At 41.3% G+C, this 72,089-nt stretch overlaps 1 long non-coding RNA gene across 1 annotated transcript; it reads right to left on the minus strand.

Moving 5' to 3' along the window:
* Positions 1-13,136: 13,136 nt before the first annotated feature.
* On the minus strand, positions 13,137-39,153 carry LOC132870399 (uncharacterized). The gene is made up of 2 exons (XR_009651106.1): positions 39,020-39,153; positions 13,137-13,674 (listed from the first exon to the last, which is right to left on the minus strand). It is a non-coding gene; the product is annotated as an uncharacterized LOC132870399 (long non-coding RNA).
* Between the last annotated feature and the right edge of the window lie 32,936 nt (positions 39,154-72,089).

Raw genomic sequence — 72,089 nt, forward strand, 5'->3', positions numbered from 1 at the left:
ACTCCAACACAGGAAACAGGCGTGTAAATACACATGGAGTGTGTGAGGCACTAGCAGTGTTGTAGCCGAGTCACTAAACCTCGAGTCCAAGTCCAGTCTCGAGTCCCCAGCGTTCAAGTCTCATCTCATCTCATTATCTGTAGCCGCTTTATCCTGTTCTACAGGATCGCGGGCAAGCTGGAGCCTATCCCAGCTGACTACGGGCGAAAGGCGGGGTACACCCTGGACAAGTCGCCAGGTCATCACAGGGCTGACACATAGACACAGACAACCATTCACACTCACATTCACACCTACGGTCAATTTAGAGCCACCAGTTAACCTAACCTGCATGTCTTTGGACTGTGGGGGAAACCGGAGCACCTGGAGGAAACCCACACGGACACGGGGAGAACATGCAAACTCCGCACAGAAAGGCCCTCGCCAGCCACGGGGCTCGAACCCAGACCTTCTTGCTGTGAGGCGACAGCGCTAGCCACTACACCACCGTGCCGCCCCCAAGTCCAAGTCATTAAACGAAATTTTGAGTCGAGTCCGAGAACAAGACTCCAACCGCCCCATTTGCCTTGATGTGAAAGCGTCTCTGCTACTGTGTTGGACTAATGTTCCTGCTCGACTGCTCCATTTTAGTTAACAGGCTACAGATAAAAAGCTAGTTCATCGCTCAGCAAGCCCCGCCCACTATCAACAGAGCAATGAACATAGCATGTCACTTCCTTCTCTGGGTGGAGTCTTACCAAATGACTATTGAAGTTCGAGGTTGTCCCCGTCATCTCCACGATAGTTCTTCTACATATGGAACACAGAGCAGTGCATTTTTTCCCACTGCACGAGAAGTCTGTATAAGCAAAGCGGATGATGCTAGAGGCGTCTCTCCAGGCATTTTAGTGCCATTAACGTTAGTTTGTTCCTGAACATGACGTATGAGCAGATGAATGTGCATTCTCTTGCACGAAATTAGTATAAAAATTAATGTAGTTATAGATGTCTTATGCCAAATTATTATGGCACGTTACAAAAAATAAAGAAAAAATCCGAGTCCTCGTCTCCAATTTACAAGTCCAACTGCAGTTAATGCAAGAGTCCGAGTCATCAGTGCTCAAGTCCAAGTCAAATCACAAGCCCTTAAAATTAGGGCATGAGTCAGACTCGAGTACTACAAGTCTGGGCACTAGATACGGATACAAAGATTAACATAACATGATGAACCATGTCTTACTGTGAGAATAACAATAGTGACAGGTTTCTTGGTTTTCTTGTGCATTTTGAATTGAAGAGAATGAAAATATGAATATTGTAGGTAAAAAAAATGGAGCTGGGGAAGGGGGGGTAAAAAATTTGTATGTTGCTGTTGTTTTCAGAATTTTTTAGTTATTTCTCATAAATTTATAACTTTTTAATCTCAGGATATCTGAGTGTTTTTTTTCTCTTGCAAACTTATGACTTTATAATCTCAGAGTATATCTGAAGGTTTTTTTTTTTTTACTTTAATCTCAGAAATCCTGAGGTTTTTTTACTCCCTCCCTTTGTCAGCTTTATTAAAAAAAAAAAAACCCTCCTACTAATTTCCTGCATCTGTAGTGTATCGACTCATTTCCCTGCCCTGAGAAAACAACAGAAAGCCTGTTTACTCAAAATTCATACACTTAGACTTAACTGAAGTTGAAAGGAGTTGTTAAATTCTGTCAAACAACATTTGTGCAAAAGATACTGTATGTTTTTGTGGAAAGCTTATATGTTTATACGAGTTGTTCCTTTGAATATGTTTGAAATGAAGCTCTAAATCTGTACAATTCACGCTTTTGAGAGATGGGACGACTTTTTCAGAGGGAACAATTTATGCTGGGGTGGCACGGTGGTGTAGTGGTTAGCGCTGTCGCCTCACAGCAAGAAGGTCCTGGGTTCGAGCCCCGTGGCCGGCGAGGGCCTTTCTGTGTGGAGTTTGCATGTTCTCCCCGTGTCCGCGTGGGTTTCCTCCGGGTGCTCCGGTTTCCCCCACAGTCCAAAGACATGCAGGTTAGGTTAACTGGTGACTCTAAATTGACCGTAGGTGTGAATGTGAGTGTGAATGGTTGTCTGTGTCTATGTGTCAGCCCTGTGATGACCTGGCGACTTGTCCAGGGTGTACCCCGCCTTTCGCCCGTAGTCAGCTGGGATAGGCTCCAGCTTGCCTGCGACCCTGTAGAAGGATAAAGCGGCTAGAGATAATGAGAATGAATGAGACAATTTATGCTTATGAAAGTTGGGAAGTTGGACAAACCAACATCGGAGTAGCTTTGATAAGATTTTCTCTCTGTTTCATCTTCAAGTGTTTAGGACGGGGAATGGATTCGGGTGTCTCTGGATCTGTAAAGTCACCTAGCTCTTTTTATTACCGTGAATAATTTATAGGAATAAACTATTATATCCATCCTGGTGCTCTGTGTCTGTTTGGAGTCTCATCACATCACTCCTGTGGAGGACGGCCCCATGTGGACAGTTGAAAGTCATACTTGGAAGACGCTCTGGACACTTACAGTCATGCTTTTATGGCTGAGGACTGCAGCTGACTTGCTAACTTTAGGACTGCAGTTGTCATGAACAGTTTTGCACTCAAGTTTCCATCAATGAAGAGTTTATAACATCAACGAAACTGACTTCATGTTAAAACTGTTAATGTTATTGTCATGCTGTCTGTTGTTGCCCAAATGAGGATGGGTTCCCTTTTGAGTCTGGTTCCTCTCGAGGTTTCTTCCTCATGTCGTCTGAGGGAGTTTTTCCTTGCCACCGTCGCCACAGGCTTGCTCATTGGGGATAGATTAGGGATGAAATTAGCTCATGTTTTAAGTTGTTCAAATTCTGTAAAGCTGCTTTGCAACAATGTTTACTGTTAAAAGCACTATAGAAATAAACTTGACTTGACTTGACTATTATTTAGAAATGTAATCAAATCCAAAATGCATATCTCTCTCTCTCTCTCTCTCTCTCTGTTTAGAAAAAAATTTTCAGAAGACCTACATCATACAAAATGATTTTCAGTTGGGCTCTGGAAAATTTGATAAATCTATAACACACCCATTCTATAACTGCAGGTACATTTCAGATGTTGACTCTGTTAGTCATCGTCAACTCTGTTATCGTTAAATCGGGCAATTCATTCACAGAATTGAAGAGAACAGAGTTGACACTTTCCACCATTTTGTGTCTTAATTCTACATGCTGACCTCAAACTAGCTGCCACATGGCATGCATAAAAACAGAATTTCATGGATTTTAATCATATTATTGTTTAAAAAAAAAAACAAGTGAGAGATTCACTCCGATATCACAACAACAGATTTGACGAATAATTAATCTACTGTTGGTGTAAAATCCTCAACATTTTGTTCAAATTAATGAGAGAAGAAACATAAACACACCTCACTGTCTTTCTGAAGTTTCCCTCCAGAGGAAGTGACATCACTCGGTGCAGGTGTCATGCGTATTATTCAAAGTCTTTGTGGATTTTATGCGGTTTTATAACAGAGTTAACAGAGTTGACAAGATTTCTATATTATGTGAAATTTCAGTAATAATTATATATATATATATATATAGTATTATTATTACTGAAATTTCACATAATATAGAAATTAGACTTTCTATGTAATTGATTTTATAACAGTTAATAGAATGAGCCCCGAAAAACAAATTGTTTGACTGAATCACTTCATGGCAGTAATTTGGGGGGAGGGGTAGGGAGTCATTTCGTTCATGTTTTATGGATAAATTGGGTCTAAAATGGACATCAAGCATCGCTATTGGTGAAAGTTTGTCATAATTTGCATTATTGTTCAAAACTGATTCAATAAACATTTCTTTTGTGGAAAATAACAAAAGGTTTATCTCGGAGACACGAAACGTACTCCGAATTCTAGACCCGTATATACATAAAATAAAATACATATAAACATTATAAACTACACTAAGTAAACAGTAAGTCATTCTAAATAATATGAGAAAGAACAAAATGATAATGACAAAAAATAACAATAATGTTGATGAAATAAACATATATTTAAAAAAAACTAATTATTTACTATAAAATAATTTTTCAACGTTCTTTTAAATTTCTTAATAGTTGACAGTGATTGAATGCCATCCAGTAAGGAGTTCCAGCTCTCTCTCTCTCTCTCTCTCTCTCTCTGTGCCAGTGTCAGTAATTAAATCATGGCTTTGTCTTCTCAAGTTCAGCAGGAACTTTTCCCTTAATCCATCCATGTTCCATACACACTTTTGTAATGCAACCTTATGCTTTTCACCGAACAGCTGGGAAGAGAAACTGGATACCCCTCACCACCTGTGTGCTTCAGGAAAAAAATCAAAAACTCGAACACAGACGCTGCCAATCGTGTCCTCAGGTGAGCTTCTGATTACCTTCGCCAACTGTAGTGGAGGAGGTTATGTTTTCATCTCCCTTTGTTTGTTTGTTTTTCTGTTCCGAGTGTAACTCAAAAAGTAGTGATTGAATGTTTATGAAATTTGAAGGAAAGGTGAGCCAAGGAACAATTGATTAGCTTTTGATGTAAATCCGGATATGTACAGTGGTGCTTGAAGGTTTGTGAACCCTTTAGAATTTTCTATATTTCTGCATAAATATGACCAAAAACATCATCAGATTTTCACACAAGTCCTAAAAGTAGATAAAGAGAACCCAGTTAAACAAATGAGACAAAAATATTATACTCGGTCATTTATTTATTGAGGAAAATGATCCAATATTCCATATCTGTGAGTGGCAAAAGTATGTGAACCTTTGCTTTCAGTATCTGGTGTGACCCCCTTGTGCAGCAATAACTGCAACTAAACGTTTGCAGTAACTGTTGATCAGTCCTGCACACCGGCTTGGAGGAATTTTAGCCCATTCATCCGTACAGAACAGCTTCAACTCTGGGATGTTGGTGGGTTTCCTCACATGAACTGCTCGCTTCAGGTCCTTCCACAACATTTCCATTGGATTAAGGTCAGGACTTTGACTTGGCCATTCCAAAACATTAACTTTATTCTTCTTTAACCATTCTTTGGTAGAACGACTTGTGTGCTTAGGGTCGTTGTCTTGCTGCACGACCCACCTTTCTCTTGAGATTCAGTTCATGGACAGATGTCATGACATTTTCCTTTAGAATTCACTGGTATAATTCAGAATTCATTGTTCCATCAATGATGGCAAGCCGTCCTGGCCCAGATGCAGCAAAACAGGCCCAAACCATGATACCACCACCACCATGTTTCACAGATGGGATAAGGTTCTTATGCTGGAATGCAGTATTTTCCTTTCTCCAAACATAACGCTTCTCATTTAAACTGAAAAGTTCTATTTTGGTCTCATCCATCCATAAAAATTTTTCCAATAGCCTTCTGGCTTGTCCACGTGATCTTTAGCAAACTGCAGACGAGCAGCAATGTTCTTTTTGGAGAGCAGTGGCTTTCTCCTTGCAACCCTGCCATGCACACCGTTGTTGTTCAGTGTTCTCCTGATGGTGGACTCATGAACATTAACATTAGCCAATGTGAGAGAGGCCTTCAGTTGCTCAGAAGTTACCCTGGGGTCCTTTGTGACCTCGCCGACTATTACACGCCTTGCTCTTGGAGTGATCTTTGTTGTTCGACCACTCCTGGGGAGGGTAACAATGGTCTTGAATTTCCTCCATTTGTACACAATCTGTCTGACTGTGGATTGGTGGAGTCCAAACTCTTTAGAGATGGTTTTGTAACCTTTTCCAGCCTGACGAGCATCAACAACACTTTTTCTGAGGTCCTCAGAAATCTCCTTTGTTCGTGCCATGATACACTTCCACAAACGTGTTGTGAAGATCAGACTTTGATAGATCCCTGTTCTTGAAATAAAACAGGGTGCCCACTCACACCTGATTGTCATCCCATTGATTGAAAACACCTGACTCTAATTTCACCTTCAAATTAACGGCTAATCCTAGAGGTTCACATGTTTTTGCCACTCACAGATATGTAATATTGGATCATTTTCCTCAATAAATAAATGACCAAGTATAATATTTTTGTCTTATTTGTTTAACTGGGTTCTCTTTATCTACTTTTAGGACTTGTGTGAAAATCTGATGATGTTTTAGGTCATATTTATGCAGAAATATAGAAAATTCTAAAGGGTTCACAAACTTTCAAGCACTACTGTGTGCAGATTTAGGATTTGTTTGTCTGTTCCCAATATTACTCAATGGATTTGGATGAAACTTGGTGGACAGCTTTAGTACGAGCCCAGGTTCAAGTGATTTGATTTTGATAACGTGGCTTGGCCGAGTATACACTCTACCATGTACCCTTCCAGTTAGATGACGGTTTTAGAGCCAGTGGTTGATGAAGATAAGGTGGTTGATGAGGAACATAGAAAGAAAACAGTCGAGAAAGATTATAAGATGATCCTGTGTGGTTCGACAAACTCACAACTTCTAAACAGACCAGACATGGGATGTGTGTGAGCGATTCCATTACTGGTTTGATCTGAGTTTTACATTAACTGTTTTTTCCAGGATGTCCTGTATTACCCAAGACAGCTGTTACGCTTTTTCTGTCTCTCGGTCTGTGGGGTTTTTAAGTTGTCTGTAGTCGTCTGAGTGAGCTGTACTCTGCAGAGAGACTCGGCGCCATCGGCAGCTTAAATTATAACACTGTCAACAGGGCTTTTAGACATGGAGTAGTAAAACGTGATGTAAAAGATTACTGGATCCTGCCTACAAGTTCACCAGAGATGGATGAGTTTCAGAGAGAGAGAGAGAAGACCTTGTTCAGCAGATGTTCATGTGTTCGTCGTGGTGCAGTGGTTGTTCAGCCTCTAACAACGCAACGCTATTAATAACATCAACTCCAGCCTCTGGAGAAATGGAAGACTTCCAGGTTTTTTAAAGAGGGGCTTTTTGTTCGCTGCTGTTTTCTCTCCACAGTAAAAACGTCTCAGATTGCGAGGAAAACAAAAAGACTAACAGACCTCCGAATGGCTGTCACGCAAATCAATCCGTGTGTGAAATACCGAGTACATAATGGAGTGTATGTTCAGAGCGAGGAAAACACACTAAATAGGCGTGTAAATACATATGGAGTGTGTGAGGCTCAATGTGGAGACAAAGATTAGCATGACGAACCATGGCTTACTGTGAGAACAACGATAACGGAGGTTTACAGGCACCGGTTTTCATGCACATTTTGAATTGAAGAGGATGGAAATATGAATCTTGAAATGGCAGATAATTACAAGGGTGTATTAGGGACATTGTAGGGATTTTTAAAAAATGGACCTGGGGGAGGGGTTAATATTCCATGAAAACTTTTGGTTGTTGTCGTCGTCGTCTGAAATTTCTTTTCAGTTTTATTTCTCATAAATGTGTGACTTTTTAATCTCGGGATTCCTGAGGTTTTTTTTTTTTTTTTCTCACAAATTTATGACTTTAAAATCTCAAAGAATATCTCAGAAATTCTGAGTTGTTTTAACACCTCCATTTCTCAGCTCCATTTTTTTTTTTTACCTACTGTGGCCCTTATGCATCATGATAAATAATCTAAGTAGCACTTAAATATCATAAAAAAGTCTACAAAAGTGGAAAACTTAGCCAATGGATAAGCATACATAACCAAGATGGATCTTCTCTTCATCCATAATGTTGATATAATGAGTTTACACTCCAGTCTCTTTCTCTCATCAACATTTTTTTTTTCGTGACATTATGAGTATAAGACATAAACAATATTCCACTGACTGCTTCTTTTTTCCATCAAATTGATTTTTTATGACAAAAATCTTTTGTGGAATGATGTCGACTCCTGAAAAAAAAAACATCCAAAAAGAGTTCTTTCGCACATTTCCTTCAAGAACTTCACTTACAGTACCAGTCAAAAGTTTGTACACCCCTACTCAATGATAGGTTTTTCTGTATTTTGTATTTTCTACATTGTAGATCAATATTGAAGACATCGAAACTATGAAATAACATCTGGAACATATATGAAATTATGTGGAAAACAAAAAAATGTAAAAAAAAACAAAATGCGTTTCATATTTTAGAGTCTTCAAAATAGCCACCATTTACCTTGATGACGCTTTGCACACTATTGGCATTATTTTAACCAGCTTCATGAGGTAGTCATGGTGTAGTGGTTAGCACCGTCACCTCACAGCAAGAAGGTCCTGGGTTCGAGCCCCGTGGCCAACGGGGCCTTTCTGTGTGGAGTTTGAATGTTCTCCCCGTGTCTGCATGGGTTTCCTCCGGGTGCTCCGGTTTCTGCCACAGTCCAAAGACATGCAGGTTACGCTAATTGGTGGCTCTAAATTGACCATAGGTGTGAATGTGAATGATTGTTTGTCTCTATGTGTCAGCCCTGCGATGATCTGGTGACTTGTCCAGGGTGTACCCCGCCTCTCGCCCATAGTCAGCTGGGATAGGCTCCAGCTTGTCTGCGACCCTGCACAGGATAAGCGGTTATGGATAATGGATGGATGAGGTAGTCATGGGACAGTGGTGGCTTGTGCTCCATGGGACAGTGGTGGCACAAAGGTTAAGGCTCTGAAGGTCATGGGTTTAAGCCCCAGCACTGACAAACTGCCACGATCGGGCCCTTGCTTGGTGTTGTGGTTAGCACTGATGGGGGCCTTTCTGTGTGGAGTTTGCATGTTCTCCCTGTGTCTGCATGGGTTTTTTCCGGATTCAAAAACATGTGGTTAGGTTAACATAGGGCAGCCATGGCCTGAAGTTGGGCTCGACAAGGCACCAAACCCCCAACTGCTATGTGCGTGTGCACGTGGTCACTGCTTCAGATGGGTTAAATGCAGAGGAGACATTTCACTGTGTGCTTAAGTGTACGTGTGATAAATAAAGGCCTTTATTTGTCTCCTTCTTCTCGTCACCTGGAACGCTTTTCAATTAACAGGTGTGTCTTGTCAAAAGTTAATTAGTAGACTAGTTTCTTCCTTCTTAATGTGTTTGAGATCAAACAGTAAATAATCTCATCTCATCTCATTATCTCTAGCCGCTTTATCCTGTTCTACAGGGTCGCAGGCAAGCTGGAGCCTATCCCAGCTGACTACGGGCGAAAGGCGGGGTACACCCTGGACAAGTCGCCAGGTCATCACAGGGCTGACACATAGACACAGACAACCATTCACACTCACATTCACACCTACGGTCAATTTAGAGTCACCAGTTAACCTAACCTGCATGTCTTTGGACTGTGGGGGAAACCGGAGCACCCGGAGGAAACCCACGCGGACACGGGGAGAACATGCAAACTCCACACAGAAAGGCCCTCGCCGGCCACGGGGCTCGAACCTGGACCTTCTTGCTGTGAGGCAACAGCGCTAACCACTACACCACCGTGCCGCCCCACAGTAAATAATAAAAATACTAAATAAATAAATAGCCCTATTCCACAACTGTAGTAATCCATATTATGTCAAGAAGCGCTCAACTAAGTAACGAGAAACGACATCCATCATTACTTTAAGACATGAAGTGACTTTTAATTAATAAAACTAAAGACCATTGATTTAGAAGGTGTGTCCAAATTTTAGTCTGATCCTGTAGATTATGATAAGTGCACAGTACTGACAGGGGTATGCTGTTGTGGGAAAATAATCAACAAACCCAAAGTGGAGCTACTGCTAACTCCTGAAAGATTATTTTCCAATAACAGCACTTCCTTCAGTGTTTTATGCTGCATTACAGTTACCTTGGACAGGACTGTGTGTATTACTGAGACACAAACAAGACAGAAGTGCTAACAAACAGTATATTACGTTATACTACAGCTTTCACTTACTGTTAATGTGTGGAGCAGCCATCTTGGATTTTGAGGTTGGAGTTGATGAAACTCTTCTGACTTTCCGAGTCAGAAATCAGACTTCAGGGGACTTTCCAGTTGAACTTTTCAATTGGGAACTTGGAAATTCAAATGGAACGCACTATTATTTTTATTTACTAAAAAAAGACATTAAAGTTTTTATCTGGTTATACTATACAGACACGAGTGTTTTACTGGGAAATACACCACTCGTACTTTTCATACAAGCTCCATCCGGGACACGGAGAAACAAAACTGTGGCATAAATCTCTATATGTCACTCGTGAAGAAATTGATGAATTGTTTTGAGAAATTTGGGGACTTTTTGTTTGTGAATGTGTCGCTATAATAAAAAGAAAATCACACATTGGCTTGAAGATATAAAGTTTATCTTCTCATGTTGAAAAACTCGCATTTTTCATATGAAATCCATCGCGGATCTGAGTGACATATTTAAATAATATTGGCTGGCGTTGAGTGGTATATCAGATATATTCCATTCAGCTAGCATGATATTGAACGAGTCGAAGACGAGTAGCTGAATGGAATATATCTGATATACCACGAAAAAAAGCCAGACAATATTGTTATTATTATGCATATATACACACACTTTTCATATCAGCATTCTTGAAGGCCAGTGCTAGTTTACCCGTGACTCAGTGCTGTTAGCGCGGCAATCCAATTACCTTCTAGCTGGTGTAGTGTTAGTGCAGGCCAATGCTAGCGCAATCAAGCTGAATATTATTATGATTATTATTAGTAGTAATTTTATTATTTTCCCTGTGTAATTTACTTAGTTACTTTTAAAATCACCATTGACAGCTACACACAACAGAGCGACCTGGCAGCCAAAGTTCTCTCAAAATCTTCTGCTTTTAATGAAGCAAACCTGGCGGCCATGTTTGTTTACAAACTGTCACAGTCATTCGCTAGCGCGGAAGTTTTACATCTCCGATGTGTCTCTTTTCCAGTTTTTCGATGTCCGTTGGTATGTTTTTCTCTTGTAAATATGCGTGAAGAATATCTAATGAAGTTTTGGTAGCCTTTCGGATGTTCAGCTTCTTCAGTTTTCAGTTTATTTATTTAGTGCTTACACCTAGCACTCGTCTTCTCTCTTTCCCGGCTGACAAACAAATTATTGTGCACGTGCACAGCAGAAAAGTTTTGTCATTGGATCTTCGCATGAGCTCCAGTGTGTGAAGTCGTGTTGTCTTGACAACATGCAATATTATAACAATATTGCACGCTCATTCTCCACTGGGGAGAGCGGCGTAATACATGGAAGATAAGCAATATGATAATATTGCATGCCATCAATAAACCTGCAAGAAGGGAATAGAACACGTTTTTATTCGATGGAAAAAGTGTCCTGCATGTAGAATATTTCCTGATGTTTCACTCCGATGATGTCACTCCCAGTGTTTTCCCGCTAACTAGATGTGTGTTGTCAAAATGGCGAACCGGATCAAAATTAAAATTCTTTTGGTTAACTTGCGCTTTTTTTTGTCAATGTGTCCATATAATATAAAGAACATTACATGGTGGTGAGAAGATATAAAGTTTATCTTCTAATTCGCGTCACTCACTCGTGAATATGTTCACCACTTGAAGATAAACTTCATATCTTCGCTCAAGCATGTAATATCCTCTATTTATTTTTTTCGCGGTCCGGTTTCCATCACATCCTGCGCTCTGATTGGCTGGCGAGCGGGTCCGTATTCTACGGTACAGACCCCAGTTATGGACCCCACTTACGGACCTCTGGCGACTCGCTCGTTCACAACAACAATAAACATAGTAGCAATTTTTGTCAACATTTATCTTTTTTCTAAGATTTATTTATAAGATTTTTATCAAAAATCTTATAAATTTTTGCCAGCATTTCTCAGGAGAATAGCATTAATTTTACAGCATGGATAGTGATAACGACAGTGTTCACAGCGAAAGCGAGTTTTACTACCCTGAGGAAGGAGAAATAAAAGAAAACATTTCAGGAGAAAGCTAAAAAACTGTAACTGTTGCTAACGCCGAGCAAAAACATGGCTGAATCCTGAATGGCTCCTATTTGTATAAATAGGGGACTACATAGGTGGCAAAATGTAGTTTTTTTCCTGCCATGGAAGTGCACTTGTAGACCGAGGAGGAAGCCATTTGCATTACAGCTGTGAATGAGGATTCAAAATGGCGGCTCGGCTCGGTTTCCCCTTTCGGGCGCTCTCGTTTTCTGTTAGAATTTGGTAAAGAAAAAATAAATATATTATTTACCAGCTTAAGGTCGGTCCGTATGGTGAAATACTGTGACCTCGGCCCAGAGGCTTCAGTCAGTACTTTCAAGACCTCGGTCACGGTATTTCACGATACGAACCTCCCAGCTGGTAAATAACATATATATATATATATTTACATGTAATGTTGTGGAAACCGCAAAGCCGTCCATCCCGAAGACTTTCCCATTGTGGACAAATGAAAGTTACAGCTTTACCTCTGAGTGTTACGAAGCACTGACACTGGAGCCTTGTTCCATGATTGTTCTTGAGTAGAAACATCTCTTTATAGAAAACTTCACATCATTAAGAAGAATGAAACTCTTCAGGATGTGCCGTTATTGAATCATAATCATATGGTAACATTAACTCCGCTTTAACACACCACCCTGCCACTGACTGTTTTTCTATAACATCCTGCCACCCAGGTGTGTTATTTCTTAAATATTAGCAACAAAATGGAAGTAAATTCCAGGACTACACCAAATGTCCCACTTCAGCACATAAACTGTAAATAATGTGTCACCATTCTGTCCTGATTAGCCATGACTCAGGAATAAGTGTGCATGTAGATGTGCATGTAGATGCAGAAGTAGGACGAGTCACACACTGCGTCTGACCCCATTCAGTTCTCGTTAACCCAGTGTGCTGAGTTATACCCGGTTCTCCGCATCCCTGTGGTTCTGTATTCAGGAGAACAGGCAGGTTTCCACTGTCTCCTACCCTCCATATGTCCACTTTTCCAACACGGGCCAGCTTCACACACACACACACACACACACACACACACACACACACACACACACACACACACACACACACATACACACACATTCAGGCTTCCTTTCACACATGTTGTTCCTCATGCTCCTGACACAAAGGCCCCGAAAATTAATTTTGACATCAGAGTCGTACAGGGAAAAGGTGGTGCCTCTTGTCCATATTTCGTGAGAGACACAAACAAACTTGAGTCTGAATATTTGCATGTTTTGCTCCATCCTCAACCTCCTTGGCACCTGCTCGCTGAATTAAATTGAGAAGATAAAGTCGGCATAAATTGTATTTATTTTGGTGTAATCATTAGGATTAAGCTTGAGAAGAAATGCATTGATGTCTAATCCTCAGCTCCCCCCTCCATCAACACACACACACACACACACACACACACACACACACACACACACACACACACACACCAAAAAAAAATGCACACACAGAGAAACAGGCAGCAGCTTTACAGCGCAGCTCTCTTTGAAATCGGGAAAAAGGAAAGAGGGAAAAAATGGAGGCACTCGTTCGGAGCAGCCTTGAGCTCCTGCCAAGCTCTTGTTGGCATTGTGTTCTTACAGCTGGGCTTGTTTCCCTTTATCTCTCTCTCTCTCTCTCTCTCTCTCTCTGTCCAACTCTCTTTCATTCGCTGAGCCATGCTTTTCTTCCTGGCTCAGCTTGGCTGAGTGTGTGTGTGTGTGTGTGTGTGTGTGTGTGTGTGTGTGTGTGTGTGTGTGTTGATGGGAGGTCAGCACTCTCGTGGGGGATGTCCCTGGGCTCCTCCAGCTTCCTGTCTATTACTGCTCACAATGAAGGACTGTAAATAGAGAGAAGACAAAACGAGACAGAATGAGAGAGAGAGAGAGAGAGAGAGAGAGTTTGTAAGAAAGGATGCTACCTTATTAGAAAAGAAAAGGCTCCGAATGGGTTCTAATGAATATTTAAAGGAGCTGTTTGTATGATAAGGTTCTTCATGGAGCAAATCTTTAAGCCCCTTTCACATATGAAACCCGTTATTGTATGAGGAAAAAACAGCAACATGGAAAAGATAACAAATTTTCATTCCTACTCGCACTTCCATAAAGGAAAAGTAGAAGATATCCGATTTTATTCTGCCCACATTCACTGGATATGTGCAGTCTTGCGCTCTGATTGGCTACTCTACTACTAGGATATCAGCTCATATACCGTGAGTAGAGAAAAACAAAATGGTGGATCATGTTGCTGAACCAACCGAGGACGAAATAAAAACTCTACTCAAAAACAAAACCTCAAAAAATACAAAACAGCAGCAAAATATGGAATGAAAGTATTTGATGGTAAGAACGTATCTTTTTTTAATTTTTCAAGAATTATTATTATCGCATTTTTCACAAATTGCTCCTGTCATTTCGCCGGTTTGTTTACATTCTAAGCGGAAATGATTCTGTCGGACATTTTGTATAAAGTTTTTATTTATCGAATTTGCAAAAAATAAAAATGCTCTGTTTCTCAAAATCCAGTGAATGTGGATAGAATAAAACAGTTATTCCACTCTATCTCGTCATACATGGCTTATAGCCGACTCAGTGCTACCATACGTGCCTCATCGGCTATCAGCTCACGTATGACCCGATTTCATGGAATAACTGTTAAGTATTTAACGGAATGTGACGGAGCATGAACCTCCACGTGATTTGTAAAGCATGACGTATAATTCACGAGGCAGCAAGTCCATTGTTGTGAAAAGCCCAAATTGATATATTAGCTAAATTAGCAACATCAAACTGCATCATGTCTGTGTTGAGAGAGTCTTTTCCTGTTTCTGAACATTTGTTTTGTTCAAGCAAAGGCTATTTATAAAATTTTTGCTTATAATATTTAATAATAAATTTTATATATATATATATATATATATATATATATATATATATATAAGGACGGCACGGTGGTGTAGTAGTTAGCGCTGTCGCCTCACGGCAAGAAGGTCCAGCTTCGAGCCCCGTGGCCGGCGAGGGCCTTTCTGTGCGGAGTTTGCATGTTCTCCCCGTGTCCGCGTGGGTTTCCTCCGGGTGCTCCGGTTTCCCCCACAGTCCAAAGACATGCAGGTTAGGTTAACTGGTGACTCTAAATTGACCGTAGGTGTGAATGTGAGTGTGAATGGTTGTCTGTGTCTATGTGTCAGCCCTGTGATGACCTGGCGACTTGTCCAGGGTGTACCCCGCCTTTCGCCCGTAGTCAGCTGGGATAGGCTCCAGCTTGCCTGCGACCCTGTAGAACAGGATAAAGCGGCTACAGATAATGAGATGAGATGAGATGAAGTCAGAATCTAAGAAGCATAAGCTGATTTAAAGAAGGTTTTCAGTTGTTTCTTGAAATTGTTAACGTTTACACATGACTTGAGTTCTCTCGGCAAGGTATTCCATAACTCAGGACCTGCATAGGTTAGCGTTCTTCTACCAAATGAGCTTCTCTTGCTGATATCTTCTGATGTTTTCTTCGCTTGTTGTTTTAAGTTCACTGTCAGTTGTCTACAGTGAGGTAGTCTGCATAGTTCGGTCACAATATCACTACATCGTTTACGTCTCCGCCAGCAACCTCACGACCATCACAACATGTGATACCGATGATTATGATTCCCAGTGGAGCCGTAGCAAAAGATTACCGTAAATATCACTCAGTCGCCAGGAGATAGATTAACGTTTCAACTTTACTGTTTTGCTCCCATTCCCACAGGACACCATTAGAGGATAATAATGGAAAATTTACGGTTTTCAGTGTGAGTGTGAATGGGGTAGAGAGAGACAAATCATACAACCCATATAGATACAACCCAGAGAAATCTGGGTAAGTCTAGAGAGACAGATACTCCTACTCCTCCTACTACTACTATTAATAATAATAATAATAATAATAATAATAATAATATCCCAAATTTCCCAACTATGTATCTATTTATCTAAATAATAATTAAAAAATTGCACAAATATTTGTATTTTATATAATAGAATATATTATCATGATATTTAAAATAAATTATAAAAATGATAACATTTATATTATTTATGTATATTTATTTATATTATTTATAAATATGATAGTATATATTTATTTATGTATATTATTTATATATTATATTTTTGTATTTAAAATGGGTTTAAATTATTATTATTATTATTATTATTATTATTATTATTATTCAGATTTTCCAGACTCCTGTTGATCATTTTTGGAAAATCATCCATTCCGTGATTTGGATATTATAGCACATAATTCATAAAAGATAAAAACAAAATTAACATTAGACTTTTTTTTTTTACTTTAAAGATTAGAAGGTGAAAAGATATTTGTGTTTTTTAGGTTGCTTTAATCGATATAAAATCATTTCAAAATCAATATAATATAAAATTGAATCAAAATCATATGAATGGAATCAATTTGGAATCGAATCGAATCAGATCGTAGAGAATACAATTAAAACGCATTAAATAGAGAGAGAATGAGATCTCTCTCTCTCTCTCTCTCTCTCTCTCATTCTGTTTTCAGGCCTGTTACACACAAAAACCAAAAGGAAGTGACAAGTGTGAATATAATGTTCGAGAGAGTGGCAGAAAAGAGACAGAGAGACAAGAGAGTGTCAGGGTGTTTCTTTACGACAAACAAACAACCACAAGTTTTAAAAGGTGGCATCTTTTTTATGGTGAAGAGAATCGGACGTGCTTTCAGTCATGCACTTTATTTGTACATGCACTTAGCATGAAGACCTGTTTAACACCAACACAATGCCCCGTGTCTCTCCTCCTCCTCCTCCTCCTGCTAATATGACATTTATTCTATTCCAGTGCATTAACCAGAGCTAATGCAGAGCACCTCGGCACAAATCCATTTTGGATTTTAATAGCGAATGAATCCTTTTACACTCGGCATTATTTCTAGTTTCCACCTTAACGATCATCTTCCATCGATCACTTTTAGAAAACCGTCCATTTCCACGACTGCTACCAGAGGGCCGAGATGAGGAAGCACGGCCAAGGAAAGCACCACAGCAAGACACAAGAGCTCTTCTGATATTTATCAGCTTAAGCCTGGAAATGTCTCGCTCATTCTGTTGACTAAGCCAAAAAATATACTTAAGGATGAGGGAGCGTTACTTTGAAATGTGGCGTCTGAAAACCAAAAAAATGCCTCGTAAGAATGCAGCAGAAACTCATTTGTGGTTTGGGAAAAGCAGGTGTAAAGATAATGCTCGTCTGTTAGCGTTTAGACTCCTGGAAATGAGCACAGTATCACATTAAAGGTCAGAAGTTTGATGATTCAACTCGGTCCAAGTCTTGGCACATCAAATGGAGATTTGGAGCTGAATTAGGAGCAGACGCTAACTCAGAGGAAGGAACACAGAAACATTTTTCTTTGACTTTTCAGGAATATTATATTATAGTAGTTTTGAATTCACTGACAAGACAACAGTGGCGAACGGTTACTATTCGAGCTGGGACTTGAGTTCAGACAAAACTTATCCAGACACCAAAAAAGCACCAGGGCAAAGGATTTTGTCAGGGATTAGCGACAGGCTGCCAGGTCGCTCTGTTGTGTGTAGCTGTCGATGTTGATTTTAAAAGTAACTAATAAATTACACAGGGAAATGAATACTGAAGTCTGAGTGAAAAATGCTGTAGCGAGCGTGCAGTGTGGAAGAAAAGTCTTGAGACAGAAATCTTAGTTTCTCGGTCGTTAGCCTGTGCTACTTGCTCTTGATAGATGGCACTGGCCTGACCGCTTTATTAGCATTCGCTAACACTACTGATGAACGCTACACTGGCTGGAAGTTGACTTCAGTGCTGCGTTGGCCTTCGAGAAGGCCTAGGACGATACATTTTTGGTCCCTCCCACTATAAATCAAAATCTGATTGGTTAATTCATCTGTCACTTCCTACATAAACATACCCTGCCATGGCCTTCTGTCCCGGCAATGAAGTCCTAACCAATGAGTGACCCAGCTCTAAACGCTTCTCAGCCTAGAGACAACAAACAAAAGAATCTCACTGGATAACTCTGTTTTAATGTTTTCAGGACAGTAACCCTTTCATTTCTGAAGTAAATTTGATAGAAAACAAGGCTGAATTAGAATTAGAAGATAATAATTATCATGAAATTATGAAAGAATGAAAGAAATTGAACATGACGTTTGAAATGCTGATATGTTTGGGCTTTTCTGAAGGCCTAGAAGGCCCTGATGGTTCCCCTCTGCAAGACAATATGCAGTAATATATATTAAAAAAAACAAAGGCACAAACATAATGTTGTATTTTTTGTCCATTTACAGTTGCACGTAAAGCATTTTTTAAGCTATCAGCCGTGTTTTGTCACTGCATGCAGCACAAAGGCAACGTCTCTCTCACACACACACACACACACACACACACACACTGACTGAGCTGAAAGCACAAGGCTTTCACGTCTTTTATGAAACCTGTGTCTCAGGCGAAGTGATGAGACTTCCTGAGTCCATCTCAACACACCGTCTTCTCTAGCACGTCTAGTTCATGTGCTACGCGAGCACAAATTTTCCAATATGCTCTACGTACAGTACATATCACCATATATTTCTGTTCCACGTTGAAATAAAACACAAAGCCTTTTCATGCTCAACACTGTGAAACGTACAAACATAAAAATAGTTCTTGTTTTGTTCTTCAAAGTTCTACGTCTGCTACAGTGCTTTCTAAATGTCAACTGCCTTTTTGTCTCCTTTTTTTTTTTTTTAATCATTTTCCACTGCTGGAAATGAAGTTGTGAAACGTTTGCGGAATATGAGAGCTTACAGCACACATCATCATGGCTGTGGATTTATTAAGCGTGTAGAGATCTCCTGCTTGCTAAATAGCTGATGGGCAGGCTGATAGGAGCTTCAGGAATAATCGCAGAGGAAATGATAGGACCATGTGTGTGCGTGTGAAAGAAGAAGCAGCTACAGAGTGAAAGACAGAACGCAGAGTATAAATGGCTTTAGAGAATGTTTTCCTCTTCCTCCCTTAAGGGGAACGAGTTATCTCAGAGGAAGCTCAGGGTATCTCCACAACCTGAGGAGCTGAGAAAACAGGAAGCTGACATCTTGGAAAAACTGTAATGTTGACATTTTTTTGAGCTGATGACATGAGCTTGATACTCTGCTCTCTTCCTCTGATTAAAGGACCCAGTGGTCCACAAATTTATAGACCTGGAGGACCGGCTGGACAGATTTACTCACTGATTATAGAGCTGCATGCCCAGTTTTGGAGGATTGTTTGAAGCAGAGCAGACATTTATGACCGTATAATCAATGACATCCAAAATCACATTGCGGCTTTATAATCTGATTATGGCGTTGGAGGGGAAACAAAGCCATGAATGCTTTTCCAGGCAATGGATCACTTTTTAGTTCAGATTCTCGTTCAGTCTTTTCGCTGTCCATCTGTCCTGCTCATGTAAAACAAAGTTTGAAAACTGCAAGACGTCAAATGAGGACAACAGAATTGAAGATGAAGATGAAAATCAATATCGTAAGCACAGTAAACAGATTAATAAGTACAGTGAAAGTGAATGAGGCATGGCTTCTAAAAGAGAAGGCGTGGCCTCTGTACTGGTCACGTTCACTGGAGGCGTGGCTTCTGCAAAAAGTGGCTTGTTAGTCGGAGTGAAGCGGGCGTGACGTAGGCTTGTTGCCTGTCAGCCTTAGTGAGGTAGGTGTGGCCAGGCTTTATAGAGTAGGCGTGGCCTCTTTACATGTAAGCCTCAATGAAGGAGACATGGCCTTCCACTTTTCAAAGCTAGCATATCTGTAAAGCAAAACAACTCGGGATTATATCATATTGAATTCTTGGTAGTTATCATAATATCATAACCATATCAAAATATCCAGTATATCATTTCTGACAGACATACATACACACCCTTCGTGATTACACCCTGCACAGCTGTTGTGAACTAGTAGACATCTTAGCGGATATTTCAAGGAGTCGATTAAGTAAAAGAATGAACTAATTCACGGTCGTCGTGCAGTAACAGTACAACCCAAGACTGTAGAACAGACAAAAGAAACTGGTTTAAAGATGTTCCAATCTGGAATGATGACAGAGGAAGTCGGAAATGTCAAGTGATGATCCACAGATACTCCTTTTCCACCAACAGGGAATGGGTTCCTTTCTGGTTCATGGACGAAATTTTGAATCGTTCAGGCCTGAGTTTCTCAAAAGCATCACAGCACAAAGACCATCATTAAATGGGAGAGCGAGCAGCACAATGAACGCTCTCTCTCCTAGTTAAGATGCTCTTAGTGCGAAGACGCTTTTGGGAAACCCACCCCAGAGCATTTCAACCAAAAATGAATTGGTTCAGAAACTGAAAAGTTGGTTCCAAGCTGGAACTAAAATATAGCTGGTTTTTCCAATGTGAACCATAATGACATCAGTCTTTAGTTTGGAAAGGAAGTGGAGCACAGCAATGGAAAAGGATACAGCTTCGAAAAAAAATCGAATGAAAACAAATGGCTACAATAACAGAAAAAAAGCTCGCAGGTAATCATTGTGCTCCACCATCTTGCTACTACTGTTTGCTCCTGTTCTGAAATTGTGCAACACTCTCCATTCGTGACACATCCTTGATGACAACGGTTCCACTCAAAACTGGTGAAAACATGGGCTGGTTTGCTAGCTGGCACCAAGGTTCAAAGAATCCTGAATGGATCTGGTTCAAGAACCTGTTCCCTCTTGGTCGAATAGTAAAGAATCCATTGAGAGGAGTCCATTATATTGGCAAGATATTGTGAAGGTAGCATGTGGTTTTTAAGCTAAAGGTAGGTTGGACAGAGGTTTAAGAAACTCGGGGAAGCCATGGCCTAATGGTTAGAGAAGCAGCTTTGGGACCAAAAGGTCACCAGTTTGATTCCCTGGACCAACAGGAATGGCAGACGTGCCCTAGAACAAAGCACCTAACCCCCAACTGCTCCCCAGGCTGTTCTGAGTATGTTATATGTCATGCTGGATAAGAGCATCTGCTAAATGCCTCTAATGTAATGTAATGTAATTTACAATTAAATGTGATTCTACTTAATAAAGCAAAATAGAATTACACTACATACATACTGTAGTGGTTAGCACTGTCGCTTCACAGCAAGAAGGTTCTGGGTTCGAGCCAAGTGGCTGACGAGGGCCTTTCTGTGCGGAGTTTGCATGTTCTCCTCGTGTCCGCGTGGGTTTCCTCCGGGTGCTCCGGTTTCCCCCACAGTCCAAAGACATGCAGGTTAGGCTAACTGGTGACTCTAAATTGACCGTAGGTGTGAATGTGAGTGTGAATGGTTGTTTGTCTCTATGTGTCAGCCCTGCAATGATCAAGTGACTTGTCCAGGATGTACCCTGCCTCTTGCCCATAGTCAGATGGGATAGGCTCCAGCTTGCCCACGACCCTGCAGAGGATAAGCGGTTACAGGTAATGGCTGGATAGATGGACATACTGTTTACCACCTACACATAACATATAGATTTAGGCACTGCCTAAAAGCGGAGCTCCCATCTGTTTCTGGGTTGTAGAATTTTCTTATATCATAGCCAGTCTCCTTTGTTTTATTTCTTTACTGGCTAGCACTGGCCACTAGGCGGTGTGTATGACTGGTAATTACTAACACTGACCACTAGGCGGTGTGTCTCATCTCATCTCATCTTATTATCTCATCTCATTATCTGTAGCCACTTTATCCTGTTCTACAGGGTCGCAGGCAAGCTGGAGCCTATCCCAGCTGACTACGGGCGAAAGGCGGGGTACACCCTGGACAAGTTGCCAGGTCATCACAGGACTGACACATAGACACAGACAACCATTCACACTCACATTCACACCTACGGTCAATTTAGAGTCACCAGTTAACCTAACCTGCATGTCTTTGGACTGTGGGGGAAACCGGAGCACCCGGAGGAAACCCACGTGGACACGGGGAGAACATGCAAACTCCGCACAGAAAGGCCCTTGCTGGCCACGGGGCTCGAACCAGGACCTTCTTGCTGTGAGGTGACAGCGCTAACCACTACACCACCGTGCCACCCTAGGCGGTGTGTATGACTGGTAATTACTAACACTGGCCACTAGGCGGTGTGTATGACTGGTAATTACTAACACTGGCCACTAGGCGGTGTGTATGACTGGTGGTACACGTACACGGACAAACCACAAAAAATCGACTCGATGGGTTTACCATTTTTTCTTAGGTATGGTGCTCCGCTGGAGCTCCGCTAATATGTGGCAAGACAGAATAGTGTCAACCAACATTCCACTCAGATTCTACCCAGCATTTTATTTTTATCCAGCTCAACCAAAATTAGTTAGCGTGTCCGCCTCTTGGCCGGGAGATTGTGAGTTCTATTCATGGTTGGGTCATATCAAAGACCATCTTAAAAATGGTACTTACTGCCATCTGGTGAGGCTGCAATACAGATGTGAGTACGGAGTCAAACTCTTGTGGTTACCAGAGGACTAACCCCCCACTGTAACCCTAGCTATGTAATAGGTGGGAGTCCAAGGGCTGGAGAAACGGAGATCAACGCTGTCCAGAGTGCCTTAAGGGCCTGGTTAGTACTGGGACAGGAGACTGCCTGGTGCTAGCACAGAAAAGACTTTGACACCAAAATTAAAATGCAATGATGCAGCAGCATTAGTGCATTAATTAAGCACTGGCTTCTTGCTTAATACCCACATACTGCACATAACAGTCTCAGTTACTCAATTTCCTGTCTTGAGCTGTCTTCCTACCTACACATCTCTGAGTTCCATCCATTAATCAAGAAGACCTTCGCTTCCTGTCTCCTATTGTCTTACAGCTCATTTCATGGATCATAGATCTGCTGCAAGCCTCTGCACAGCCCTGAACATGAGAAAGAATATGGGGGGGAAAATCCTGCATCCTGTCTTGTGTCTATGTGTCCTGCTGTTTCTTCTTCCCATCTACAGACAGTTCAGACAGTGTAATCCATGTCTCAGTAATCACTTTTACACAAGAGCAGACAGTCTGCAAAAAGCAGGTTGATGCAATGTTGCTTTAGTATAACGAAACGCTGAAGCTGAATCTCTCTTCGGAAGGTGTGTATCTTGAGAGTCATCCATGCAGTTTGAGTGAAATATAGCTCACATACTTGGAAACATTCCTTGGGTGGAAAGTGGCGTAAAAAATGGATTAATGGGTTATTGTAGGATAAACGAATTGCTTTATGGCGAAGTTGTACTCACCCCAAACCATTGTGCAAATTGTGTTAGTTATTTGCAACAACCAGTGAAATGAAAAGGAAATATGAGAGGCTTTGGGGTTTCTTTGCTACTGGGATTGAAAAACTTGCTGCACTGCCAAATAATTACACAATACACAATGCTGTTTCATGATTAAATGCTTTCTAGGCAAAAGCACATTGAGAAAAGATTTAGACGAATACCTTCACACTTTACCACAGCACCACAAGAAAAGGGCTTCAGTTATGGAATTTGAGAGAGAAATTATTAGTCGCTAGCTTGCTAGCTAAGACTGTGCACCCTGCTAGCTCCTTAAAGATAAAATATTCATCATAGCAAAGTCATTTTACTCCCCAATGTGATTTATTTTAGACCAAAACAGCATATAGAATAAGGAAATAATGTAGAGTTAGAATGCTAGTCACCAAAACATGCTAAACCTGGATGCTAATCTACAGTCGGTTGTTAGGAGCTAAAAATTTTAGATGCGATTATTCTTGTTTGGGGGCGGCACGGTGGTGTAGTGGTTAGCGCTGTCGCCTCACAGCAAGAAGGTCCGGGTTCGAGCCCCGTGGCCGGCAAGGGCCTTTCTGTGCGGAGTTTGCATGTTCTCCCCGTGTCCGCGTGGGTTTCCTCCGGGTGCTCCGGTTTCCCCCACAATCCAAAGACATGCGGGTTAGGTTAACTGGTGACTCTAAATTGACCGTAGGTGCGAATGTGAGTGTGAATGGTTGTCTGTGTCTGTGTCAGCCCTGTGATGACCTGGCGACTTGTCCAGGGTGTACCCCGCCTTTCGCCCGTAGTCAGCTGGGATAGGCTCCAGCTTGCCTGCGACCCTGTAGAACAGGATAAAGCGGCTACAGATAATGAGATGAGATGAGATGAGATTATTCTTGTTTGTGTATGGTGACAAAAAAATATTTAAGATTATAGATAAACCTCGAAAGACCGTTAAAGATTAAGTAGTTTTTGTTTTGTGTGCGGGTTGTTTTTAATATTATGTTAGCATGCGTTCGGACACTTAGCATGCTAGTCGCATTGTTTTCTACAACGAACAGTTTAGTTCAATAACGATGTGACGACTTTATCTGGTTTTATCTGTAGTAGGCTAATCTTTCTGTGCTAGTAGGTATCTAAAAACTAGCCATAATACATGATCCTGATGTTTAGTAATTAAATATTTTCTAGTTTTTAAAACATTGAGAACATTATCCTAGGAAAATGCTTTTACATTTTATAACAAAAACTGAAAAACAGGAAATAAAGTAGTTTCACTCTGATTGTACTGTGGAAAGTGAGCATTTAAAACAAGTACAGATGCTAATCAAACAGGATGCTAATTATTGACCTGATAGTCTTGTGAGTGTGTAATGAGGAGGATAAACAGTGCTACATTTTGATGGAAAAGTAGATTATGGAGAAAAAGTACATGAAAAATGGTTTGTCTTGTTTTCAAGTTGTCATTAACATTATGCTAGTTATGCCATGACATGATTAGCATGGCAGTCATATTGCTAATTTGCTGCAGTGCCATGCTAATCGTCTCATGTCATAACTAGCATAACATTTATGACAACCAGAGGCGATTCTAGAGTCTGTTGTGGCCCCAAGCAAAAATTCCCAGGGGGCCCTTCTGACCAGTGTTCATCACCAATATGTTATAAATAATCTGACACCAACGAAAAATGTATGAAACCAAAGTTTTTTAAATTCCAAATGTGAAAATACAATGGTAAAGAACAATAAAAACAATAAAAAAAACAATAATAAATAAGCCCTCAGGCCCCGACTCTCAGGGGGCCCCTGGGCCAGGGGGCCCCAAGCAGTTGCCTGCCTTGCCTGTTCACAAGCTGCACGACTGATGACAACTTGAAAACAAGACAAACCATTTTTCACCTACTTTTCCTTCATAATCTACTTTTCCATCAAAATGTAGCACTGCTTATCCTCCTCATTACACACAGTAATATCAGGTTAATAATTAGCATCCAGTTTGATTAGCATCTGGACTTGTTTTGAATGCTCACTTTCCACAGTTTGAACCTTGAACAGTTCACGCCAACATTTTACAGAAGGAGGATTCGTAAACAAGCAAATGTTTACACTAAACACCAGGATTGTTTCAGATATTTAAGGTTTTTATATTATTATTATTTTGGATAACTACAATTGCTAGCGGGCGGCACGGTGGTGTAGTGGTTAGCACTGTCGCCTCACAGCAAGAAGGTCCGGGTTCGAGCCCCGTGGCCGACGAGGGCCTTTCTGTGTGGAGTTTGCATGTTCTCCCCGTGTCCGCGTGGGTTTCCTCCGGGTGCTCCGGTTTCCCCCACAGTCCAAAGACATGCAGGTTAGGTTAACTGGTGGCTCTAAATTGACCGTAGGTGTGAATGTGAGTGTGAATGGTTGTCTGTGTCTATGTGTCAGCCCTGTGATGACCTGGCGACTTGTCCAGGGTGTACCCCGCCTTTCGCCCGTAGTTGGCTGGGATAGGCTCCAGCTTGCCTGCGACCCTGTAGAAGGATAAAGCGGCTACAGATAATGAGATGAGAATGAGACAATTGCTAGCTTTGAGGAGTCGAGGCTAGTTTTCAGTCTCCTGCTTTATTAAGAGAAAAGAAACTCAATGCGTGTATATAAAACGTCACCTTTTTATGACTTAATTGTTTGTCGATCATAACAAATGATAGTTCTTTCGCTAAGTAGAGCCTTCATTTCATTCTGTAATTCTAAACGACACAGAAAGAGTCGCAGGCTTTCTGATTATAAATACAGAGTAGTAATGAGATTTAAGAGACAGATTACTACACAAGAGCAATGTATTTAGGCCCTGTCCACACGGCAACGGATTCAGGTGAATCCGATAAAATTGTTTATCGTTTCGGCCTGGCGTCCACACGGCACCGGCGTTTTGGGTGCCCCAAAATGATATTTTTTGAGAACGGTTTCCAGAGTGGAAAAATCTGGCAACGGCGCCGTTGCGAAGTCATCTGGATGAGTAGAATGGATTTGTTTACGATGACGTCACAACCACATGACTAGAACAAGCAGCACTCACTCATTCACGCCGGGTAGAAGAAGGGGTTTATGCGCATGCGTCCTACTTCTTCTATTGTTCTGGTGTCTCCGATGGGACCGTCTTACAGCGCCCCTAGAGGTGTGGCATGTGTATTGCATCGTTTTCAGCAAGCATTGCGTTGCCATATGTACCTGATATTTTACTGATCCGTTGCCCATGTGGACGCGATATTTTTTTTACCCGCTAAAAAAAAAATCTCGTTGCCGTTGTCGTGTGGATGTAGCCTTAGGGCCTCTGCATGCTCTTGCGACAAGGCTTTCGCAGATAGCTTTTCGCAGACAGTTGTAATTTATCGTTGAGCGGGGAGTAATAGGTGTGCGCGATGTTATTCACCGGCACAACGCAAGGGGGCGCGAAGTTGCGAAATCGCTAGGAGTAGTTGGTGGGTGTGGTTAGTGGAGTGTTTATCCTCCAGTTACTTATAATGACTAGAACTGGAGTCATATAGATGTACGTACTTCCTCACTTCCTCAATCAACCGCTCTTCGTACTGCTCCATCTTCGCTCGTGTTTTTAAAAATGCCGGTAGTGAAAACAAAACAAACCGGGAAAGTAGGGAAGCGGAAGTGCGTGTACAGCGGATGTAGAGTGGACCAATCGGAGCCCTCTTGTCTGCGACGCTGTCTGCGAGGCTTCTGCGGTGGTCACAATTTTTGGGAGGTGCGCGCAGAGTGTCTGCGTAGGTGGGGGGGCTACGCAGACGCCATTTGCGACGCCATCTGCGAGGACTGCGTTGTCAGCATAAATTGGCCTTTAGTGATGCTGAAATGCTTTTACAGGTGTGTCGAGTGAACGAAGCAACCAGAACTCGTTTCACGTCATGGGCCATGAGGTCAGAGAGCTCCTAATGAAGCACCCGGCCTTCCTGAGTGACTGAAGAGAGAAAAGGGAGGAAAGAGATTTGCAAAAGAGAGAGAGGGGGAAGGACGGGGTGAGAGATTTAAGGAGGGAGGGGCACTGCAGGCAGGCGTTTAGGGTCAAAATACAGGGGGCTCATGGAATATGTGACGAATCCTGTAATTTGCATGAAAATACAGGCAATCTTGAGGCTGGCAGCAGTGTGTGTGTGTGTGTGTGTGTGTGTGTGTGTGTGTGTTTGGGGGGGTTAAGTGGCTTTTTACCCGCTTTAAACAGCAAGCTTGATTTACTCGGCTCTCCACAGCAAGCTATCATTTGCAAATCATGATGCATTCAATACAAACCTGTGTGTGTTTGTTACCCACAGGTATTTGTGAACAAAACCAAATATATCATGAAAATAATTTTAGATGGCCATCTTAAAATGTCTATAAGCCTATAAGGATACACCCTTTTTACCCTTTTTATCAAAGTATCTACAGGGTGTATGCCCAACAATTACAGTTATAGCACATGTAGCTGTGAAAGCTAACACGTTTATCGTTCACACATAACTTAGACAGCATGTCAGTGTGCCGCTGGCCCTCTTTGAAAAATCTCTCTTTGTTTAATTTGGCCTGCGTGATCCATCCTGGTGCCCTGTGTCTGGTTGGAGTCTCATCGCATCGCTCCTGTGGAGGGCGGCCCCAGGTGGACAGTTGGGGGTCGCGCCTGGAGGACGCTCTGGACTCCTGCAGTGGTGCTTTTGTGGCTGGGGACTGCAGTTGACTTGCTGACTTTAGGACTGAAGTTGACTTTCTGACTTTGGGACTGCGGTTGTCGTGAACGGTTTTGTGCTCGGGTTTCCGTCGGTGGGGGTTTATAGCATCAACGAAGCTGACTATATGTTAGGACTGTTAATGTTATACTCATGTTGTCTGTTGCCTGGATGGGGATGGGTTCCCTTTTGAGTCTGGTTCCTCTCGAGGTTTCTTCCTCGTGTCGTCTGAGGGAGTTTTTCCTTGCCACCGTCGCCACAGGCTTGCTCATTGGGGATAGATTAGGGATAAAATTAGCTCACGTTTTAAGTCGTTCAAATTCTGTAAAGCTGCTTTGTGACAATGTTTATTGTTAAAAGCGCTGTACAAATAAACTTGACTTGACTAATTCTTTTAAAAGAGCTTCCAACTTGTGAACTGGATCTGACTATTTGTGAAATATTTGTTGGGGTCGTGTTCGTGAGTCATGTCGATTTCACTTGCATTGAACTTTTTACATTTCGTTTTACTTTAGTTTTTTATTACCTTTTTATAAAGTCAAAAGTAAAATCACTCACTAGCTGTTTCACTCTTTAAACCTGGGACATTATCGGGACTCATACAGTAATATTCAGGATTTTAACCTTCAGACGATATTTTAACAATTTCATTTCTGGATTATTTGTTGAATTTACGCCTTTGCTTGACTGTACTAATGATTAAAATCAGTTCCCAGAAATACATCACTGAGTTTCACCCCAGCATGTAACGGTCATAATGCTTCTGGATTAGATTATGGCTTTTCCTCGAATTATTGTGTCTACCGGTGTTTTAATCTTACTGACTGCAGTGCCTCGACAAGAAAAGGCCTAAATAAAGCCTTTATAATACGTGTTATAGTTCTGAATGAGGTTGAAGTACTCATTTAGCATTCAGCAACACACACACACCCTGTCCTGAGCTCAGTTAAGGACAGGGAGTTGCTCTGGGATAACCTGTTTTTAGGCTTTAGCCCACTTTTTAAGTATGGGGGGGGGAAGGCCATTTTTCTCCATTTGTTATCTATATACTGTAATATGTAATTGTCGAAAATGAGCACTTCTGCCATTTTCAAAGCAATTCATCCACTCACTCATCTTCTATAACAACTTTATGGTCCAGGTCAGGATGGGAGTGGATCTGGAGTCTATCCCTGGAACACTGGGTGCAAGATGGCAGCAGACCAAGAACGGGAAGCCAATCCATCACACTTATGGACACCAATCAAGCTACTGGTATGTTTTTGGAAGATGGAAAAACAATGGGGAAGCCATAGCCTCATGGTTAGAGAAGCAGATTTGTTTGGGGGGACCAAAAGGTTGCTGGGTCAATTCCCTGGGCCAGCAGGAATGGCTGAAGTGTTCTTGAGCAAGGCGCTTAACCCCATACTGCTGCTCTGGGGATGTTGTAGGTCACTCTGGATAAGAGTGTCTGTGAAAAATGCCATTAATTACCTGGAGAGAGAAGATGAAAATGAGAAAAGGATTTATCTGTGAGGTAGCAGCTCTACCAGTTTTTGGCCCAATAGCTAGAATAGCGAGTTCTCCCCAGTTGGATGAGGACACGTTAGGAATTTGTTTATCTCTATTCCTGATCCCTTGAGCTCAAATATACTCACACATACAGTACGACTCCCACGTGTCACAGCATTCTCTGCATAGGCTGATTTTGTATAGAAACCAAGAAACCACAGAAAATACACCACCTGAACTAAAGTACAGTTTCTATCATCAAGCAATCTGTGGACTATTTTTATCATGGGAATATTAATCTGCTAAACCTGTTGGCTTACTTTCATTTTACAACCCCAATTCCAAAAAAGTTGGGACATTGTGTTAAACATAAATAAAAACAGAATGTGAAGGTTTGCAAATCATGGAAACCCTACAGTATATTTCAATGAAAATTGTACAAAGACAACATATCGAATGTTGAAACTGAGAAATTTTGTTGGTTTTTGAAAAATATATGCTCATTTTGAATTTGATGTCAGCAACACGTTTCAGAAAAGTTGCAACAGGGCCAACAAAAGACTGAAAAAGTTGTGTAATGCTAAAAACCCCCACTAATTTGGTGAATTGGCAGCAGGTCAGTAACATGACTGGGTATAAAAAGAGCATCCCGGAGAGTGGAAAATTGTCCCGAGGTCTGATTAATCAAAAGTAGAAATTCTTTTTAGAAATCATGGACTAAATCTCTTCCAGACTAAAGAGGAGAGGGACCATCCGGCTTGTTATCAGTGCACAGTTTAAAAGCCAGCATCTGTGATGGTATGAGGGTGCATTAGTGCACATGACATGGGTAGCTTGTACATCTGGGAAGGCATCATTAATGCTGAATGTTTACACGTTTCAGAGCAATATGCTGCCATCCAGACAAAATCTCTTTCAGGGAAGGCCTTCCTTCTTTCAGCAGGACAATGCCAAACTGCTTTCTGCACATATTAAAACTGCATGACACTGTCATAAGAGAGTCTGGGTGCTAAACTGGCCTGCCTGCAGTCCAGACCTGTCTCCCATTTAAAACATTTGGCGCATTATGAAGTGCAAAATACAACAAAGAAGACCCCGAACTGTTGATCAACTAAAATTGTATATCAGGCAAGAATGGGACAAGATTTCTCTTTCAAAACTACAGCAATTGGTCTCCTCAGTTCCCAAACGTTTACAGAATGTTGTTAAAAGTAGAGGTGATGCAACACAGTGCTCAACATGCCCCTGTCCCAACTTTTTTGAAATGTGTTGCTGACATCAAATTCAAAATGAGCATATATTTTTCAAAAAACAATAAAATTTCTCAGTTTCAACAACATTCAATATGTTGTCTTTGTACTATTTTCGATGAAAGATAGGGTTTCCATGATTTGCAAATTATCGCATTCTGTTTTTATTGACAGTTTACTCAGCGTCCCAACATTTTTGGAATTGGGGTTGTATTTTACAAGTATTTCACATACACATGCGCACACACACTGTTGTGTCTCTTCCTTATTGTACCTTTATATCAGGTGTGTATATACACACTACCGTTCAAAAGTTTGGGGTCACTTTGAAATGTCCTTATTTTTGAAAGAAAAGCACTGTTCTTTTCAATGAAGATCACTTTAAACTAATCAGAAATCCACTCTATACATTGCTAATGTGGTAAATGACTATTCTAGCTGCAAATGTGTGGTTTTTGGTGCAATATCTCCATAGGTGTATAGAGGCCCATTTCCAGCAACTCTCACTCCAGTGTTCTAATGGTACAATGTGTTTGCTCATTGCCTCAGAAGGCTAATGGATGATTAGAAAACCCTTGTACAATCATGTTAGCACAGCTGAAAACAGTTGAGCTCTTTAGAGAAGCTATAAAACTGACCTTCCTTTGAGCAGATTGAGTTTCTGGAGCATCACATTTGTGGGGTCGATTAAATGCTCAAAATGGCCAGAAAAATGTCTCGACTATATTTTCTATTCATTTTACAACTTATGGTGGGAAATAAAAGTGTGACTTTTCATGGAAAACACAAAATTGTCTGGGTGACCCCAAACTTTTGAACGGTAGTGTATTATTTTGTAAACCTTGTTAGATCATGACACAGGACATCAGGTTATTTATTTTTTTTCTGTACACCTCTTCAAGCTTTTGTACAGCCCCAGGCTAAAATTACTCAGTTCCTAATGATCTCTTCACAAAATGTCTGGACAGGAAACACTAAAGCAGGTGTGTTACTATTTAAACAGCATCTGAATAGTATTCTAAATTGGTATATACATGGATAAATAACTCTTCCGATGTCATTGTTGTAAGATGATGGCGTTACAATGGGAACATTGTCATAACTTGCTCTTTTTTTTTTGTTTCCAACTGTATCCGCTTTTGTTTTCGTTTCATCACAATAATTCTTGAAGTGCCAGATAGTGTCACCAACACAGTTCCTGCACAGACAACTAAACAGAGCAGATTTGTTTTGCTCAAAGTGTCTTACACACACACACATCTCATCTAAAACCTACAGAAGCCCAGAAGTCAAAGTTGTGAAGAAAAAAAAAGAAGTGTTACACCGTTAATTTTGATTAATGGCTCGATATTTCAGCATTTTCTGTGTAATAAACTCTTTGGGAAGATGGTGTACACAGAGACACTTTATTAATATTCACAAGGCCAGTTGATAATTGGGTTCACATTGCAAGCTTGATTGCACAATTTGCAAAAATATTTCAAGACATTCCGATTTCCTGAGTAATTGTTTTTGAATACTGCTTGGTTTTGGTAGGTTCCTTTAAGTTTTGCTTGAATTGATTCCTCAAAATTTGAAGTAAATCACCTTCAAATCAATCAATCAATGCTTCCACTAAATACAGTCTCATCACTGTTATTGCTGTCCTCTGTTGTTATTGTCTTTTCCATGCAGCCGAGACTGGATGATGATGACAACAGTGATATGTGTATTAAAATGTCACCTGGCTGCATTTCACATCCGATCTTGGACCACATTCAAAACTGGCTTCAGTCTAATTAGAAAATATTGGATTTTTATCAGATTGATGTCACATTAAGGCAGTAAATCAGATTTGTGTCACTTCAAATTGGTAATGTGAACACATCCGAAATAAGTCCGTCTAATATCAACATTCAAAATGGCTTCGATGACCATTACACGATTCCATCAGTTTAAGTATTAGGAGCGTTAACCATATCTCAACTCATTTAAGTACATTACTAATCATTACACGTGTATTTGTCAACTCAGTCATTCTTGAGATCAGGGACAAAAGGGGTTTTGATTTTCTAAAAATAAAATCTCATTATTTTCAAAACATATATATTATGGTTGCACAAGGTGTTGGCCCTCTAATACAGTTTTCGGACAATCTCCCAGGTCAAGATTTTTAACATTATTTTCATGTTTGCGGGGCAAGTCAGAGATTTTGTCAACACCATAAGACACAAAGAAATGTAAAAATATATATATTATTTTAAAGTTTTTCCAGGCATTTTTACTCTTGGAGGTTGCTTTAATCTGTGTCATTCTGTCTGTGTTTTCAAACTAGTAATATTACTTTTAAAAGTTAATTTATTAAGATGTTATTGACTATATTTACCGGTATGTGACTTTATGCATTTAGTTTTTATCCTCCATAACAAACAATGGTATTAGGCAATATAAAGTATACACATTTAATTTGGAAATGCAGTGTTTTTATTGTAACAACTTGAAACAATGTAATAAAATATCCTTTTAAAGAAAAAATTAACTTAACAGTCATATTATGGAGTTGACAAGCTGTTTACGGTGTTGACACACCACTTACGGTGTTGACGAAATAGAAGGGAAATGGAGATAATTTCATTTTATTGACATAAAATACCACTTAGGGTTAATCATATATTTGAATTAAAACCTACTTTAAAAATATGAACCAGGCAGTATGCATATTTATATCTTATACAGAGCGAAAAGTCAAATACTTTTGTCAAACAAAATAACATCCAGACATTCAACCAAACAACTGATGCAATAGAACATTGAGTGTGTGTGTGTGTGTGTGTGTGTGTGTGTGTGTGTGTGTGTGTGTGTGTGTGTGTGTGTGTGTGTGGCATGCACACACATTATCATACAAATATATATGTGGCACTTATTTCTGGTGTGCTTCTCCGTGAGGTTGTAACAAAGAACATTCAGTAACTAAGCCTATGGACATCTGGAAATATTGAACTCATGAAAATGGGTTTAATGACCTGGCAACAACCGATTGAAAAGTTCCTCATCTATGAAGTCCATAACCTCCGAAGAGAGCTGGTATATGTCCCTGGTTCGACTTGTACGGACTGGTGAGGATGGTTCACTAAGTTTAACTATGACATCAGCAAATTGGACAAAGCAGACATCCTGGTTTCCTTGTTTTCTTTGGAAGCGAGAGTTTGGACCATGAGGGTGAAAAAATTCGACTTGAACATCTCCATGTTCTTCATCCATTCTGAGGGCTTTCGCCAACCACCAGTTATGGTTGTACATGACAGCAAGCCAATCTCCGATGTGGACATCACTAGGCCCTATTGTTGTTGTTAAGCCCTCAGGTGTTCTCTGAGGCTCATTTTCCATTGCTTCCACCAACATCGCAAGAGGACTCTGTATTTGAGCATGTTCATCCTAGTGCTGAGAGATGCCATGGAATTGGTGTGCAACTGGATTGAAACAATGAATGGCAAATTTCTGGCTCGTTACAAAAACACGACATCTGTCTACAGTAAATCATATTGCGCTGAGCCACAACTTGATGGATCTTTCTTGTTCCTGTGATGGATCACAGGGGCTGGGCGAGAACAGCATCATAAGTCAAGAAGTCATCATTGGTGATATAGTGTAGGTGGACTCCACTTAGGCAACTGGACACCAGCTGATGAAATGTCATGCCATCCACAATTTCCTGACCTCTGAGAACAATTCTGTCGGCACATCTCTTAACAGTCGCCCCAATGCCATCTGGGGCACCCTTGCCATGGGATGTGGGGAAGAAGTTCCATGTTACATTCTTGAACCCCATTTGAAAAGGAATGGCAGAGAGGAGGAGGAAGTTCTTTTTGTTTTTGTTACTACTATAGTACTACAACACTATGACATAACAAAGACTCTTTAGTCATACATTACGACTTGGTCATTCCGATAACAACAAACGTATAGCAGGGGCCGTGTCTTAATGGGTTAAAATGCTTAAGTAAACTTCAGTATACTTAAGTAAAGTAAGTATATAAAGTTTATTTATATATATATATATCAGCTGGATACAGTGATATATATATCCTGGAGTACAGTGGTAATGCTCACTGACTACGACGCAGGAGATCGGGGTTTGAATCCCGGTCGGGGCAAAAAAACATCATCCAGTAAGGGTCCTCAGATATATCAGCCTACCTCAGGAATGAGTGAAGACATAACTGATAGAGTCATACCGGCTCAGACGTCGCCCGGGTCAACAAGGTCTGCATCAGTTGCTAGGGAACCAAGGCAAACTGATGACGAAATGGGCTACTGGAACAAGACATCGATGGACGAGGACAGAAAATATGGATTTGCTGAAATGCTACTATACAAGCAATCCCAGAGAGAGGGGATACATGCAGCGAATGTGGGACCATTGGATACTTCGAAACCAGGGCCGGTTCTGCCCTAATCTGGACCCGGGTGCAACATCGCGCAACCCCCCCCTCCCAAAAAAAACACACACACACACACACCAGTCTAAATCAGGACAACCATCACATAACTATAAACATTTTACATCAACTATTTTAACTAAATGGGCTATAATAAATGAGCCTGCAGCCACGGCGGGCTGCCTTAAAAAGTAACCATTTGTCCTACCTTAAAACTCGTTTTGCATTTTCTGCCTCCTTTTTTGTATTTTCGACCCTCCGTTTTTCTTTCCTTTTCTGAAAACCTGATTTGTGTCCAGACATTTTGTTCTGCTACCAACGAACTAACTCGTCAGGTCTCGTCTCTCGAGCCCGCGATGATTCCCGTGGGAGGGGCAACAATTGATACATTTTTACAAACAGCCAATAAACAGCCAATAGGGAGGCTGCAACGTTCAGGCTCTCCTTTGCTCAGAGACACTCAGTAATGCACTTATTCAGGAACAGAGAGAACTCTTTATTTTGTCTTATTTTTTGGGGCCCCTCTCCACACCAGTCCCGGGTGCAAATGCTACCGTTGCTACCCCTCCAGAACCGGCCCTGTTCGAAACCCACAATCAAGGCTAACAAAGAAACAGCTATTAGCCCAGTGTTCCAACATCCGTAATCGAAATCTACTATCACAACTAGAGATTAATGAAATACAACAACGATGCTATGGCAAGGGGGAGCCAGGAAGACAGGTCAGCGGGGAGATGTCATCATCATCCCCACAACCAGAGACTGGGTACCAAGCCTCAACACAAGAGCTGCTGACCTGAGAAGGAAGATCGTGACCCAACTGGAAACCTGGAGCCCCCGACAAATCCCGAAGCTGAGTTGCCAAGTACCTTCAGAAGATCTACTAGTAGATGTGAATGCTGCTCTGAAGACAATATCCACAAGAACCATCACTGAGACCAACAAGCTGATACACACTACAGCAACAGTAATCATGGAGATGCTTGGACACAAGGTGGGCTCGGGACATAACAAACAGTATCCACCATGGAAGAGACGATTAGAGGCCAAGATAAAGGCAGCACGGAGAGAAGTTAGCCAGCTAGCTGAACTACAGAAAGGGAACATGGTGAATAAAGGGGCACCCAGGAAGTACAACTCACTCTCCATACCAGAGGCACTCGAAACTGCCACCCGGTTGAAATGATACACCAAGGAGGGAGAGGCCAGGAGAATAAACAAGCTGTTCTCCACTGAACCAGCCAAGGTGTACTCTCAGTGGCAGGGGAACAACAACCGGTCAGACCCACCAAGAGCTGAGGTGGAAAAATACTGGAAAGACATATGGGAAAGAAAAGCATCACACAACACCGATGCCCAATGGTTAGTGGACCTAAGAGCTGACCACAGCAACCTCCCAGAACAAGAACCAGTAACCATCTCAATAGCAGACATCCAAGAAAGAGTGTCAAAGATGAAGAGCTGGACAGCACTGGCTGTCCAGCTGGCTGAAGAAGCTAACTGCACTCCATGAACACCTAGCAGCACAGATGAACCAGCTGCTGAGGGATGGGACCCACCCAGAATGGCTAACCCAAGTCAGGACAGTCCTAATCATGAAGGACCCCCAGAAGGGACCCATCCCATCCAACTACCAGCCAATTACCTGTCTCTGCACAATATGGAAGGCCCTGTCAGGCATCACTGCATGTGGCTCAATACATGAGCGAGGCACAGAAAGGAATTGGCAGTAACACCAGAGGAGCCAAGCACCAGCTACTGGTCGATAGAACAGTCGCCCGAGACTGTAAGAAGAGACAGACCAACCTGTGCACTGCCTGGATTGACTACAAGAAAGCCTACGACTCAATGCCACACACATGGATACTGGAATGTCTGGAACTGTATAAGATCAACAGGAACCTAAGGACCTTCATCCAGAACTCAATGGAAATGTGGAAGACAACCCTAGAGGCCAACTCAAAAAAAACCATTGCCCAAGTCAACATCAAGTGCGGCATATACCAAGGAGATGCGCTATCACCACTGCTGTTCTGCATAGGCCTGAACCCCCTCAGTCAGATCATCACGAAGAGCGGCTACGGGTACCGATTCCGTAGTGGGGCAACAATCAGCCACCTGCTCTACATGGATGACATCAAGCTGTATGCCAGGAACGAGCGAGAAATAGACTCGCTGATCCACACCACCCGGATCTACAGCGATGACATAGGGATGTCATTCGGATTGGACAAGTGTGGCTGGATGGTCTCAAAGAGAGGCAAGATGATCCAGACTGAGGGGATTGACCTACCAGAGGGCAACATAGGTGATATCCAAGACAGCTACAAGTACCTTGGCATACCACAGGCTAATGGAAACCATGAAGAGGCCACAAGGAAGTCAACCACAGCCAAATACCTCCAGAGAGTAAGGCAGGTCCTGAAAAGTCAGCTGAATGGTAAGAACAAGGTCTGAGCCATCAACATGTACGCACTACCAGTCATCAGATACCCCGCTGGTATCATAAACTGGCCAAAGGAGGAGATAGAAGCCACAGATATCAAGACTAGAAAGCTCCTCACCATGCATGGAGGGTTCCACCCCAAGTCCAGCACCCTGAGACTATACACTAAGCGGAAAGAGGGAGGCCGAGGGCTAGTGAGCATCAAGACCACGGTCCAGGATGAAACATCGAAAATCCGAGAATACATCAGAAAGATGGCCCCAAAGGATGAACTGCTAAGTGAATGTCTCAGGCAGCAGAACCCTGATGAGAGTGCAGAGGAGGAGGAGGAACAGACAACCTGGAGGGACAAACCCCTACATGGCATGTACCACCGTCAGATAGAGGAAGTGGCTGATATCAAGAAATCCTACCAGTGGCTGGATAATGCAGGACTGACAGACAGCACAGAGGCACTAATCATGGCAGCACAAGAACAGGCCATAAGCACAAGAGCCATAGAGGCCAGGATCTACCAGAGTAGATCAGACCCAAGATGCAGACTGTGCAAAGAAGCCCCTGAAACAGTCCAGCACATAGTAGCAGGGTGTAAGATGCTAGCTGGATCAGCGTACATGGAGAGGCACAACCAAGTGGCTGGGATAGCATACAGGAACATCTGCAACCAGTATGGAATAGAAGTACCCAAGTCCCAATGGGCCATACCACAGAAGGTGGCTGAGAACAACAGGGCCAAGGTTCTGTGGGACTTCAGCTTCCAGACTGACAAACAGATCCTGGCTAACCAACCGGACATAGTGGTGGTGGACAAAGAGCAGAAGAGGGTGGTGGTGATAGATGTGGCGATCCCAGCTGATGCCAACATCAGGAAGAAGGAACATGAGAAACTTGAGAAGTATCAAGGGTTGAAAGAGCAGCTGGAACGGATGTGGAAGGTCAAGGGTTGCGTGGTCCCCGTGGTAGTGGGGGCACTTGGGGCAGTAACCCCCAAACTGGGAGAGTGGCTCCAGCAAATCCCAGGAACAACATCTGAAGCCTCAGTCCAGAAGAGCGCAGTCCTAGGAACATCGAAGATACTGCGCAGAACCCTCAAACTCCCAGGCCTCTGGTAGAGGACCCGAGCTTGAGGATGACATGGATACCACCCCCCCGCCGGGGGTGAGAAGGAGATATATACTGAATTCAGTGTGAGGATGATGGATAATTTTCAATAAATATGAAGTATATATAAAAACTATGCAACGCGGATATGCAGAAATCTCATTAAAATACATAGGACATAATACAACTTAAATTTTAATTCATAAAACTGAATTAAATGGGGAAAATGACACACATTTGTCAACACCATAAGGCCAAGGTCAACTCCATAAGACAAAAAATCTTATGGAGTTGACGTTTGACGGAGTTGACAAAGTAGTCTACTTTTCATCATAACTTGTGTTTTTCTGGCAGAAGCCATCTTGTTTTTCACCAGCTGCTTGTGGCCTCAATAATAAAGTTAAATAAAGCTTTTATTACAAAAAGAGTCAAATAAATCTTGAATTTTATTGACTATGGTGTTGACACACTATGGCTGTGACACAAAATGATTTCTAAAAGAGATAGTTCAGGGGAAAAATATAAAATATTAACTTACCAGAGCAGTGGCCTCATGGCATGTGTATCAAGCAGGAAGTGTAAAGGGGTCCTTAGATTGAGAGCTGCCCACAATAATGCCTGATTTTTTTCTAATTTTTGAAAAATCTTATGGTGTTGACAGAAACTCTGGACATGACTTCAATCGCTTAAAAATTACAAAAAAAATGTTTCTCAAATTGTAAACTTGTGTACAGTTTGAATAATTAATTAGAATACTTGATGACAATAGCTATGATGTTTGTTTTATTTTACTTTAAACAATTTTTTAAGCGTTAAGAAATTATGAAACCTGCTTTCGGACAAGGTTTATTTACAGTGCTGGTAACACATTCACTCATGTAAAATAAAATATATGTGTACAAAACCTTTAAATCATACTTTATAGTACAAATCTGTATTTGTTTTTTTATTTAAGATAATTATGTGACATATTTTATTTACATATTTAACCACAAAAATGAGTTTCATCTCTCAGACATGTTTTGTCCCTTATCTGAAGAATCACTGAACTGAATTCTACTGAAAAACATCTGGTGTACATTTATACTATCTGAGAAACAGCATATGAAAGCATGAGTTATGAACTTGAACCAACACAGTAAGAACTCGAACAAGTCATTACATGGAAATAGTGAGATCACTCAAAATCAAAATCAGTTATTACATTAAAAACATGAGATCCTTCAAAACAGCAAGTTGAGATACAATGGCACCTGTCAAGGGGTGGGATACACTGTATTCAGCAGCAAGACCCTATTTTTGGCCTCTATTTGGTGGCCTTTTATTATTATTATTATTATTATTATTATTATTAATTCATTAATTCCCTATAATTGTAAGGCAACCTTGGGTTTTGAGAAAGGCGCTATATAAATTGAAATAATAATAATAATAATAATAATAATTATTATTATTATTATTATTAAGAGAACAGTCAGTTCTTGAAGTTGATGTGTTGGAAGCAGGAAAATGGGTAAGCGTAAGGATCTGAGCAACTTTGACCCGGAGACAGGGTCATGGGTGTCAAAGGCTCATTGATTTGCATGGGGCACAAAGGCAAGCCCATATGGTCCAATCCCAGAGAAGGGCTACTGGAGCACCAACTGGTGAAAAAGTTAAAGGAGATACACAGAACCTTTATTTTTAAATACATTTCTGAGTGGATAGTATCTCCATCCTTGACTCTTGTATGCTGGATAAATGGGAATAAAATATATATATATTTTTGAGAGTTTAAAATCGACCGCAAAGTTGGAATTCGAGCTGCCCCGCTGAGCCAGCCAGCCCTGAGTGCGTGACGTCACAGCGGTAACCGGTTTTAAGGCCGAGGCCTTTGACAGCTATTGACCAAAGTCATAGAAATAAACATTTATGCTGAAAGTAAGAAATCCCGTTACCGACTTGCTCAACTAAAACTGATTTGACTTCACTGATTGTGGGTTGACTCTCATTAAAACAGGATGGGTGTTATAACTTATGCAACATACATGTACATGCATGCATTTTCACTGATAAAATGTAAAAGGCTAATTAAATAATCAGATGAACTGAGACAATCACATTCTGAAGCAAATTAAATCATCTTATACCGGTAACTTAAACACAAAATACAAATTACATGTATTAATCTAAATGCAGGTAAACAACATGTTGTTTTTGTTGTTTTGTATCCAAATGAGAGTCGGAACTTACCCATCTGTGTTCTCGCTTCTTGAAGGCCGATCTTATGGCCGATTGTTTTGAAACAATCTGACTTTCAGTTCTTTGTTCAGTTCTCCATTCATTCGCTTCTTCCACGTAAGGGCGAGATATTACTGCTGAGGCAAGAATATCCAGAGGAGAAATCAGAAGGCTGGTCCACTCATTCTCCATTTTCTCCATTACTGAGTACTCCGCCATTACTGCTCGGCTCAGGCAATTACTAAAACCTTGGACGCACTGTAAAAAATGTCCGTAGAATTAACAGTGAATTTATGTAAAATCATGACATAAAAAACTGTAAATACAAAAACAATGAAGCAGTGTGTAATTTACATCAATATACTGTAAAACTCCTAACCAAATACCACTGTTAATTTAACAGTAAGAATATGTTGAATTGATCATATTTTTTTTGTAGAATTTACAAATTGTTGTAGTTTAAACACAGACAAACTGTAATACTAAAACAGCATGTGATAGTTAAAATTACATCATTGCCCTGTTAAAAATAATTTAAAAATGCCCACCGTCGTGGCTCAGTCGACTAAGGCATCATACCATGAATCCGGGGACCCGGGTTCGATTCCGACCTGAGGTCATTTCCCAATCCCTCCCCGTCTCTCTCTCCAGCTCATTTCCTGTCTCTGCACTGTCCTATCCAATAAAGGTGAAAAAAGCCCCCCAAAAAATTCTTAAAAAATATATATATATATCTGTCTAGTAGATCATTGCTTGTAACCATTATTTTGAATCATTGTTTATTGTACAATGAATATCCGTAAAATTAACAGTTATGTATTGATTATTGTACATTGAATACCTGTAAAATTGAACATTTTCAAACTGTTGTTTTTACAAGTATTGATATACCTTACCGTAAAGCCATATACACTGTCACTGTATTTTTTACGGTGAAAAAATGGCAACCACAGCTGCCAGTTTTTCACTGTAAATTTGACAAGATTTTTTTTTACAGTGCGGGACATCACCGGTTTTAGCAACAACCGCGGGGAGGTCACTGCCTGAGCGATAATATGTCACATCCCGTTCCATCCCGGGTTTTAGCAACAACCCTCGGCTCACGCTTCAGGAGAACTGGTGCAACTGAACTTACAGTGGTGCTTGAAAGTTTGTGAACCCTTTAGAATTTTCTATATTTCTGCATAAATATGACCTAAAACATCATCAGATTTTCACACAAGTCCTAAAAGTAGATAAAGAGAACCCAGTTAAACAAATGAGACAAAAATATTATACTTGGTCATTTATTTATTGAGGAAAATGGTCCAATATTACATATCTGTGAGTGGCAAAAGTATGTGAACCTCTAGGATTAGCAGTTAATTTGAAGGTGAAATTAGAGTCAGGTGTTTTCCATCAATGGGATGACAATCAGGTGTGAGTGGGCACCCTGTTTTATTTAAAGAACAGGGATCTATCAAAGTCTGATCTGCACAACACATGTTTGTGGAAGTGTATCATGGCATGAACAAAGGAGATTTCTGAGGACCTCAGAAAAAGCGTTGTTGATGCTCATCAGGCTGGAAAAGGTTACAAAACCATCTCTAAAGAGTTTGGACTCCACCAATCCACAGTCAGACAGATTGTGTACAAATGGAGGAGATTCAAGACCATTGTTACCCTCCCTAGGAGTGGTTGACCAACAAAGATCACTCTAAGAGCAAGGCGTGTAGTAGTCGGCAAGGTCACAAAGGACCCCAGGGTAACTTCTAAGCAACTGAAGGCCTCTCTCACATTGGCTAATGTTAATGTTCATGAGTCCACCATCAGGAGAACACTGAACAACAATGGTGTGCATGGCAGGGTTGCAAGGAGAAAGCCACTGCTCTCCAAAAAGAACATTGCTGCTCGTCTGCAGTTTGCTAAAGATCACGTGGACAAGCCAGAAGGCTATTGGAAAAAATTTTGTGGACGGATGAGAACAAAATAGAACTTTTTGGTTTAAATGAGAAGCGTTATGTTTGGAGAAAGGAAAACACTGCATTCCAGCATAAGAACCTTATCCCATCTGTGAAACATGGTGGTGGTAGTGTCATGGTTTGGGCCTGTTTTGCTGCATCTGGGCCAGGACGGCTTGCCATCATTGATGGAACAATGAATTCTGAATTATACCAGTGAATTCTAAAGGAAAATGTCAGGACATCTGTCCATGACCTGAATCTCAAGAGAAGGTGGGTCATGCAGCAAGACAACGACCCTAAGCACACAAGTCGCTCTCCTAAAGAATGGTTAAAGAAGAATAAAGTTAATGTTTTGGAATGGCCAAGTCAAAGTCCTGACCTTAATCCGATGGAAATGTTGTGGAAGGACCTGAAGCGAGCAGTTCATGTGAGGAAACCCACCAACATCCCAGAGTTGAAGCTGTTCTGTACGGAGGAATGGGCTAAAATTCCTCCAAGCTGGTGTGCAGGACTGATCAACAGTTACCGCAAACGTTTAGTTGCAGTTATTGCTGCACAAGGGGGTCACACCAGATACTGAAAGCAAAGGTTCACATACTTTTGCCACTCACAGATATGTAATATTGGATCATTTTCCTCAATAAATAAATGACCAAGTATAATATTTTTGTCTCATTTGTTTAACTGGGTTCTCTTTATCTACTTTTAGGACTTGTGTGAAAATCTGATGATGTTTTAGGTCATATTTATGCAGAAATATAGAAAATTCTAAAGGGTTCACAAACTTTCAAGCACCACTGTACTTTCCTTTTCTTGTAGTTTTCTTTTCCTTTAATTGTTGGTACTGCACCATCTTTCAATATGGGCTGATAGCCAAGACTCCTCAACAGATCAGAGGTCTCATAAGAGTCTTCAGTAAAATGTGCAGAGCAGAGGAGAGACCACTTTGTAGGTGTCTAATGTGCCTGTGAACTGGTTGCAAAATGCATCCAAATCTTTGCAGTTTGAACATTCTTGGGCCATGAATGCAACGTAAATCCACCTTCTGTCGTTTTGCTGCACCCGCCAGCAACACATCTACACATCTGGCATGGCGATAAATTAGCTCAAAATGGAGGATCGGAATTGCAGTCAGCTCTGTGTTTTAGTGTAGCGGAAATGGCGACAAGACCGATAGCCTTCCTACTGTGACGTTACAGACATCAAGGTCATTCACTCGGACCGCTACCTATATGAATCATTTTAATCATAAAAATTACTATATTAGATTCATTGTTAATGCTTAAAAGTATTCCTGTGGCATTCTTGAGGTCACAAGGCATTTATAAACGAAAGTGAGGCCATGGCTCTGCGTATTTCCTTTAATGCTGGAGAACACAGAAGGGTGTCAGCATTAACTTTTTCAGCAGTTTGTGCTACAGTAGCTCTTCTGTGGGATTGGACCATATGGGCTAGCCTTTGACACGCATGCGAATTAGTGAGCCTTCAACATCCATGACCCTGTCACTGGTTCACTGGCTATCCTTCCTTGGACCACTTTTGTTCGGTACTAACCACTGCATACCAGGAACACCCCACAAGATGTACCATTTTGGAGATGCTCAGACCCAGTCATCTCGCCATCACAATTTGTCAAAGTCACTCAGATCCTTACACTTGCCCATTTATCCTGCTTCTAACACATCAACTTCAAGAACTGACTTTTCTCTTCTCTTGCTGCCTAATATATCCCACCTCTTGACAGGTGCCACTATAATGAGATCTCATCTCATCTCATCTCATTATCTCTAGCCGCTTTATCCTGTTCTACAGGGTCGCAGGCAAGCTGGAGCCTATCCCAGCTGACTACGGGCGAAAGGCGGGGTACACCCTGGACAAGTCGCCAGGTCATCACAGGGCTGACACATAGACACAGACAACCATTCACACTCACATTCACACCTACGCTCAATTTAGAGTCACCAGTTAACCTAACCTGCATGTCTTTGGACTGTGGGGGAAACCGGAGCACCCGGAGGAAACCCACGCGGACACGGGGAGAACATGCAAACTCCGCACAGAAAGGCCCTCGCCAGCCACGGGGCTCGAACCCGGACCTTCTTGCTGTGAGGCGACAGCGCTAACCACTACACCACCGTGCCGCCCACTATAATGAGATAATCAATGTTATTCACGTCACCTGTCTGTGGTCAGAATGTTAGGGCTGTTTGCTGTATTGATATGATGTCTTTAGAAAATGAATTCGAAATAATACGATAACATGATATCTTGAAATAATGAGGTGCTACTGTATGTAGGAAAAATGAGAGAACATCTCAAATTAACGCTGAAATTATGACGCAATATCTTGAAACAAAGTGTAAATCAAAATCTCATCTCATCTCATTATCTGTAGCCGCTTTATCCTGTTCTACAGGGTCGCAGGCAAGCTGGAGCCTATCCCAGCTGACTATGGGCGAAAGGCGGGGTACACCCTGGACAAGTCGCCAGGTCATCACAGGGCTGACACATAGACACAGACAACCATTCACACTCACATTCACACCTACGCTCAATTTAGAGTCACCAGTTAACCTAACCTGCATGTCTTTGGACTGTGGGGGAAACCGGAGCACCCGGAGGAAACCCACGCGGACACGGGGAGAACATGCAAACTCCGCACAGAAAGGCCCTCGCCGGCCACGGGGCTCGAACCCGGACCTTCTTGCTGTGAGGCGACAGCACTAACCACTACACCACCGTGCCACCCTAAATCAAAATTATTATTATTATTATTATTATTATTATTATTATTATTATGTCTTCAATGTTTTGTTTTGGGCTTCCCTAAAACAAAGCTAATGATTTGTACATTCAGCTCCCTGAGTGAGCCACAGCAATCACAGCTCCCTCACATACTGTACTGTAATGCCACTTTAATGTTCTAATAAATGGTACGACGCTGATATTTTCTCTGAACTGCATCGTACAAAAATCCTTCAGCATTATTTGCATGAATGTCTAAAATGAGCAGGTTTGAAACTGAAAACGAACCCAAAAAAAAACCAAACTCTCCCCACCCGTCTCTCCATTCTCATGTTTTATTGCTGTAATTGCAGCTGTGAGAGCCTGAAAATAAGCTCAAAGCTTGGCTTTCTTTCAACAGAGAACAAAAGTGGTGATAAAAAAAATGAAAACAAGTTTCACACTCACTGATATTCAGGGACAGAAAATATGCTTGAGACATGAAATGCTGTTGTACTACCATGTGAAAGCACGAAACTCGACACTAAGCAGAGAGCGGCTCTTCTGCGAGAGGAAGTTTTTCATCATTGATGACATACATTTGATGACCCACATGGTTTAAACTAAGCCGCACTGTCTTCAAAGCGCCTGAATTTCCGCATGTCTTCATTTCCAACTCTGTGCCATATGAATTTTAGGGTTTGTACATTTGGCCAGGGGAAGCAGCAGCAGCCACACACACATGAAAAGCAGAGAAAAGGGCTTCACTTCAAACGTCCGTGTTATCAGTAATCGTTTCAGGCTGGGCCTCTAGCCTAATCTCTTCCAGAGAGAGAGAGAGAGAGAACCTGAGGCAATCTGGATAGATGCCGTCCAGTTATCATGTGATTATAGAAGCTCCTTCAGGCATGCCACTTTATTAGGAACCCCTCTACACCTGTTCATTCATGCACATATCCAATCAGCCAATCGTGTAGCACCAGTGCAATAAACAGTTATTCTACAAAATCGAGTAGTACATGAGCTGTATAGAGCGTACATATTACATATAGTGCAATATAAATGTAATAAATTATTTATTATTACAACCCCGATTCCAAAAAAGTTGGGACAAAGTACAAATTGTAAATAAAAACGGAATGCAATGATGTGGAAGTTTCAAAATTCCATATTTTATTCAGAATAGAACATAGATGACATATCAAATGTTTAAACTGAGAAAATGTATCATTTAAAGAGAAAAATTAGGTGATTTTAAATTTCATGACAACAACACATCTCAAAAAAGTTGGGACAAGGCCATGTTTACCACTGTGAGACATCCCCTTTTCTCTTTACAACAGTCTGTAAACGTCTGGGGACTGAGGAGACAAGTTGCTCAAGTTTAGGGAGAGGAATGTTAACCCATTCTTGTCTAATGTAAGATTCTAGTTGCTCAACTCTCTTAGGTCTTAGGTCTCAACTGTCTTAGGTATCTTCCATTTTATGATGCGCCAAATGTTTTCTATGGGTGAAAGATCTGGACTGCAGGCTGGCCAGTTTAGTACCCGGACCCTTCTTCTACGCAGCCATGATGCTGTAATTGATGCAGTATGTGGATTGGCATTGTCATGTTGGAAAATGCAAGATCTTCCCTGAAAGAGATGTCGTCTGGATGGGAGCATATGTTGCTCTAGAACCTGGATATTCCTTTCAGCATTGATGGTGTCTTTCCAGATGTGTAAGCTGCCCATGCCACACGCACTAATGCAACCCCATACCATCAGAGATGCAGGCTTCTGAACTGAGCGCTGATAACAACTTGGGTCGTCCTTCTCCTCTTTAGTCCGAATGACACGGCGTCCCTGATTTCCATAAAGAACTTCAAATTTTGATTCGTCTGACCACAGAACAGTTTTCCACTTTGCCACAGTCCATTTTAAATGAGCCTCGGCCCAGAGAAGACGTCTGCGCTTCTGGATCATGTTTAGATACGGCTTCTTCTTTGAACTATAGAGTTTTAGCTGGCAACGGCGGATGGCATGGTGAATTGTGTTCACAGATAATGTTCTCTGGAAATATTCCTGAGCCCATTTTGTGATTTCCAATACAGAAGCATGCCTGTATGTGATGCAGTGCCGTCTAAGGGCCCGAAGATCACGGGCACCCAGTATGGTTTTCCGGCCTTGACCCTTACGCACAGAGATTCTTCCAGATTCTCTGAATCTTTTGATGATATTATGCACTGTAGATGATGATATGTTCAAACTCTTTGCAATTTTACACTGTCGAACTCCTTTCTGATATTGCTCCACTATTTGTCGGCGCAGAATTAGGGGGATTGGTGATCCTCTTCCCATCTTTACTTCTGAGAGCCGCTGCCACTCCAAGATGCTCTTTTTATACCCAGTCATGTTAATGACCTATTGCCAATTGACCTATTGAGTTGCAATTTGGTCCTCCAGCTGTTCCTTTTTTGTACCTTTAACTTTTCCAGCCTCTTATTGCCCCTGTCCCAACTTTTTTGAGATGTGTTGCTGTCATGAAATTTCAAATGAGCCAATATTTGGCATGAGATTTCAAAATGTCTCACTTTCGACATTTGATATGTTGTCTATGTTCTATTGTGAATACAATATCAGTTTTTGAGATTTGTAAATTATTGCATTCCGTTTTTATTTACAATTTGTACTTTGTCCCAACTTTTTTGGAATCGGGGTTGTAAATATTATAAGCAAAAATGTTATAAATAGCCTTTGCTTGAGCAAAACAAATGTTCAGAAACAGGAAGAGACTCTCTCAACACAGACATGATGCAATTTGATGGGTTCCTAATTTAGCTAAGCTCTCGGTTTGGGCTTTTCACAACAATGGACTTGCTGCCTCGTGAATTAAACACTACCGTTCAAAAGTTTGGGGTCACCCAGACAATTTTGTGTTTTCCATGAAAAGTCACACTTTTATTTACCACCATAAGTTGTAAAATGAATAGAAAATATAGTCAAGACATTTTTCTGGCCATTTTGAGCATTTAATCGACCCCACAAATGTGATGCTCCAGAAACTCAATCTGCTCAAAGGAAGGTCAGTTTTATAGCTTCTCTAAAGAGCTCAACTGTTTTCAGCTGTGCTAACATGATTGTACAAGGGTTTTCTAATCATCCATTAGCCTTCTGAGGCAATGAGCAAACACATTGTACCATTAGAACACTGGAGTGAGAGTTGCTGGAAATGGGCCTCTATACACCTATGGAGATATTGCACCAAAAACCAGACATTTGCAGCTAGAATAGTCATTTACCACATTAGCAATGTATAGAGTGGATTTCTGATTAGTTTAAAGTGATCTTCATTGAAAAGAACAGTGCTTTTCTTTCAAAAATAAGGACATTTCAAAGTGACCCCAAACATTTGAACGGTAGCGTACATCATGTTTTACACATCGCGTGGCGGTTCGTGCTCCGTCGCATTCCGTTAAACACTTAACAGTTATTCCAAGAAATCGAGTCGTACATGAGCTGATAGCTGACGAGGCGCATAGCACCGAGTCAGCTATAATCCATGTACGATGAGATTGAGTGGAATAACTGTTTTATTCTATCCTCATTCACTGGATTTTGAGAAACAGAGCATTTTTATTTGTATTTTTTGCAAACTCGATAAATAAAAACTTTATCCAAAATGTCAGACAAAATCATTTCCGCTTTGAATGTAAACAAACCGATGAAATGACAGGAGTAATTTGTGAAAAATGCAATAATAATAATAATAATTCTTGATTTAAAAAAAGGCACGTTATTACCATCAAATACTTTTATTCCATATTTTGTTGCTTTTTGTATTTTTGAGGGTTTTGTTTTCAAGTCGAGTTTTTATTTCGCCCTCAGCAACACGCTCCACCATTTTGTTTTTCTCTGCTCATGGTATATGAGCTGATATCCTAGTAGTAGAGTAGCCAATCAGAGCATGCGATTGCTCATATCCAGTGAATGTGGATACAATATTTAAATAATATTGGCTGGCTTTTTATGTCATGGCGAAGTCCGTCCGTCCATCTGTCCGTCTGTCCTGAAAAGGGTTCTCACCTTCTGAAATCAACTCCTCTTACAATTTTTGGAGGAATTTCTCGAAACTTGGCAAAAGGCTTTGTTATAGGACAGTAATGCGCGTATTGCAATTTCATATGCAATATTTTGTAGCAGGGAATATTATGCTCTCAGAGCACTCTTGTTTTCATGGTATATCTGATCTATTCCATTCAGCTAGCATGATATTGAACAAGTTGAAGACGAGTAGCTGAATGGAATAGATCTGATACACTACAAAAAAGCCAACCAATATTATTATTATTATTATTATTATTATTATTATTATTATTATGATACATACACATTCCTTTCGTGTGTTCGACGCGTCTTTCTCTTTCAAAATTCTCTCAAAATCTTCTGTATTTAACAAAGCAAACCTGGCGGCCATGCTTGTTTACAAATTGTCACAGTCACTCGCTAGCGTGGAAGTTTTACATGTAATACGTATCCCATCAGCTCTGATGTGTGATGTCATGTTGTCTTGACAACCATGCAATATCGTAAACCATATTCAACGCTCATCCTCCATTGGGTAGAGTGACGTAATACACGTAGGATAAGCGATATGCTAACAATATTGCATGCTATCAAATGAATGAAACCTGCTAGAAGGGAATAGAACACGTTTTTATTCCATCGAAAAAGTGTCCTGTATGTATAATAAGGAATAATATAATCCAAATAGAGGTCAAGAGCTTTGGTTAATGTGATTTACCTGTGGCAGGTTGAGTGTTTCAGAACCTGCTGATCTCCTGGAATTTTCACACACAATAGTGTATCGAGTTTATACAAAAAAACAAAACATAAGAAACTTCCAGCTCTATGGTCAGAAATGCCTTGTTGATGAGAGGAGACAGGTCAGAGGAGAATGGCTAGACTGGTTCAAGCTGACAGGGATGCGCTGGTAACTCAAATACTCACTCTTTACAACCGTGGTGAGCAGAAAAGCATCTCAAAATGCTGAACTTACAACAGCAGAAGACGACATCAGGTTACGCCAGCCAGGAAAGAATCTGAATCTACAGTGTACACGGGCTCGCTGTTTGGAAAAACAGTGCACAAAGACATAAGCATGAACGGCTAAATATAGGCATGTATATACAACCACTTGCTGTTCTGTTTGATGCGGTTCTCTAATCAGCCAATCCCTTGACAGCAGCACGATGCATCAAATCATGCAGATACAAATCAAGAGCTTCGGGTAATTAATGTTCACAACGTTCAAACATCAGAATGGGAAAAACTGTGATCTCACAGTGAAGTGTGACTTTCTTTCACTGTGGCATGGCTGTTGTGGTTTTCACGCACAACGTTCTTTGGACAGAATGGTGCGAAAAACAAAAAACATCGAGTGAGTGAGTGACAGTTCTGTGGGTGGAAACAAACGCCTTGTTGATAAGAGAGGTCAGAGGAAAATGGACAGATTGAGCAGTTCGAGCTGTCAGGAAGGATATAGTAACTCATATAATCACTCTTTGCAACCGTGGTGAGCAGAAAAGCATCTCAGTATGCAACAGCAGAAGAACACATTGGGTTCCGGTCCTGTGAAGAACAGGAATCTTAGAATCAAGAACAAGTTCCTGTTAAAGTGGCCGGTAAGTGGACATTCTCTCTCTCTCTCTCTCTCTCTCTCTCTCTCTCTCTCTCTCTCTCATCTATCCAGCTTGTGCAATACCACAACAGAAACTCTCAGTTTGCTGTTAAAGATGAATTGCGATGACTCCGTTTTCACCCAGCTGTAGCTCAGTGATTAGTTTCTGTAACATTTGCTTAGTCGGTGTTGCTCTGACCCTGGAGCTCCTGTTTTTACTGTGAGCAAATGGCTCACAAATGTTTACCAGTAGCTTAAAAAAAGATTGATTTCTACCACATTTATAATACAGCGCTCCTAAACTCTGATCGCTCGAAAAGTGTTGCTTGGTTTCCACAATATAAGCTGCAAGGTTTATATGAACACACTCGTTCTGTTACATTATTATTGTTTCTATGGTAACCGCATACACAGGAACTTGTATGGAAGACTCGCTACATAAAAGGACGAGAAGGTAGAATTGTCGATATGGTGAAGTTTCATGAAGACATGGGAGATTTCTCGTCACGGGAACACGTTTTTTTAAACGTACACACACCTTTCATGTGCAGTGTACGTTGGGCTGATGACGCACGTCACGTGTTTTTATTTGTGCACGTTTTCTGGAAGATTCTCTTCATGTTGTATTGAGCAAATACAGATTCTGGGTTTGTTTCTGACAAAGTTTTGGAGACCAAAGCCCACAGGTTCATTACACACACCACACACACCACACACAAGACATGAACATCATCACAGCGTCTGAAGACAAACCCCCAGAGTACACAACCATCACATTTTCACAAAAACTTGGATTTGTTTTCCACTTTGATCTGCTCCTCCTCGAAAGATTTTTCCTGATACACTCATCCAACGTGTTCTTCACACACACACACACACACACACACACACACACACACACACACACTGATCCAGCGTGTTCCTCATGCACAGCATTAAACTTTTCTCAGATGAGGCACGGCTTGGCATCATAACACGCTCCGAGTCTGAGTTCATGCCTCATCACTCACCCGGAGCTGGTGGGAGAACGTGTGGTTATAGTGCTGTGATTAAACACACACACACACACACACACTGACTTGTTCCAGGCCCTCCTGACTAAGAGCATAGAGGAGGGTTGCATCAGCATCATGCCTACACTGTAGGTGTAATTCTGTAAGGGTTACCCTAACCACACACACACACACACACACACAGACACACACACGTATCTGGCCTTTTTCTGAGGCGAGAGCACAGATGATTACACTTCTGTGTAATCACAGTAATAATCAGGCTGTCACATTTTGTCAATGCTTTTCTGAGTCAGAACATTTTCCAGATTTAGCTGTGTCTCTGTCATTTCTCTGTCCGGCTCACGTAATGCCAAACCGCATTAGCATCATTTAGCGGATAACGAGTGAGATATAAACCACCCACTATGCCTTTAAGTCTGCGTAGATATCACGGTGGAGAAGTGGGATATTCAAGGAAATTGACATTTTATAACCAATCAGTGAGACTGTCCTTCTAACTGTATTTCTCATTCTTTCTCGTTATTCATTTCCCTTCAGCAGACTACAGTATATTCAAAGCTGTAAAAAAAATATAATGATAATAATGATGCATCTATAATATGTCGATTTATCTGGATCAACCCTGCGATCACCTGGCGACTTGTCCAGGGTGTACCCCGCCTCTCGCCCATAGTCAGCTGGGATAGGCTCCAGCTCGCCTGTGACCCTGTAGAACAGGATAAGCGGCTCCAGATAATGGATGGATGGATGGATGGTTAAAGGTGGGATCAGTGATTTGGGAAGCAACAACAATTTTTGTAATATTTCTCCAATTTCTTCTTACATTCGGGCAGCTTCATGTCAATAAATATCTGCTTTTGTCTCTGTGATGCCTCGGAGTCTGGAAATGGAAGAAATAACAGATAATATGAACCATGTTCCAGGTCTAGCCTACTAACTGTGAGTCATGGTGTCCCCCAGGGTTCAATATTGGGACCCCTTTTATTTACTCTGTGTATCAACGATTTGCCTTCTGTTTGTAACACCTGTAATGTAGAATCCTACGTGGATGACTCCAAACTGTATCTCTCCTTTCCGGGTAAAGACGCCGCAGATGGAGTTGCGGACCTCGAGTCAGATCTTTTGCGGGTTGCTTCCTGGTGCTGTACAAATGGGTTACTTATAAACCCCAGTAAAACCAAGTTCTGCGACTTTGGTTCTGGAAGGATGCTTGCTCAGACTCCGATCCCTACTTTAACGTTTCTAGAGAAAGATCTCACAGTTGAAGATTCCGTAAAGGATCTAGGTGTCATGTTGGACAAGGGTCTGACCTTTAGCCAACATATATTGACTCGTTAGCATCTGACCTAATGGCTAAACTTTGTATGATAAGTAGGATAAGGCACCTTTTCGACAAATCAACTTTATTCATTGTTATCAACTCTCTACTTTTCAGCAAAATGTTTTACTGTTCTACGGTATGGTCAGGGACAAGTAAAGATAACACTGAAAAATTACAACTAGTGCAAAACTTTGCCAGCCGTCTTTTATCTAGCAAAAGGAAGTTTCACTATATCACTCCAATTATGAAACAGCTTAAGCTACTTCCCTTATCTGACCTTCTTTATATCAGGGAGGCTACAATGATGTTTAAAATCAAAATAATTTAGCACCTTGAATCGGTTTTGAACATGATCATCCCTGTTGTGGCATGTCTGGAATTATCAGACATTGGTTCATTCACTGTTGCCTTACAGCAAGAAGGTTCTGGGTTCAAGCCCAGTGGCTGATGGGCTTTCTGTGTGGAGATTGCATGTTCTCCCTGCGTCTGCATGGGTTTCCCCCACAGTTCAAAGACATGTGGTTAAGTTAAGAAAAAGAAACCTTTATTTGTCACATGCACACTTCAAGCACAGTGAAATTCATCCTCTGCATTTAACCCATCTGAAGCAGTGAACACACACACACCCAGAGCAGTGGGCAGCCACACCAGAGCGCCCAGGGAGCAGTCAGGGGGTTCGGTACCTTGCTCAAGGGCACCTTAGCCCAAGGCTGCCCCACGTCAACCTAACTGCATGTCTTTGGACTGTAGGGGAAACCGGCGCACCCAGAGGAAACCCATGCAGACACGGGAAGAACATGCAAACTCCGCACAGAAAGGCCCTCGCCGGCCTCTGGGTTCGAACCCTCTTGCTGTGAGCTGACCGTGCTAACCACTACACCACCGTGCCACCTGAACATGGGCTGAAGTGCCCTTGAGCAAGGTACCTACTCCCTGGGCGCTGTAGTTTGGCTGCCCACTGCTCTGGGTGTGTGTGTTCATTGCTTCAAATGCAGGGATGGCAATTTTCCGCCGAACGGCGGAAATCCACCGTTTTGAATTTCAATTTTATCATTTTTGTGGAACGTCTAAATCCGTAGAGAAAAGTTTTAGGGGGGGTTAGGTACCTAACTTTTATTGCTGCTACCGAGATTAGTGTCAAATCGTATCGAAACCACATGTCTCGTGAACAACGGAAGCTTCTATATCGAGTGTAACAATGAAAATAAGCAAACGAGTCTGTGATTGGTTGCGAAGTGAAGGATTCAACCAATGCGAAAGCATGTTTCATTTCACTGGCCGCCATTTTGCCTTTAGCTAAATGTCTTGCACGAGGTTTTGAGAGCATTGTTTTCCGCGGAAATATGAAGTTTTTATCACGAGATCAAGAAGCATCGGTGGCTGAAATTGACAAAAATGTCAAGAACAAATTTCGTTGGGATTGGCTACAGCGGACAGTTACTACGAAAGTGAAACTTGGAAAAAAGATCGAGGAGATCAGCGAGACGCTTGAACAGTTTATCAAGAAGTGCGATTTGCCTGGCAAAGCATTTTGCATTTATTGTAACGATGTGATCAACTACGGATCCCGTGGGCAACACATTGGGGAACTCTGGCTGGACCAGCTGTCAGTTCGACACAGTCAGACGGATCGAGGATACAGTCGCAGCCTATCACACCTTTGGCAGACAGACAAGCCCATTCAGAGGTACATAATTTTAAAATATTTTTAAAATATATTTTTTGTCAATAATGCATTGAATTTAACTTAGATTGACAATAAACTATATGCATTGCTATTTATTGGCCTTGCATTTATTTTTAATTTTATAACAAAATTTTAAATATAAAATAAATAATTTTTTAAAAAAAATTGATGATACTATCCCCATGTGTACTGAAAGGCAGTCAATTTAACTTTGTTTAATTTCTAGGCCCTTTTTACTTTGAATTTAGCTTCAGATTTATAATAGATTTGAAGTGTTAATGAACTTGGTGATTCACTGTAAGATATTTTTCTGGAAATTTCAGAATGTTTCATTGTGGTTAATATCATAAAACTTATAAGATTAAGTATTACATATTTATGTTTTTCTGCCTAAAAATATTTTATGAAAAGGAAATATCAATTATAAAGAATACAACACGTAAAAACCATGTACAACTAAAATACATACTCCCACAATAATATATTTACGGTAAATATTTTCAGGTGCAAGAAGTAAGTATTTGTTGTAAAATATATATGGATAATGGTGGTGGTTGTTGGCCTTTTTTGTTTTCTGGCTGGGTTTTCATTTTTCTATGTGCCTTATCAAATACATACGTAGTATCTTTCTAACAAATAATTTGTATCATTCTAACAACAATATAAACATTAGATGATTTTTAAAATGATGATCTAACTTTTAATAATAGATACTTACTTATTTTTATCATGTATTTTTCACACAATATACATCTAAAATGGCTAGAAAATAGGTAGAAGAGGCTAAAAAGGCTAAAGCTTCTGGGGGGCTCCGCCCCTCTGAACCCCCCATTCGGAGTTTCAGCTGAAATAAAATTTTCCTGTTGCCATCCCTGCAGATGGGTTAAATGCAGAGGATGAATTTCACTGTGCTTGAGTGTGCATGTGATAAATAAAGGGCTCTTCTTCTTCAGACCATTGTGAACAGCCATCATGCTCAGCATTAAAACGTACAACGAAAACTTCGCTGTATTTTCCGTTTTGTCTTCGTTCTGGTGATTTGTTTCGCTGTATCTACAAAGTTAAACCAATTTGACATAAATTGGAAAAAAAAAAATTCAATTGATTGAAATTTGCCAGGGCGGCACGGTGGTGTAGTGGTTAGCGCTGTCGCCTCACAGCAAGAAGGTCCTGGGTTCGAGCCCCGGGGCCGGCGAGGGCCTTTCTGTGCGGAGTTTGCATGTTCTCCCCGTGTCCGCGTGGGTTTCCTCCGGGTGCTCCGGTTTCCCCCACAGTCCAAAGACATGCAGGTTAGGTTAACTGGTGACTCTAAATTGAGCGTAGGTGTGAATGTGAGTGTGAATGGTTGTCTGTGTCTATGTGTCAGCCCTGTGATGACCTGGCGACTTGTCCAGGGTGTACCCCGCCTTTCACCCGTAGTCAGCTGGGATAGGCTCCAGCTCGCCTGCGACCCTGTAGAACAGGATAAAGCAGCTAGAGATAATGAATGAATGAATGAAATTTGCCAGTGAAGTTTTTTTAACTGTTAAAACTCCAAGACCCTGTTGACACCTCGGCTAACCTTTTACTCTCTCATGCCAACATACTGTACAGTACATTTCCCCATTATGTTCACAATCGTTGCTGACTAATATCGTATCTGTTTGATGACGGAGAATCACAACACCAGCCAGAAGTGTTTCGCTATTTATAGCTAATTATAGCTGATTCTCGTTAATTATATCATAATGAGGGTACTTCCAGTGACATTTATAAGCACAAGAGGTGACCTGAATGACCTTTAAATTCTCTTTGAAGGAAGATCCTTTAGCATGCGTACACTTTTTTCGAGGTTAATCAGTGCAGGTCGACATAACCAAGAACCACCTGGGAGGCAATTTGACTTCCGTGGAAATTAACCTACCACGGACATTTTCCTGTAGCCCAGCGACAAAGATTAACTCGCCACAAAGTTCTTCACACAAGACTCTTTTTAAATTGAATTATTTTAAATGAACTTGCTCGCCTTCCAGTTCCCGCCCACCAGCTAACACTCTCCTATCACATCACAGTGACTAACACACTAACGTGCTTCCTGTGAGACACATGAAGCCAACCAGCTCCATCTTTTCTGAACTGCTGCTCATACTGCATCACAACACACTCTAAGGAAAAGTGTGATCTGCCCTCTTCTGCATACATGAGCTCAGATATTTAGCAGACGCTCTTATCCAGAGCAACATACAGCACACTCAGAGCAGCCTGGTAAGCAGTTGGGGGTTAGGTACCTTGCTTAAGGGCACTTCAGCCAATCCAGGGAATCAAACCAGCAACCTTTTGGTCCCAAAGCTGCTTCTCTAACCATTAGGCCATGGCTTTCCATGCTTACAATTTGCTAGTATTGCTGTAATTGACACAGGAGAGACAGGACGCCATCCCTCCCATCCTGACAACACAGCCAATTCTGCTCTATTTGATTCACTGCTTGTGACATCATCAGATTTCGACGTTGTGGTCTTCTAATAAATGACTTTCTTTTGCGCCGCTCAGGAGCTCCTAAATTTTAAACTTTTAAATTAACAAACTTTGAAATGAACTGTTTTTTAGTCCAGTGACTATATCTTGCTAAAAAAAAAAAAGTATATCATGTTGCATCCACTCACCGGCCACTTTATTTGGAACACCCATACAACCACCTGCTGTTTAATGCAGTTATCAAATCAGCCAATCCCTTGATGGCAGCACAATGCATAAAATCACGCAGACACAAATGAGTTACATGTCGATCCTGAGACACCAGTAAGATTCTGACCTCTTCTGCTCCTCGGACCTGCCTGATCCATCCTGATGCCCTACTTCTGGCTGGAGTCTCATCACATCGCTCCTGTGGAGGACGGTTCCATATGTATGGACGGTCGAAAGTCGCACTTGGAAGATGCTCTGGACACTTGCATTGTGTCATTTATGCCTGAGGACTCCAGTCGACTTGCTAACTTTAGGACTGCAGTTGTCATGAACAGTTTTGCACTCAAGTTTCCATCAATGAAGAGTTTATAACTTCAACAAAACAGACTTCATGTTAAACCTATAATGATTTTCCTGGTTACACAGTTATGCTTTGTGGCTCTATAGGTCACAGTTATAGAAGTGAGTTATTTATAATCACGCTATCTGTTATCACCCAGATGAGGATGGGTTCCCTTTTGAGTCTGGTTCCTCTCGAGGTTTCTTCCTCATGTCGTCTGAGGGAGTTTTTCCTTGCCACCGTCGCCACAGGTTTGCTCACTGGGGATAGATTAGGGATAAAATGAGCTCATGTTTAAAGTCTTTAATTTTCTGTAAAGCTGCTTTGTGACAACGTCTGTTGTTAAAAACGCTATAGAAATAAACTTGACTTGACTTGACAAATCAAGAGCTTCAGTTAAACATCAGAATGGGAAAAATTGTGATCTCAAAGTGTGACTTTCTTTCACTGTGGCATGGGTGTTTCAGAGCATTTTTTAACATAGTTACTGGGAGACCAAATGGTCTCCTGTGGAGGACGGTTCCATATGTATGGACCGTCGAAAGTCGCACTTGGAAGACACTCTGGACACTTGCGTTTTGTCATTTATGCCTGAGGACTCCAGTCGACTTGCTAACTTTAGGACTGCAGTTGTCATGAACAGTTTTGCACTCAAGTTTCCATCAATGAACAGTTTATAAATGGTCTCCCAGTGGCCAGATTTGGTCTCCTAGTCAATGCCAAACCAGCTTCACTGGGAGACCAAATTTTAAACCAAGTTATGTCTTATAATTTGGTTCAATCAGTTGCAATTAATTAACCAAGTACCATGTAAGTATACATTTAACAAGGAAAACTTGGCACTGCTTTGCATGTTCTCCCCGTGTCCGCGTGGGTTTCCTCCGGGTGCTCCGGTTTCCCCCACAGTCCAAAGACATGCAGGTTAGGTTAACTGGTGACTCTAAATTGACCGTAGGTGTGAATGTGAGTGTGAATGGTTGTCTGTGTCTATGTGTCAGCCCTGTGATGACCTGGCGACTTGTCCAGGGTGTACCCCGCCTTTCGCCCGTAGTCAGTTGGGATAGGCTCCAGCTTGCCTGCGACCCTGTAGAACAGGATAAAGCAGCTAGAGATAATGAGATGAGATGAACTTGGCACTGCATTAACTATGTTGATATTATGCTGGCTGAAACGAGGATTCGTAATGCGGCAACTTGCATCACAGAATATGCCACAGCGGTGCAGCCGCATGGACTCTGGGGCCTGTGATTGTATTGCCCAGACCAGTTGGTCTCCTAGTGGAAAATCCTTAAAAAATGCTCTGGTGTTGGTCTGAGCCAGATGGTTTGAGTTGGTTTGAGTATTTCAGAAACTGCTGATCTCCTGGGGTTTTCACGCACAACAGTCTCATGAGTTTACACAGACAGAATGGTGCAAAAAACAGTGAGTGAATGAGTGAGCAATGATAGTTCTGTAGGTGGAAACAAACATCTTGTTGATAAGAGAGATCAGAGGACAATGGACAGACTGGGTTGATCTTTTTTGCCAGGAAGGATATAGTAACTCATAGCAACTCTTTACAACCGTGGTGAGCAGAAATGCATCTCAGCATGCAACAGCAGAAGAACACATTGGGTTCCACTCCTGCAGCCAAGAACAGGGATCTTAGAATCAAGAACAAGTTCCTATTAAATTATAAAGAGAGATTTGAACCTTCAACTTTTTGAAGCTTGTGGCCAGAAAAGTGTACAAAAGGTATCAGACACTGGGACTATTTCAGACCTTACAAAGTTTCCCTGGATCAAACACATACCCTCCATGCAAAAGTACAGTGTGGGATTGTTAGACGCTGCATGAGCAGTTCATGGAGAAGTGGGTGTTTTATTGGGTGGATTGGATCAGGTTCAGGAGGACTGAGTTGAGCGTAGTTAACACACTGTTCTCACACACTCATGCAGGAGCGAGCGTTGGCCACTGTCACTGGAGAACGGAGTGACTCAGCTCAGATCATTCACTCATGGCTCCCTCTCCACCCCTCAGGCCTACGGGAATACAAGATTGCTGTCAATGCAATGGGTGACGAAATGGAAAAAAATCGCAAGTGTTAAGTGTACGTTTGCTGACAACTTGAGCCGAACGTGAACGCGTGTAATCTCATTTTGCGATGAGTCATCCTTCCATTGCATAATGGGTTGCCTCGGGGCAAATTCAAATAGGGCGAACATGCCCAATGTAAATTCACAAAGAAAACAAAGAGCTTTTTATCATCATTATCATCATTGAACAAATGAACCATTCCCATGGGAGTTATTCATCGTGACATTCGTGTCATGTATTACACTTCTTTTCGACAACATTTATACTGCGGTTATTGATGTTTATCCAAAGCAACTTAAAAGTGAGCGAGAATTCAAGCACAGAGCTTGAAGTCAGAGATACAGTAGCTTGTACTGGCACAAGAACAAACGCAAACCATTAATTACACTGTCAAAGGTTTTTCAACACCAATAGTCTCTTATTTCATTGCATTTTATACCCCAGTGTTGTTGATTTCTCGATCCTGATTGGTCAAAAGGTGTTGATTAATTTTCTATAACAGCAGCTCTGACAATAGTTCCAACTGCAAGGCAAATATATGGGTTAAAAGGTGTATAATTAGTAATTAAAGTAATTAATAGGATGACAATTTCCATGGCGAGATGTTTATTCGCAGGTTTTTTTTTTCTCCAGTCTGCAGCATCAGGTGGTAACGATGTAAATGAAACACAGTAGCTGCCATGGTTTTCAGGATGGAAGGCTTTACAATTTCTCTGTAACATGACAAGGTGGGGGGGGGGTTGTCTTTTTGTCTTATGAACCTCAAGAGAGACAAAAAAAAAGTAGCAAAGCAAAATTCTGCCGTTTCTCAAAACCTAGCAATGTTCCTAGCAATCTTCTGTGTGCTGATATTGAACTTCTTACCTTCTTCCCATGCAGTCACCAGTCCCCCTGATGCACGTTTAACATCTGATCCCTGACTGGTCTTTACCCCTGTATGGCCTATTGAGGTTTTTCACCCACGTGACCAAGTCATGTGACGCTGCCATTTTGGACGTCACGGCTCGAATCAGTTTGAATGCGAGGAAGGCAACAAACGAAAAACAAAAGCAAAAGGAGCGAGATGCAGAAAACACCTTCACTATCCAGCGATGTAGGGCATTTACAGGGCGAGCAGAGGGAGAGGTATTTGCAAAAATTGAGGTTAGCAGGCTTAGAAAACGACGTTTACCTGCTTCCACCAGGATTGTTCACTGACGTACGGAAGTACACGAAGCCCTCGTCTTTACCTGACTTCGGCCCACATGATCTGTATACCTACGTCGTTAAAAACCCATCGCCATACACAGGTATTGATCTGAAAGCGTATAAGAGTTTGGATGCCTACAAATATTTTGTGTCAGGCTGGGTAACATGCCTACATCAGCGGGTCGTCCCTGGAGCCGGTGGTCGCCATCTTATTACAGCTAAGGTTTGTTCACATTTTCATTTACTTTCAGTCCTCAGGATAAACAAAATGTTATTAAATGTCATTGAAATAACTTCTTAGTCTGTTGAGACATGGCCCGTTATAAATTTGCTGTTACCAGGCAATGACCAAGAACTGTATTATTAGGGTCGGTGTCCGTGTTGTAGCAGTTTACTAGCAGCTAGCTGTTAGCACTAGCTAATGTCAACAACATAGCTAGTATGTTACTGTAGCAATGTTTACGTTCAGTCATTTGGATGACTGTTAAAACCTTTCAGTCTCAAGTTTTTCCTTTACTGTATTTACTAGTTTACTGTAATTATGATCCGGCAGCTATTTACACCGGATCCAGTGTAAATAGCAAGCCGGAGCGTGCTGCTTAATTTGAGGGGGAGCAAGCCGGAGCGCGCTCCGGAACCTCGGCCGGAGCACTCTGGGAGCAAGCCGGAGCGTGCTGCTTAATTTGAGGGGGAGCAAGCCGGAGCGCGCTCCGGAACCTCGGCCGGAGCACTCCGGGAGCAAGCCGGAGCGCGCTGCTTAATTTGAGGGGGAGCAAGCCGGAGCGCGCTCCGGCAGCTATTTACACTGGATCCGGTGTATGTAACACGTTTTTTTTTCAAGCTGGTTCTCCCTCTCTGTCTGCAGCGTTAGTATGTAGCTTGACCTTCAAAATGGCGGACACCGGGGCGTCACGTGACCCTGTGATGTCAGGTGAAAAACCTCAATTGCCTCCAGTTTAAAGCTACTCATGAAATTTTCATCAGCAGCTAATGTGTTCTGCTTTTGAGTTTCAGTTCCTTGTAAGGTTTCTTTCTCAGGCCATGGCAAGATATTTTTTCTTTCACACCATTTTATGTGTATATATACACTCACCAGCCACTTTAATAGCAACTTATTCTTGATTCTAAGATTCCTGTTCTTCGCAGGAGTGGAACCCAATGTGGTCTTCTGTTGCATGCTGAGATGCTTTTCTGCTCACCATGGTTGTAAAGAGTTACTATGAGTTACGATATCCTTCCTGGCAAAAAAGATCGAACCAATCTGGCCATTTTCCTCCGATCTCTCTTATCAACAAGGTGTTTGTTTCCACCCACAGAACTGTCTCTCACTCGACTCAATGTTTTTTGTTTTACGCACCATTCTGTGTGTGTAAACTCTCAAGACTGTTGTGTGTGAAAAGCCCAGGAGATCAGCAGGTTCTGAAATACTCAAACCAACACCCATGCCACAGTGGAAGAAAGTCACACTTTGAGATCATAATTTTTCCCGTTCTGATGTTTGAACGTTGTGAACATTAACTGAAGCTCTTGATTTGTATCTGCATGATTTAATGCATTGTGCTGCTGTCAAGGGATCGGCTGATTAGATAACAGCATGTGGTTGCTCCTAATAAAGTGTCCAGTGAGTGTATATTTACATTACAGGTATTTAGCAGATGCTGTTATCCAGAACAACCTACCCAGAGCAGCCTGGGGAGCAGGCACCATGCTCAAGGGCACTTCAGCCATTCCTGCTGGTCCAGAGAATTGAACCAGCAACCTTGTGGTTCCAAAGCTGCTTCTCTAACCATTAGGCCATGGCTTCCTGTTTTTAGTCCTGATTTAATTATTTGTTTAAAATGGTTTTGATATTTCTTCAGTTGTATCATCTCGCCTCATAGCAAGAAGGTTCCGGGTTCGAACCTCGTGCCTAACTCAGGCCTTTCTATGTGGAGTTTGCATGTTCTCCTCATGCCTGTGTGGGTTTCCTCTGCATGCTACGGTTTCCTCCAACAGTCCAAAGCCATGTGGATTTGGTCAGCTTTCTACCTTAAATTGCCCATACATGGTTGAATGAATGGTTGTTCATCTCTGTGTTAGCCGTGCTGGGATTGGCTCCAGTTTCTCCTCCATTCCTAATGGATAAGTGGTACAGATAATGGATGGAGGGAATAAAACACTTGCAGGCATGATGTTTTCAGAAATAATCAACAAACTGGTGATGTGATGCAGTCTGACACGAGGTGGGGTGGCTAATGTTGAGATTATGTTCCTAAAACGGCACTTTCTGAAGTATCCACAGCAAGTTTCCCACAATTACACATCTTTATATTATTAGTGTATTTATTAAAGAAGGATGTCATTTTTTTATCCATTTATGGTTACATTTAATGTTGTGGAACAAGTTAGCTCATGTTCTCGCAGCTATCTATAAATAGTTCTTCCTTCACCACTCTCTATTTTCTCACTCATTAAAAAAAAAAGTAAACAAACTCTTTTGAGACCAAGCGTCCACAAGGCAATCTTTAAGAAATCAAGATAGCTGGTTACTAACATGGAGGGTTTGTCATAACTTGTATGTTTGTTAAAGCAAAAGCCAGACATGATTTTGAGTGTATTCAGGAGTACTGAAGAGGATAGCACATGCCGTGTTGTTATATTACTACTGATATGAAGAAATGGTGGTGGGGAGGGGCGGGGTGAAAACGGGTCACAGTTAGTGTTAAGGCTGTAGAAAATCCATCCGTCAAAAAAAAATTGAGCTGTCTGAACAAGTCCATGTGACGTGAAAGAGTCCTTCAGACACACACACATGCTGCATCATCAGTACTGGGTTACACTCGGCTCCTCTCCACTCCGCCTCTCTGCCTCGGTGGTAATGGCCTTGCCATGGTGATTAGCTGTAAATGGTTTTGAGGCAAGGCACTGCACTGACCTAATGACGTTTCACTCACACACACACACACACACACACACACACACACACACGCTTCCTCTTCCCGAGGAGCCAGCCGTACACTGCAATGAGCCTTCCAGCCATATTGTAATTGAAAAAATTATGATTATTAATATCATTGTAATCACAGAGCATTGTGAAGCCTGTTTATGAGGTTCTGTCATTGGAAAAATAATGAAATGTTTAACATGTGAAGTCTTGTTGACCCCTCCGGTGTGTCACGATGTGTTTCAGTGTCGGAAGTGCAGAAAAATACTCACACTATTAAAATATTGGTGAAAGAGTCAGCGCTTTGAATCGACTCTTTTCAGTGAACAGCAAATGGAGAGCCAATTTGTAAATATATGTCACTTCTTCTTCTTTTTTAACTTTTAGACAGTGTAGTTACTTTTGTTGTATAACTGAATGAAAAGGCTGTTTCATTCAGCAAAAGCCCTTCCTAGAACTAGAAAATAGGGCCACATCACCCCTGTCGTATCCACACTGCATTGGCTCCCAATCAAATTTCGTATTGATTATAAAATACTACTATTGACCTTTAAAGCACTGAATGGTCTCGCACCACAGTACCTGAGTGAACTTCTGCTCCTCTATGACCCGCCACGCCTACTTAGATCAAAAGGTGCAGGCTATCTGCTGGTACCTCGTATAGTGAAGGCTACATCAGGGGGACAGAGCCTTTTCTTACAAAGCCCCACAGTTATGGAACAGCCTTCCAAGTAGTGTTCGGGAATCAGACACGGTCTCAGTGTTTAAAACAAATCTGTTTAGTCAAGCCTTTTGTTAATGGTGTTTATGAGGTAAAGGAGTAGATCTGAAGGATCCTCAGACATAGAGTGTTTTGGTAAACTGGGATGTATGGATGCTGTCAGTCCCCACTCGCTTGCTCACTCGAGTTTGCTGACGGTGTAGTGGCTGCTGCTTTATGTCCCGGGGCTCCCTCATGCCTGTGTTACCTTCTGGCTCTCCCCTTTTAGTTATGCTGTCATAGTTAGTTACCGGAGTCCCTGCTTGTACTCGGTGCAATATGTATACTGTTCCTACTTATTCAGGTGACACTGGGCATACCTAACAACCTGTGTTTTCTCTCCCTCTCCCCCCCAAATCTGTCCCTCTGAGTTACATGTTGGTCCTGGGATCGAGATGCTGACCTCTTCTGCTCCTCGGACCCACCTGATCCATCCTGGTGCCCTGTGTCTGGTTGGAATCTCATCGCATCGCTCCTGTGGAGTTTGGCCCCATGTGGACAGTTGAAAGTTACACTTGGAGGACGCTCTGGACACTTACAGTAATGCTTTTATGGCTGAGGACTACAGTTGACTTGCTAACTTTAGGACTGCAGTTGTCATGAACAGTTTTGCACTCAAGTTTCCATCAATGAAGAGTTTATAACATCAACGAAGCTGATTTCATGTTAAAACTGTTAATGTTATAGTCATGTTGTTGCCCAAATGAGGATGGGTTCCCTTTTGAGTCTGGTTCCTCTCGAGGTTTCTTCCTCATGTCGTCTGAGGGAGTTTTTCCTTACCACCATCGCCACAGGCTTGCTCATTGGGGATAGATTAGGGATAAAATTAGCTCATGTTTTAAGTCGTTCAAATTCTGTAAAGCTGCTTTGCGACAATGTTTATTGTTAAAAGCGCTATAGAAATAAACTTGGCTTGACTTGACTTGGCTGTTGAAGTACAGTATGCAGTTAGTATATTAGAAGAAGCGATCAGTTATGTTCATAGATTTTATCAAATGTCATGCAAAGTAATGGTATCTTGCGAGTTAGAATGTAGAGTAAGATTTCACAGAATAATTTATGTCATAATTAGGCAAAATATCTCAAACTTGGAAATAATAATAATAATAATAATAATAATAATAATAATAATAATAATAAACGAAACCATAATGATGCCGTAGCTCACTCCGGCCCCGTCTAGTCCAGAAGGAATGATCTAAAGTGGGCCACCTTATGGGCGCAATAAATGTTGCAAGCTATACACTATATACAAGCTATATATAGAAGCGATATCCACCCGAGGAATGCCGACCTATTTACAAGAAAGAATTTAAAATGGTGAGGAATTGACCAAGAAGAAGTGATTTTTGTATGTATTTAACTGCTCATTAAGGCTTAATTAGTCCGTAGCTTCATTAATAATTGTAATGAAGCAAATCTGGGTAGAAGTTCTATGCACCCTAGGTCCCCCTACCTTCATGCCAGAAAGAATCAAAATTGGTGAAGACTTGAAGGAGAAGAAGTGATTTGTGTGGAAACTGCTAGTTAGGGATTGATTAATTACTCCATATCTTTATTATTAATTGCAGTTATGCAAAGTTGGGTTGAAGCTATCTATATGCACCCCAGGCAGACCAACCTTCCTGCCAAAAAGAATAAAAATCAGTGAAGAACTGAGAGAGAAGAAGCGATTTTCGTGAAATGTGGACAACGCCAGACGGATGGACAACAGACAACACATGACGGCATAAACTCATCAGCTGTTGGCCGGATGAGAGAATAATGAAAAAGTTGTAAAGTATAAAGATCTTGAAGTAGAAATTGCAAGGATGTGGAATCTTAGGACACCAACGGTCAACAACATGTTTGGAAAAGAACATGAAGAAAATTCCTGGAAACAGCATCATCCAGATCATACAGAAGATCGCACTGAATGGCAGCACTCATAGATGAAGGAAAATCCTGACCATACCATCGTGATGCTTTTCACAAAATAACTTCAGTTCTTCTGCTCTTGGACTCCGGAGGAGACCTGGCGATGGACTTTTATATTGAACCTGCTAAGAAAAGCAAGCAAGCAAACAAACAAACAAATAAATAAATAAATAAATAAATAAAGACTTGTTTGTGAGCTGAAAGAGTTGACTCTTATTGGTAAGCTGAGTCAAATGATCTGACTCACTGAAAAAGGACAGAATTTTCTTTTAAAATTCAATAACAATTATGGGTTTATTATTATTATTATTATTATTATTATTATTATTATTATTATTATAAGCTTGTAGAAGATTTTATGAACTATTTGAATCATACTTAGTCAAAGATCCAAATATCGTAAACCTTTACTGGTTTATTGAGTCAATCTCGAAAGAAAAAAACCCAGAAGTGAGCAGTAGTGTTGTAGCCATGACCACCTAAACCGAGACTAAGTCATGACTGAGCCCAAAGTGTATCGAGACCAAGACAAGATCAAGACTTTGAGGGGTTGAGATCAATTCGAGATCAAAACCAAGACCAAGGCAGGGTGAGACCGAGTCGAGACCAGGACCAGACCAGTGTGTATGAAAGGGGTGGGGGAGGGGGAGGGGTGATGGTCGTTAACAGGAATAAAAATTTCAAATTAGCAATGAGTCACGTTATTGGTCACATTTGAAGCAGGAAATTTTCCATCCAATCACGGTAATGATGTAAACAAATAAATCAGACAGTGCACAGGCAAGTTAGTGAAATCTCCACAGCTGGGGTCTTGACTGGTCTTGAAATAAAATCCCGAGTCTCTATCTGTCTGAGACCGAGACAAGACCGAGTAAAAATGCGGTCGATTCTGAGACGAGACCGAGACCTTCAAAAAGTGGCCTTGAGATCGGTCTCATGCACTACAACACTACTGAGCCATTTGGAAGTCAAAAGAGTTGCATACTATTGTCCATCTCCTTGAAAAACTCCAGAGTTCCCATCACTAATTCACACAAACACTTGATAGGTTGGGAGCGTGTGTAGGTAATGTGTGTGTAGATTAAGAACTGGAACTCTTTAGAATAAGCAATCTGAGAGAAAGCGTGAAGAACGAAGTCTTTCCAGGTTTACAAAATCAAGACATGCAAATGATTCGGAGTAAAAGTTTGCCTTAATGTGACTCAACACTAAGTAAATGTTCAAGCCACATTTGACAGGCAAATCATTTCCTTTGGACACTCGTAACTGATAGACTTACAGGAAATGTACAAACCCATGAACAAAGAGTCGAGTCACCAAAACTCATCCAAATTCTTATCCAAACTCACCGTTTTTCAAAATCGGAAACATTTGATTCCAGAAATGTGGTGCTGTTTAGTCTTTATAAATATGAAAACCATTACCACTTTTCAATATTGAACAAAAATATATGCATTTAACCATTTAAATATCTCTCTCTCTCTCTCTCTCTCTCCCATGCATTTTGCTTTCAAATGAGTAACAGGGTTGATTTTTTTTTCTTTCTCAAAGAATGAAGAAAAACAAAGAAATGTGCTTAATTCATGGTATTCATGCTCATGACGAGGACATTCAGGACGTTGTAAGATTTGACTATTTTTTCTTTTCTTTCTTGAAATGAATAAGTCTGTGGGTAAGACGGGCGTACTTTCAAAGTGACAGTGTCAGTATCAGTAAAAATAAAGAAAAAGGAATGAAAGAACTTTTCTTCTTCCCAAGATCTTCAGGAAATTTAGATGATGTCGCTTCAGTATATGGAATATTTTTCAAATACTGTATTTTATTCTCTCCGCATTCACTGGATATGAGCAACCACGCACTCTGATTGGCTGCTCTACTACTAGGCTATCAGCTCATATACCGTGAGTAGAGAAAAACAAAATGGCGGAGCGTGTTGCTGAAGCAACTGAGGATGAAATAAAAACTCTACTTGAAAACAAAACCCCAAAAATACAGAAAAAAACCAACAAAATATGGAATGAAAGTATTTGATGGTAAGAACGTGTCTTTTTTTATTTTTTCAATAATTATTATTATCACATTTTCCACAAATTGCTCCCGTCATTTTGACGGTTTGTTTACATTCGAAGTGATTTTGTCAGACGTTTTGTATAAAGTTTTTATTCATTGAATTTGCAAAAAAAATGCTCTGTTTCTCAAAATCTAGTAAGTGTTGATAGAATAAAACAGTTATTCCACACAATCTCGTCATGCATGGCTTATAGCTGACTCGGTGCTACGCACCTCACCAGCTATCAGCTCATGTCTTACGAAAATGACATCACTCCTGGAAATTATACCTTATAAAACTAGACATGTTAAATAGTTTACTGTCTAAATTGTATTTTAAAATGAAATCGGGAACATGTTCTATTGAGCCGGTAAAGTTTGGCTCTTTGAGTCCGCCATTACACGAATGTGTTCCTGGTAAGTTATTGTTAATTCAAAGGAAGTGACGTTATACGCACAATGCTCGAAAGTTTGCGGCATTTCTGGCTTCATCTGCTTTGCAAAACGTAGCACGTTTTTAACGATTTTTTTATTCCAAAGCAAAATTAAAACCAAAGCATGTCTCCTAAGAGGTGTGTCGTTCAAGACTGTTCAAGTGTCGCTGATAAAAAAAAAAGCAGAATTTCAATCCATTTTAGCCTAAAGTTGGCAGGACACTTATGGAATGAACGGGTTCGATTTGTACGGACAAAGAGAGGTAACTTCAAGCCGACAGGACGGTTTGGTGTCTGCTCCATACATTTTGAAAAAGATACATTTGTGAGGCATAGAAGGATCTGAGCGACGTCTGGTGCACAGAGCAATTCCTATGATCTGGAAACAAGTCAGAAGCGCCGTCCCAAAGAGCTCACTGCCACACAGGAAGTGTCGAGCTTGTGTTTAGCCTGTTGCTTGAATCTATTAGTTGTCCTTAATCAGATCAATAACAGGGTGGCACGGTGGTGTAGTGGTTAGCGCTGTCGCCTCACAGCAAGAAGGTCCGGGTTCGAGCCCCGTGGCCGGCGAGGGCCTTTCTGTGTGGAGTTTGCATGTTCTCCCCGTGTCCGCGTGGGTTTCCTCCGGGTGCTCCAGTTTCCCCCACAGTCCAAAGACATGCAGGTTAGGTTAACTGGTGACTCTAAATTGAGCGTAGGTGTGAATGTGAGTGTGAATGGTTGTCTGTGTCTATGTGTCAGCCCTGTGATGACCTGGCGACTTGTCCAGGGTGTACCCCGCCTTTCGCCCGTAGTCAGCTGGGATAGGCTCCAGCTTGCCTGCGACCCTGTAGAACAGGATAAAGCGGCTAGAGATCATGAGATGAGACTTTACAACCTATTTGAGCAAATCACACACAGAAAAGCCAGGATTTTATGATGTCATTTTCGTAAGACTAGCACTTTAAATATCCAGGTGAATGTGTTCAGGTAACAAGGCTGAATGCATGAATGAACTAAAATGTACATTTTTCATAACTTGTAACAGACGACTTGCAGAAAAAGGATGTTTCAATAATTTGATGTTAAATAGATAATGTGATTTTTTAAAATATTTTACCAACAAGATCAACTGTGAGCTACTTACGTATCGCCCCGCTCTCACTTAGATCAGAATGCAAGCGATCAAAGGAATAAAACACTTATTATGAATGGTGACGTCAACAAATAATTGACCCTGAAACAAGTAAGTAAAGAGCAGTGTCTCTCCCCAGGGATTTAAAATAGCATCCTGCTGAACTGTCATTTTGAAATAGCATTTTGCTTCTTGAAATAGCGTCAAAATCTACACTATATGTTTTGTAAATATATAAAGTCGGTAAACAGGAAGTCGATGTGCGACAGACCTGAAAATGGTAAACAAGGTATAGAACCCCAAGCTGAAACTCGGTACCAAATATCAAGAAGTTCTGATTTGTAGTTGCTGAGAAAAGTGTTATGAAAATTTTGTAAATCCATGCTATATGTTTCATAAATACATTCAGTCAGTAAACAGGAAGTGGATGTGTGACAGACCCGAAAATGGTATACACGGTATAGAACCCCAAGCTGAAGCTCGGTACCAAATATCAAGCAATTGTGATTTGTAGTTGCTGAGAAAAGTGTTTTGAAAATTTTGTAAATCCACGCTATATGTTTCATAAATACATTCAGTCGGTAAACAGGAAGTGGATGTGTGACAGACCTGAAAATGGTATACACGGTATAGAACCCCAAGCTGAAGCTCGATACCAAATATCGAGCAGTTGTGATTTATAGCTACTGAGAAAAGTCTTACGAAAATTTTGTAAATCCACGCTATATGTTTCATAAATACATTCAGTTGGTAAACAGGAAGTTGATGTGCGACAGACCTGAAAACGGTTTACAGGGTATAGAACCCCAAGCTGAAGTTTGGTACCAAGTACCAAGTGGCTATGATTTGTGGTTGCTGAGAAAAAGGGTGTTTCAGACGGATGGAGATATGGACGGACGGGCAGACGGACAGAGGTAAAAAACCAGTTTACCCCTCCTACTTCGGAGTGGGGTATTATAAAAAATCCTTTAATCAGCAGCAAGAAGAGTCCAGCCCTGATGAAAAGACAAGCTCGGACTGAATCCAGTCTGTCGAGAGTGACCAGCAAGGGCAACACCTGAGGCACTAATCCCCAGTTTTACTCTTCTTAACGTATTTGAGAGTCAGGCTGAAATGTGACCTTCCCAAATCGAGTGATGTGTTTGAGTCGCACACACTGAAGAGCCTTCACTCCAACTCGCTTCTCTTTAACCTGACCCTCTGCTTGCTTATTCAGTTAGTTCAAGTACAATCAAGTCTTTTCACTTGCAAATCAGGCTGGTGCAGGCACGGAGCAGACGAGCAGAGCTCATTTAGTAAAAGAAAAACCTCACTGTAGAGAGAGAAAACAGCCTATTAAAAAAGACATATGTAGCTAAATTCCAAGGTCCCATGGGATATGCAAAAAGGCACGGACCTCCCGCAAGAATTGCCTCCTCTTTTTTTTTTCTTATGCAAACCGTGCAGCTCCGATAAGCTGTGTTTAAAAAAAAAAGAGAGAAAAAAAAAGCACGTTAGGTATTCCAGCCTGTACGTGAATGGCCCTGTTCTGTAGGAGGGTGATAAAGTATTCTTCACAGACACCACACTCAATT

The sequence above is a fragment of the Neoarius graeffei genome, chromosome 22 (assembly GCF_027579695.1).
Source record: "Neoarius graeffei isolate fNeoGra1 chromosome 22, fNeoGra1.pri, whole genome shotgun sequence".
Classification (NCBI taxonomy): Eukaryota; Metazoa; Chordata; class Actinopteri; order Siluriformes; family Ariidae; genus Neoarius; species Neoarius graeffei.